Raw genomic sequence first — 72,089 nt, forward strand, 5'->3', positions numbered from 1 at the left:
TTTAACAACCATTAATGGTATCTTTCAGAAATACTGGTCAGTTTCAGTTTCTTTGATGATGATGTGTCAACAGAAAAAAAAAATTATGGCTGCTGCTATCAAACACTGAGATGGATCTGACAATCCTCTGAAATGTATTCCACCAGTTCTTCAGCCAGCAACAACGGGTTTACATAACTTTGTCACAAGATCAATACTGAGTTTGTTTAAAATGCTTGGTCTGTCTGAGGAATTCTTGGAGTATGACCTGGCGGAATGGCAAAACATTGAATCATACCAAAGCAGGCAGAAGATTGCAGACTCAGTGAAGGTAGTAAATGATCTTGCTGAGAGAGATGTGGTGCTAATCCCAGAATTCAGTGCTTCAATAACACAAAACGAGGAACATAAGCAGTTCTTTTTGCATGTCGTTGAGGAGCATCGCAGTAATTTCTGCACACCAAAAAAACTTTAGCCATCAAGAGATCGTTATCAAAGTGACTAATGTAAACTTGGTGATTGTTTAAAATATTTGATACAAAAACAATAATATTTAATATATTTTGATACAAATTACTGTTCTACATTATTGCAATGTAATCGTCATATTATAAACTTTTTTTCTCTCTTTAGAAATATGAGATATTGTCACCTACCCTTTACATATGGACGTAAGTGACATCATACTTTGAACATACTGCAGGCGAAAGTATATGCGCCTCAGATGGGACTTTGATTGTTGTTTTTAACTGATTGGAATATTAACTGCTATGGGCTATTACATATGCAATTTCCAGGAAGTTGGACTATACCCCTTGACAAAGTCGTCCACATGAAATGTGTAGGGACTACATTTGCACTCGGATTTCATTACTATGTTTACATGATCTTTCTTTCTGGCTAGAAAGGCTTCCCTGCTCTAAACATCTTCACTATGAAGTCTATATAGATAAACCTTCATGTTTCTTCTTGAATGTACGCATGTTGTACTAATATTTTTTATGTGGATATTAAATTTCTTGTTTTAAATAGAAATCTGTCATTTAGTTTTGTAAGTATTCATTCACGTTTTTACATATGCTCTTTTTGGTACACTCATGTACTTACTTTTAATAAGTTTCCATATGTAGTAACATAGATATACTCTATTCTCTGTTAAACTGAACAACACTGTGATTCTGGGTTTCTGGAGAGGATACCTGGAATCTTTAATAATCAGTTAAGCTTTTGTGTTGGTATGTGGCTTTAGATTGAGCCATTTATTGTTACCAAATTTATTTACGCTTACTACACTATGTTTGGTGCTTCTGTTTTCTCTAATGGTTTAGGCTTTGAACTTAATTTATCCACTTCATTGCCCTAGCGTTTTTAGTTCCAAGAAGGCTTCCTTGTGATAATCAATTTTCAAAGTGAAGTTTATTTTGCAATACTATGTATTTCAAGTATCAACAGAACAGAATAAACCCTCTGCATCACCTGTACAAAATGCATCAAACCTTTTATGCCCCATTCATATATCTTAGATACACTACTATTTACAGAAATAAAGAAATAAAGACATGTGTAATAATAAAAATGTTTGTAGCTGTGGCATCCAAACTTATGGAGATATATAATATAGAAGAGATAATCTAATGGATATTTCCCAAGTATAGAATAAAGTGAGCAATCAAACAGCGAATGATGGATTACAAACTAATTGTAATTGAGGAAACAATAACAAAAATTCCTGTACAAATATTGAGCTTTCATGTCACTTGTTATAATGAATAATACAAATATCCAGCAGATTTACAATAACAATAAAGCAGGAAACATTAAGCAACTTGGAAAATAACAGTGTGACAGCAAATAAACCCTCATGTGAGGGTGGACATACAGTCATGATGGGTAATCAACTGAATGGCACAATATGCAAAATATGCTGAACAAACAATGGTATATAAAAATATTACACTGGTGCCCATTTTAGGGATTTTGGAAGTGTAAAAGGACTGGGGTTTTAATCTCCTTAATAGTCTGGCAAATGTATGGATGACAATTTAACAACTTTAATTATGCAACCAATTCCTCGCAAAGGTAATTCTGATTTAACCTAAGAAATATAATTCTTATTATTCCTTAAATCCACAGGATGAATATTCATATAATAACTTATACTTATTTCTTCAAGAATAGCCACAGACAAGATATAGCTTCATTTAAAATGTTTTATATTATTAACATTCTAATTATAAAACGTATGCATGTATTATAGAACTAAATTATTATAGAATTATAGAATAAATAAATTATATAAATTATTATTAAATATTATTTACTATTATTAAATATTATATAATTATAAATTATTATAGTATTATAGAATCTAAAATCGAGGCCTCCTCCCCTCTCTCTTCCACCCCTCCCACTCTTCTGTCCTCCCCCCCCAACCACCTTCCCCTCCACTCCTTCCGTCCCACCACCGGCGAGGAAGTCCACTCTCTCATTTTATCCTCCCCCCCCACTACCTGCCCCCTGGATCCCATTCCCTCCCACCTTCTTCGCTCCCTTTCCCCCACCTCCTGCTCCCACCTCGCTCACCTCTTTAATCTCTCCCTCTCCACTGGCATCTTCCCCTCCTCCTTCAAACATGCTCTCGTATCCCCCATTCTTAAGAAACCTAATCTCGACCCCACTTCTCTCTCGAACTATCGCCCCATATCTCTTCTCCCTTTTGCCTCCAAAATTCTCGAGAGGCTCGTCTGCAGCCGTCTCACCTCCTACCTTTCTGAATACTCCCTCCTTGATCCTCTCCAGTCTGGTTTCCGCCCCCTCCACTCCACTGAAACTGCCCTGGCTAAAGTCACCAATGACCTCCTCTCTGCAAAAGCCAGGGGTCACTTCTCCCTTCTCATCCTCCTTGACCTCTCTGCAGCCTTTGACACCGTTGACCACCCCCTCCTCCTTCACACCCTCCAGTCTTTCGGCCTCTCCGGCCCAGTCCTGTCCTGGTTCACCTCTTACCTTACTCACCGTTCCTTCTCTGTCACCACCTCTGGGTCTCTCTCCCCCCCATCCACCCTTCCAGTCGGGGTCCCTCAGGGCTCTGTTCTGGGACCCTTACTCTTCTCTCTATACACCTCCTCCCTGGGTGAACTCATCAGCTCCTTCGGCTTCAGCTACCACCTTTACGCTGACGACACTCAACTATACCTCTCCTCTCCTGATCTCTCTCCCTCCCTCCTCTCTAGGGTGTCCGCCTGCCTCTCTGCCATCTCCTCCTGGATGTCCTCTCGATTCCTCAAACTTAACCTTGCCAAAACTGAGCTCATAGTTTTTCCCCCCTCTCATACCCCATCCCCTTCTGACCTCTCCATCACTGTCGACAACACCTCTATCTCCCCTGTCCCCCAACTTCGCTGCCTTGGTGTCATCCTCGACTCCTCTCTCTCCTTTGGCCCCCACATCCTCTCTCTTGCTAAATCCTGCCGCTTCCAGCTGCGCAACATCGCTCGCATCCGGCCCTTCCTCTCCCAAGATGCCACCAAATGCCTTATCCACTCTCTGATCATCTCCCGCCTGGACTACTGCAACCTCCTCCTCACTGGCCTCCCCCACTCTCATCTCGATCCCCTTTGATCCGTCCTTAACGCTGCAGCTAGGCTTATTTTCCTCTCTCGCCGCTCCTCTTTTGTCTCCCCCCTCTACCTAGCCCTTCACTGGCTCCCATTCCCCTTCAGAATCCTCTTTAAGCTCCTCACACTCACCTACAAGGCCCTCGCCAACTCCACTGCTCCCTACATCTCCACCCTCCTCTCTATTCATGCTCCATCCCGCCCTCTCCGTTCTGCCTCTGACCGTCGCCTCTCTTCCCCCCTTATAACCTCCTCCCACGCGCATATCCAAAACTTCGCCCGCGCTGCCCCCCTCCACTGGAACAAGCTCCCTCCATCAGAACTTCCCCTAATCTGTCCAGCTTCAAACGGGCCCTAAAAACCCACCTTTTTCTTAAAGCCTTTCTGTCTCCCACTTAACTTCCTACCTTATCTTCTGCCTCTGTCCCCCTACTCTCCCTCTCTCCCCTGCGTCTCTCTGTCTGTCCACCCCTCCCCTTAGATTGTACGCTCCTCTGAGCAGGACCATCTCTCCTCCTGTTTCCACCACTTCTAACTCTGCTCTCCAGCTACTTAGCCCTCCTCCTCGAGGGTCCTCCACCCCACGTCCACTCTCGCTCCCTCCTCCCCCCTGGGGTTCTCCCTGTCTTCCGCGCCCTCCTTCTTGGGCCCCGTCATTTGCGGATCCTCCCTCCCCCTTCCCCACCCTCTCTAGCTGTGCATTGAGCGTACTGAGTTGCTGTGTTTACTGTACTGTGCTGTCTCCCATTGTATTGTGATTTTGTTTGTCTCTGTACGGCGCTGCGGATGCCTTGTGGCGCCTTATAAATAAATATTAATAATAATAATAATAATAGAACAGTAAACAGTGTATTTATGCAAACTCAACAGATTTTGTTTCAACAATACATTGCAGTCGATTTCCTGTTGAATAAATATACAAGTCATTGTGTCTGTGTTTTGACAAAGTATTGTCTAAAGGTGTGTGAATGTGTGTGTGTGTGGAGGGGGAGGAGAGACCTGTGGGAGGAGAGAGACACACAATCCAGCATATATTTTAACCTTTCAATTATTCTCACATTTATCCTAAAACTTCTACCATTCTACCATTTATCCATCTATTATTCCATTTCACTTATCTCAGTCAAGTCCAATAGCCATTATTCACCATCCACATTCCCTTCACATTGCATCTTCTAGATGGCAGCCATTTTACAAGCTTGGTAGCTTTTAGATCCATTTTCTCTATTGTTTGAACTCAGCATGCTTTAGACACGTGATTACTAAATCAATTACTAGCTAGATGTGCTAAACGGCAGGTTTGAAAAAGTGGAGATGTTACCTATAGCAACCAATCAGATTTTAACTGTCATTTTGTAGAATGCACTAAATAAATGAAAGCTAGAATCTGGTTGGTTGCTATAGGCAACGTCTCCACTTTTTCAAACCCGCAGTTTAGTAAATATACCCCATGGTATTTCACATTGCTGCTGCCATATTAACTACATCAACATTTCCAGCAATAAACCATATTATTTCAGAGATTGAGAGTTACAAACTACCCTTTAAACCAACAGTCTAACAAAACTATATATTGAACAATCTGACCACTTCCTTAAAATCCAATCATTTGCTATGCATCTATGTCCTCATCTCAACCATACTTTTCAACAGCAGCATAGCAGTCTTTCCAATACCATATACACGGTTTCTTCACTTTTCCATGAAATACTTTTCTAACACAACCATTCTATCGAACAAACAAACTATGCACAACCATTTCCATACACTTACTATACATTTACACTAAACTGCATTAAACAAACTATTTCCATACACTTCTATTACACAGCATTCTCAATTTCCATTAGCCTTTTCCAAGAACTGAAATAGCTCACAATATTTAAAATGTGTAACAATTATGTAGCGTGTACAACAATGTAGAAATGTACGTATTAAATATGGAGTACTTGCCTTACTCTAGATCAGCGCTGGGCGGCCGGCGGTGCGGAGTCTAACGAACCCCCTGGTGTTCACCAAGAACCACCGCAAGGCGGGATGGGCTTTGCAGCGGAGGATCGCAGGTCGGGGTCCACTGGTCTGCCTCTAGAGGTAAGGATGGAGGAGGTAGCCCACGATAACACTGGAACTGGAAGGTAGTATCAGGATAGCTAAGGTCTGGTACACTTGGAGTGGAGATAATACGTTGTCAGCAAGCCTGGGTCTGGTACACTGGAGTGGAGATAATACGTTGTCAGCAAGCCTGGATCTGGTACACTGGAGTGGAGATAATACATTGTCAGCAAGCCTGGGTCTGGTACACGTAGAGTGGAGATAATACGTTGTCAGAAAGCCTGGGTCTGGTATATGTGGAGTGGAGATATATACGTAGTCAGCAAGCCTGGATCTGGTAGACTTGGAGTGGAGATAATATGTTATCAGCAAGCCTGGGTCTGGTACACTTGGATTGGAGATAATGTCTGAGAAGTCTGCAAGGAACTGGTACACGGAGAGACACACGAGAAGCACCTAGTCAGGGAACATAGGAAGTTACTCTGACGCTGCCCAGGCATCAGAGCAGGTCTTTAGTAGGGTTGCAAGTTTGAATTCCCCACCCCGACTGTCACGTGACAGCGCCGCCGCGAGCCGGAAGAGAGAGAGGATTGCGGTGCTGGAGCGAGGACAGGTGAGTTGTAACAAAATGGCCGACTTGCTTGTTAGAAGTTGAAAGCACGTGTTGGTCACATGTGCTTGTAATGGCCTAATTGACTACTAATGAACAGGGTCCAGTTCTTAAACCTCTAGTAATATACTGGTAAGTCCACCACAAATATCTATTTTACACAAAATACATCTATTGCAAATAACTTTTGCAACAAACACATTTGCTTCCTTGACCAAGACTTCATTAACTCAATTTTATCTGAACACAATTCAATTTAAATATCCTAACAAAATTCCATTACAACATTAAACCAAGACAGAACCACACAGAACTATGTATATATCCAGATTCAACCATCGTCCATTCAAAAACACATTACACTTCATTCAAATTAACTCCATTTACAAACCATCACAAAACTATGTTTCCAGATTCATTCACCTTCCATTCAATTACATGTTTCCTGCTAGCCAGGGCCTGGGAAGACCCTCAGGCAAATTACTTTCCTGCATGTCCAGCTAGGAGCTGTGTCCGCATGTCTTATCAGGCTGGGAGCAGGACACATAGAGAACCTGTGTGCTCTTTCCTACATAACATAATGTCTTTCTTCTGGGCGGAGTTTACCTTTCCACAGGAAGTGCTCTCAGCATGTAGCCTGCCTTAAAAGCCAAGATCTGTTTTTCTCAGGTCTTCACAAGTTCCTGTCATGGGCACTAGGAGTCTTTGCCCAGGATATCACCAGATGATGTACTTACCAGAGTAATATAGCTGGTACTATGGTTCTCTGGTAGCAGGGTGACAACGGAACAGGAGAATCAGCAGATGGTGAGAGAATGCTCAAAGAAAGTCTATGACTAGCAGCAACTGGTAATGAGTAGATGAATGTACACGAGGAACCAGATGGACAAGTAAACGTGAGGAGAGTCAGTGGTCTGCGTACAGCAAGTTGTACCACTGCTATAGTGAGGAGGAATGTCCAGGAGTAGCGAGGAGGTAGTGAGAGTCAGTGGTCTGCGTATAGCAAGTTGTACCACTGTCTATAGTGAAGGAATGGATTCCAGGTGCAAGTAGGTAACGGGGAAGTCAGTGGTCTGCGTATAGCAAGTTGTACCACTGCTTATGTGAGAGGATACTAGAAACTGGTGTCACAGGGAAACAGGAGTCAGTGGTCTACATCAGCAAGTTGTACCACTGCTATATATATGTGAGGAGGGGCACGAGGAGATGAATGTAATGCAGAGGATACACGGGGCACACGGAACTTGATCCCACGATGATATCCACAATACAATAATAACTGACAAGCGCTGCTTGAAGTATACAAAGTCACTAGAGCGATCCAGGTAATAGGACACAAAGTCAATAGTCACAATAGCTCCAGTAGATAGAAGACTCCGGAGATGAACACAACACAGTCCAGATGGATATGCAATATAAAAGCAAAGTCAATGGAAGGTATGCATACCGCGGTTCAGGAGAGCAGGCTGTCAGTGAGACGTGCAGGGATACCTGAACGGCTGAACGCCGGCAGGAGGAGAGACCACTGGAGGATGGAAGCGGTAATCAGGTTGGTGCAGCGCACGGCAGGTAACCAGTATCAACGGAGCAATACTCAGGAAGCAGTAGTAAGTAAAACTGGAAACATGATGAACACGGGAGAGTTGAGGCTGTCTGGTATCCGGCAGTAGTAGCGGAGGCAGCGGAGGGAAGACACGCTGAACACGAGAGAGTAGAGGCGGTCTGGAATCCGGCAGCAGAGCAGATAGGAATCAGCTGAGTGCAGGCACGATGAACACAGGAGAGTTGAGGCGGACTGGAATCCGGCAGCAGTAGCAGATAGGAATCAGCTGAGTGCAGGCACGATGAACACAGGAGAGTTGAAGTGGTCTGGAAACCACAAACGTAGCAGACGGGAATCAGCAGGAACTGAATACACGAGGAAACACAGGAACACCTTCAGAGGCTCATGGGGAATGAGACTCCAAGATCAGGCAACCAGGTAATGATCACAGGTGGTTTAAATAGGGAGGGTTGCCTGATCATCCAATCAATTAAAAGCAACAGGTACTGAAGGTTTAATAAGGGCTGCACATGCGCAGACCCTCAGGATGGCGGATGGCCACGGTTCCTGAACACAGGAGAAATGGCACTCACAGTCCGGTGAGTGACAGTACCCCCCCTTTTAAAGGTGGGCACAGAACACCTGGAACCGGGTTTGTCCGGAAACTTGGAATAAAACTTCTTAAGAAGAGCTGGAGCATTGAGATCTTCTGCTTTAATCCATGACCGCTCTTCAGGACCAAAGCCCTTCCAATGAACGAGGAAACGAAGAACTCCTTGCGAAATTTTTGCATCCAATATGTGAGTAATCTCAAAGTCCTCCTCTTGATGAACTTGAACTGGCCGAGGTGCTGAAGGAGGGACCGAGAAACGATTGATGATAAGGGGTTTGAGCAAAGACACATGGAAGGCATTGGAAATACGAAGGTTCTTAGGTAGTAGAAGTTTGAAACAAACTGGATTTATCACTTGAATGATCCTATATGGACCAATAAAACTATGAGCGAACTACATAGATGGGACCTTCAAACGAATATTTTTGGTTGATAACCATACACGATCTCCGATTTTAAGTGTTGGAATAGCCCGTCTCTTTCTATCTGCAAAAGACTTATATCTGGCAGATGTCTTCTTTAAACAGGTTTTGACCCGAGAACAAATATTTTTGAAGGTCTGACAAACAGTCTCTATCTACAGCAGGAACTTGGGTGGGAGGGAGGGCAGGAAATTCCGGAAAAGACGGATGGTGACCGTAAACCACAAAGAATGGAGTTTTAGAAGATGATTCATGATACATGTTGTTATGAGCGAATTCAGCCCATGGAAGCAAATCTACCCAGTTGTCTTGGTTGGCTGAAGAGAACATCCTTATAAAAGTCTCAAGATCTTGATTGACCCTTTCGATTTGTCCGTTTGATTGAGGATGGTAGGAGGATGAGAGTGATAATCGGATATCCAAGGTCTTACAGAGGGCCCGCCAGAATCTGGAAACGAATTGTACTCCTCTATCTGAAACAATCTCGGAAGGACATCCATGAATACGGAAGATTTCTTTGATGAAATAATCAGCCAGAGTAGATGAAGAAGGTAAACCGGTCAAAGGAACGAAATGTGCCATCTTCGAAAATCTGTCCACCACTACCCAAATAGTATTGCACTTTTTACTAGGAGGAAGATCAGTAACAAAGTCCATACTAATATGGGTCCACGGCTTGGAAGGAATGGGTAGTGGTTGAAGCAAACCCGCTGGAGTTCTGCGGGGAGTCTTGAAATGGGAACACAATTCACAAGCAGCCACAAAATCTTTGACATCTCTCCTCATAGAAGGCCACCAGTAACTTCGAGAAAGAATTTCAAAAGTCTTGCGTTCACCAGAATGTCCAGAAAAACGAGAAGAGTGAAACCACGAAAGGATTTTCTTCCTAAGAGCAGGAGGCACGAGGGTTCTCCCAAATGGTAGCACCTTAGTGGAAGAAGCAGCCAGAGAAACACATTTGGGGTCTAATATAGAGTGGTTGGGACCATCTTCAACGTCTGAGGACGTCACAAAAGCTTGAGATAGGGCGTCTGCTTTTTTATTTTTTGCAGCTGGTTTGAAGGCTATGATTAGTTCAAAACGAGAAAAGAAAAGAGACCATCTTGCTTGACGAGGATTTAAACATTGAGCAGACTGTAAATATGACAAATTTTTATGATCAGTAAAAATTGTCACAGGATGACGAGCTCCTTCCAACAAATATCTCCATTCCTCTAATGCTACTTTTATAGCCAGCAACTCCTTGTCCCCGATGGTATAATTCTTCTCCGCAGGCAGAAGACCCCGAGAGTAAAAGGCACAAGGATGGAATTTTTGTTGCTCCGATCTTTGGGAGAGAATGGCTCCTAAACCAACATTAGAGGCATCTACCTCTAGGAAGAAGGGAAGCGTCACATCAGGCTGTCGAACAACAGGAGCGGAGGAGAAGGACTCTTTGAGAAACTGGAAGGCTTGAAGGGCCTCAGAGGACCATTGTTTAGTATTGGCCCCTTTACGAGTTAGGGCCACAATAGGAGATGCAATCGAGGAAAAATCTTGAATGAAGCGTCTATAGTAATTGGCAAAACCTAAAAAACGCTGAATTGCACGAAGAGTAGTTGACTGAGGCCAATGTAATACAGCATTCACGTTTTATGGATCCATCTGAAGACCAACTCCGGAAACAATATATCCCAGAAATGGAATCTGGGGCAACTCGAATGAACATTTTTCTAACTTGCAGAATAATGAATTTTTCCGGAGTCTGGAAAGGACCTCTGCCACATGCTGATGATGAGAAGGCAGGTCCTGAGAAAAGATCAATATATCGTCCAGATAGACGACGACACAAACATATAACAAGTCCCGGAAGATCTCATTAATGAAATCCTGGAAAACAGCGGGGGCGTTACATAACCCGAAGGGCATTACTAAATATTCATAATGCCCGTCTCTGGTGTTGAAAGCTGTCTTCCATTCGTCACCGGACCTGATTCGAATTAAATTGTAGGCACCACGAAGATCCAACTTGGTAAAGATCCGGGCTCCCTTGATACGATCAAATAACTCAGTAATTAATGGAATGGGATACTGATTTTTGATAGTTATGGCGTTAAGTCCACGGAAATCTATGCAAGGACGTAATGACCCATCCTTCTTTTTTACGAAGAAAAACCCTGCTTCAGCAGGAGAGGTAGAAGGTCGAATAAATCCTCGCTGGAGATTCTCTTTGATGTACTCAGATGTAGCTTGAGTTTCAGGTAACGAAAGTGGATACACACGACCCCTGGGAGGAGTCTTGCCAGGTTGAAGATCAATCGGACAGTCCCACGAACGATGAGGAGGAAGACGTTCAGACTGAATTTTATCAAATACATCGGCAAAAGAAGCATACTGAGGAGGAAGTCCCAGTGAACAAGGTGAAATGGAGGATTGCTGTATTTTGAGAGGAACGACTTGAGAGAGGCAACGATGATGACATTCAGGCCCCCAAGACGTAACTTGAGGAGTGTGCCAGTCAATCTGGGGAGAATGACGTTGAAGCCATGGAAGGCCTAATACAATCGGACTGGTAGTAACAGGAAGAATTAAAAATGAAATTTCTTCCTGATGTAATACACCAATTTGAAGGGTTACTGGAGATGTACTCTGGGTGATGAGACCATTAATAATGCGTGATCCATCGATAGCAGTCACAGTAATAGGTATTTTCAAAGTAATCACTGGTAGGGACCATTGATATACGAGGGATTTAGAAATAAAATTTCCTGCAGCTCCAGAGTTCATAAGTGCTTGGGACTTGAACGATTTGGTAGCAAAGGAAACCGTAACATCAAAAGCACAAACTTTTAATTTCGTAGAACATGGAGAGGACTCCAGGGACCCTAACTTCACCTCTCCAGAACTGGTTAGGGCCTGGCATTTCCCGATTTTTTAGGGCATGAATTGAGCATATGAGTGGAATCAGCACAATAGATACAAAGTCTATTTTTTACTCTTCGGTCCCTCTCCTCTGAAGTTAATTTGAAGCGACCTATCTCCATGGGTATCACCGAAGATGAAACTGGGCGAACTTGAGGACTTGAGCGAAGAGGTGCTTTAAATGAAGTTGTTTTTTCAGACTCTTTTTCACGAAATCTCATGTCTACACGGTGGCAAAGAGAAATCAAATCTTCTAGAGAAATAGGTAACTCTTGAGTAGTCAGTGCATCTTTAATTTTATCAGAAAGCCCCTACCAGAAGGCGGCAATTAACGCTTCAGTGTTCCACTGAAGTTCAGAGGCTAATATCCGAAATTGAATGACGTAGTGGCCTACAGTACGAGAACCCTGACGTAGACGGAGGATGCTGGATGCAGCGGAAATAACACGACCAGGTTCATCAAATACACTTCGAAACGTGAAAATAAATTTGGCACTATCTTGTAATAATGGATCATTCCTTTCCCACAGAGGGGAAGCCCATGCGAGAGCTTGTCTGGAAAACAAGGAAATGAGATAGGCCACTCTGGAACGATGAGTAGAGAAATTGTGAGGTTGAAGCTCAAAATGAACTGAGCATTGATTTAGAAAACCCCTGCATGTTTTGGGGTCTCCATCATATTTTGAAGGGGTAGGCAGGTGTAGCGTGGAAGCAGTAGACACCTGGGATGGCACTGGGGAAACGGAGGAAGGCACAGGAGCATCAACAGTAGCTGTGATATTTTGCGCAGACGTTCTTTGGGAGGCTAACGACTGGCAACATTGCAGCAATTGTTGTTGGCGAACATCCTGTTGTTCAATACGGGTAACCAGATACTGCAGCATCTCTTTAGCTGTAGGTTTCGCTCCTGGGTCTGTCATGGCCTGATCTTACTGTAACGGGCACTAGGAGTCTTTGCCAAGGATATCACCAGATGATGTACTTACCAGAGTAATATAGCTGGTACTATGGTTCTCTGGTAGCAGGGTGACAACGGAACAGGAGAATCAGCAGATGGTGAGAGAATGCTCAAAGAAAGTCTATGACTAGCAGCAACTGGTAATGAGTAGATGAATGTACACGAGGAACCAGATGGACAAGTAAACGTGAGGAGAGTCAGTGGTCTGCGTACAGCAAGTTGTACCACTGCTATAGTGAGGAGGAATGTCCAGGAGTAGCGAGGAGGTAGTGAGAGTCAGAGGTCTGCGTATAGCAAGTTGTACCACTGTCTATAGTGAAGGAATGGATTCCAGGTGCAAGTAGGTAACGGGGAAGTCAGTGGTCTGCGTATAGCAAGTTGTACCACTGCTTATGTGAGAGGATACTAGAAACTGGTGTCACAGGGAAACAGGAGTCAGTGGTCTGCGTCAGAAAGTTGTACCACTGCTATATATATGTGAGGATGGGGCACGAGGAGATGAATGTAATGCAGAGGATACACGGGGCACACGGAACTTGATCCCACGATGATATCCACAATACAATAATAACTGACAAGCGCTGCTTGAAGTATACAAAGTCACTAGAGCGATCCAGGTAATAGGACACAAAGTCAATAGTCACAATAGCTTCAGTAGATAGAAGACTCCGGAGATGAACGCAACACAGTCCAGACGGATATGCAATACAAAAGCAAAGTCAATGGAAGGTATGCATACCGCGGTTCAGGAGAGCAGGCTGTCAGTGAGACGTGCAGGGATACCTGAACGGCTGAACACCGGCAGGAGGAGAGACCACTGGAGGATGGAAGCGGTAATCAGGTTGGTGCAGTGCACGGCAGGTAACCAGTATCAACGGAGCAATACTCAGGAAGCAGTAGTAAGTAAAACTGGAAACATGATGAACACAGGAGAGTTGAGGCTGTCTGGTATCCGGCAGTAGTAGCGGAGGCAGCGGAGGGAAGACACGCTGAACACGGGAGAGTAGAGGCGGTCTGGAATCCGGCAGCAGAGCAGATAGGAATCAGCTGAGTGCAGGCACGATGAACACAGGAGAGTTAAGGCGGACTGGAATCCGGCAACAGTAGCAGATAGGAATCAGCTGAGTGCAGGCACGATGAACACAGGAGAGTTGAGGCGGACTGGAATCCGGCAGCAGTAGCAGATAGGAATCAGCTGAGTGCAGGCACGATGAACACAGGAGAGTTGAAGTGGTCTGGAAACCACAAACATAGTAGACGGGAATCAGCTGGAGCTGAATACACGAGGAAACACAGGAACACCTTCAGAGGCTCATGGGGAATGAGACTCCAAGATCAGGCAACCAGGTAATGATCACAGGTGGTTTAAATAGGGAGGGTTGCCTGATCATCAAATCAATTAAAAGCAACAGGTACTGAAGGTTTAATAAGGGCTGCACATGCGCAGACCCTCAGGATGGCGGACGGCCATGGTTCCTGAACACAGGAGAAATGGCACTCACAGTCCGGTGAGTGACAGTTCCATAGTAACAGGTGTGGGACAGGATTGTATGTGCAAAGACACTTTCCGCATTCAACTATGGCTGAATTCTGATATATATTATAAAATGAAATATAAAACAATAGATTGTTTATATACTCATAGCGTATTATTGCTATAACAATTAAGAATGCTCTCAAAGAACATAAAACTATTATACTACTCTCTTATGTAATCCCAAAGTCAGTGAGGGTTCCTTAGTCAGAAGGTCAATGGTTAAAGTGGGTACTTTTTGCATCCATAAGCTTAGTAAGTAACCTCCTATTTTTAAAGCACTTTCAATTCACTTTTTCAGTTGAATGAAGCGGAATGTGCTAAAGGTACACCATTGGCCTCTCCTGACAAAGAAAAATTATTTGAAGAAAAATGTATGTCTTTAGAAAATGTTAGTTGTGCTAGAATTCATTTAACTCACAATCATTTTGCTGAGGTATGTTTGATTAGGGACTAATATAGTGGTGTTAGTTCCATCAATCCAGGCATTGCAGCTCTTATGGAGCCTGTGCTGGGCCCCATGCATGCTCTGAAAAGCAGAGTGGGGGCCTTGGGAGGGGGGATCATCTTCACTGGCCATCCCCCCAAATTTGTGCATGCTATGCTGTGTCCCACCCCTGGTCTTAACACCTCACTGGATTTAATTTCCAGGAGAGTTAGACAGGGGAAGCAGCAAGGAACAACAGAACATTGTAGGGATATGAGGCTCCTATCCAAACTGTCAAAGAATAATGTGATTACAACTTTCATACATTTATATAAACAGTTTTTAATGTTGTTGTCAAAAGGTGAGTGCAAAGATGAGGGCCTCTAATTCATTTCTCTGAGCTGTTCATGTATCTGTGCATGCTCCTCAGGAACGGTCCATTCCGTTAGTGTGTTTTTTATTTCCCATATGGATCACCAATCTTCACTTTGGATCGTGTAGGAAAAAAAAAGGAAGAAGAATTTAGGTAACTATAGTTTAGGAAGCCAAGATTTAATTTGAAATTATGGAGCACATTCATTTCTTCATTGGCTACTATTATTGATGTTAATACTACTAGGGACACTATTATGCATTGACTTTCTAACCATGGCAATATTTTTATTTAATTATAAATGGGGGTGGGCACTATTTATTATATTTCTATTGGAACAATAGATTTAGATTATTTATCTACAAAGTCAACACATGTAGTGCACACTTGTGGCACCACAAGTGCAAGTATGTACTGGTGCCCTTGTCCATGCTGAACAGTTATGGACTCTCAGTGAATGCTGATGCTTGTAGTGCCACAGGTGTTTGCTCTATATTTTCACATTATCACACTGGTATACGCCAGGGAAACTTCTCTTTACAATGCAGCGCCGCTTGAAATTTAATCGCCGAACTCGCTGAACACGCGGGTGTTGAAGAACCCGCATGTTCATACATTTACCCCCAGATGTGGGGCCCAGATCTTTTTTTCCTGGTAGGCTGGAGCCTTGCAAAATGGAGAGGGTAAAAGTTGTTTTATACCCGGTTTTACCCCGTGGTCAAGTCTTCTGAAAAAAAAACAAGGTACAATTTGTGTTGGTAAAGCATAAACAAATTACTGATATTGATGTTGGAATGGGACCAGCCCATAAAGGTCAAATTTAGGTTTAGCACAGTGGTGAGAAAATTCTCAGTGGATAAGGCTTTAAATTACTTTGTAAAGGATACTGTGTGAGACAGGCTTTTCTGTAGTCATGAAACTTCAGCACAGAGGCAATCCATGCAAGTTTTAAGGTACTGTGAATATTGGCTACTAAGTTATTTAAAATCCCAGGGTGTGATTCTGACCTCTGGCAAAATTATACTGTGAAAACACTTTCTTAACTACTATACTGTATTCATTATTTATTTATTGCTTGCTCTTCAGGAGTCTAGTTTGTAACAAAAATACCAAAAGATAATATAGATAAGGATAAAATAATTATCCAGGAGAAGCTTTCTGACATTTAAATTGAAAATGTATTCTGTTATAAGTAGATATTGTACATTTATTAGTTATGGTAACTACACAGACATATATTTCAGTTTTTCCAGAGCGTTGCTATAAATATATGTCAGACTAAACCAACAGTGAGAACACTTGTAGATTATGTAGAGGAAATACTTTCATTTTCTGTGTATTTTTAACTTTATCATTGAAAGCTAATAATTAAAAGGAAAATTGAGGAATATAGGGGACAGAAAGATAAAAAAAATACATTTGTGTGTTTTATTATGTGAGTCTAAATATCAATATTAAATGCTGATTTACTAGTTGTTTATGAAGGCTTCAGCAGGGGTTTAACATTTAAATCCTAGACACCCCTGCAAAATATAGGGAGGTGCCTGGGAATTCTGCTCCAGAAAGCCCCTGCATGGTGCTTATGGGTATGCTTGGGGGCTGATACATGAGCAGTGAAGTCCCCAATTGGGTTATAAGCCCAAACGTGGAATTACTGTGCATGCGCCGGCCCGAACATGCAAAGATGGAACTACACTAGATGAAGGCGTGCAGGAGCAATGACGTCCCACAGCTGCTATCATGCACCACTGTAGCAGCTGCACCTCCTGCAACCTTGGTAGTTACACCTTTGGGTTTCAGACAATTAAGACTAAAGGATCATAAATTTAGCCTGCAGGCAATATTTGGTAATGTGAAAGTATATATTGTTAGTATTGACATTATTATTATTATCATTTATTTGTTAGGCGCCACAAGGTATCCGCAGCGCCGCACACAGTACTAACAGTAGACTATACAGGGTGAAACCATACAGAACAATGAACAAAAAGTACCAATACTTCAGAAACTCCGGCCAGGACATTAACTGGAAATATAAAGAGTTTTGATCATTTTTTTACAAGTTTACTACCAATGATCTTAATTTATCGCTCTGTGCCACACAGCTGACCTTCTCAGTACCTGTTCAAGGTTGAAAATTACCCAGGCAAATATCCAAAATAACAATATTTAGGTTTATTTAAATAATAAACTGCAACAAATCACAGCAGTCTGGCACATCCAACATACATGATATAATGTAAACACCTTACAAGTATCCTAGCCACTCTCAGGGGGCGCTGTCCATACAAGCTTCTCCTAGGATTTAGATGCACTCACCTTTTAAGCTAGCAGCAAGTCAGCGGTCTCGGGTCGCATCGCTTTTGGCGGATACACTGCGCCCGAAGATCTGGAGAGAGATCAGGACAAAGGCAGTACTCCAGGGACCAAATGTACCTTACCTGTCAACTGGTAGAGACCGTATTCTCAATGCCATAATTCAACTATAATTGGGTAGTAAATGCCAATTTGCTGTTTTGGGGAGCTATCTTTTAAATGCAGATATGGCCTTCTGTGAAATTCCAGGACATGCATGATTGGTCTTTTTCTGTGTTTACCTTTTCACAGGTAAACATGCAGACTAAGGGATAGGTATTGATCTGTGGCTATACAGCAGAGTGGTTTTCACAGAGTTTGTTTAAACAGGAGAGGTCACAACCAAGAAACATAACATTTAAATACATCATGCAGTCGTCTGTAATTAAACAAAGATCTGTATCTGGGGACTTTTACACTATCTTAACACACAGACACATCGCTAAACAAAGGACATGAGACCTCCTTTGGTGTCATGTACATTCTTGCAGGAATTTGGTGGACAATGTATTATAATTATTCAGTCTAGATTGAGACAGTGGACTAATCTGCATGTGTGCACAAGTTAACAAAGCCATGCTCCTTTAGACATTTTGCAACTTAAAAATACAGTATATTTGTCACATGTTGGGCAATTGGTCTGCGCAACCGATGCCTGGTGCTCTTACCTGGTCCCCGCTGACAGCTTGCTCCGTTTCGGATCTGCACTGCGCAGACCCGATCTATTAATTTCTTCTGCATCCCTCCTACTGGCTGACTCATTTTGGCTCCAAACTTCAAAAGGCACCTACTCCTGACGTCCGGTGCCTGTTTTTCTAGCTACCTCATAGGTGCTAGCCGTGGCTCCATTTCTTCCGCTGTGCTTTCTCTCCTTGTGGAATGCATCCTGCAACAACCTGTTGTCTGCAAAGCTGACACTTCCTCGTGCACTTTGCCATCCTTCCAGTGGTAATCTGCTGACAGCAGAGCTGACACTTCAGAGTGTACTTCATCACTTTTCCAATGGTGACCTGCTGAACGCAGAGATAACACTTCATAGTGAACTACAGCACTATTCCAGTGGTAACCTACCATCCGCAGAGCTGACACTTTCTCGTGTACTGCACCATTGTTCCAGTGGTAACCTGCTGACCGCAATTTCTCATATTCTAGCAAGATCACCTCTCCTCGTGTTGTCTGCCATTGCTGACCATTTCTGTATATTCCCCTATTGGTTTCACCTGATACTCTTAGTAGGGGCCGCGACCTGCAGCATAGATGCAGCTAAGACCAAACCACCTTGCGGCGGTTCCTAGTGAAACCCGTCTCCCCGTTAGACTCCGCACCTTACTAGAATAGTGAAAATCCAAGCAAGCCGAAGGATCTATTTCTGAACCGTGACAGCAAGAACAGGCCATGACTGATCCTGCCGGGGAACCATCAGCCAAGCATATGCTTTGGCACTTGGTTAACCCAGTGGAACAGCAAAATGCAGTGCAAAGTCAACTCCTACAGTGCCTCCAGACTCTCTCAGCTCACATTGACTCTTTGCAGACACCACCTGCTGCACCGGAGGGAGATCTTCCTGTGCCAGTGGCTTCCTCGGCTACTTCTTCTATGCTACGGCTTCCTGCTCCTTCCAAGTTCGGTGGAGATCCTAAATCTTGCTGTACTTTCCTAAATCAAGCTCCTTACAGTTTGAATTTCAGCCACCAAATTTCCCAACTCAAAAATCCAGGGTGACATACTTAATTTATTTATTGTTGGGTCAAGCCTTAGTTGGGCATCCCCTATGTGGGGAATGAGATGACCCACTCCTGCATTTCGTAAAAGTTTTGACGAGCCCAGACGTGTAAGCTCTGCAGCATTCAGTACTCTCAATCTCTGTCAAGGCTCCCGTTCTGTGGCTCAATACGCCATTCATTTCCAAACCTTATCATCTGAGCTTCGCTGGAATAACGACGCCTTGGTGGCCACCTGTCACGGGCACTAGGAGTCGTTACCCAGGGATCACCAGGTGATAAGCCCACCAGAGCAGTATAGGTGGTAATATGGTACTCTGGTAGCGGGGTGATCACGGAACAGGAGACAGCAGATGATAGAGATGCTCGGGAAAGTCTATGACTAGCAGCACTGGTAATATATATGTAGTAATACACGAGGAACTGAATGGACAAAGGACACGTGAGGGTAGTCAGTGGTCTGCGGTAGCAAGTTGTACCACTGCTATAGCGAGGAGGAATGTCCAACAGAAACGAGGAGGTGATGAGAGTCAGCGGTCTGCGTTTAGCAAGTTGTACCGCTGTCTGGGTGAAGGAATGGGATCCAGGTGAAGGTATCCGGGAAGTCAGTGGTCTGCGTTAGCAAGTTGTACCACTGCTATGTGAGAGGACACTGGTACAGGTGACACTGGAAACAGGAATCAGTGCTCTGCCTCTAGCAAGTTGTACCACTGAATATATATGTGAGGAGGAGCATGGGGAGAGACTGCAATACAGAGGATACACGGGCACCTTGAACTTGATCCACAATGACATGCACAATATAGTAATGACTGAACAGCACTGCAATAATACAAAGTCATAGAAACTATCCGGGCAAAAGATAACACAGTCAATGATGGCAAAAGTCTCAGCGGATAGTAAGCTCCAGAGGAGAACAACTCAGTCCAGCAAGATATGCAATACACCAGCACAGTCAATGAGAAGTATGCATACCGTGGTTCAGGAGCAGGCTGTCAGACAGGAGTGCAGAGATACCTGAACGGCTGGAGGCCGGCAGGATGCGAAGTCCCTGGAGGGTGAAGCGGTAATCAAGTAGGTGCAGCGCACAGGTAGGTAGACCAGCAGGGGAACAAATACTCAGGAAGCAGTAGTATGTAGAACTGGACTCCTGGAGGACCCTGAAGAGTAGCGATGGTCTAAACGAGATGAAAGCAGTGAGGCGCAGATCCAATGCAGACTGGCGAGTAGAGACCAGCAGGAACACTGAGAAGCACGGAGAGCGGATCAGCTGCTGCAGACACGAGTAGAACTGAGGAGTAGCAGCCAGCAGGACTCTGCAGGTACACGGAGGTAGCGGATAGCAACCAGCAGGTGCAGCCACGATGAAACACGGGAGAGTAGAGCTGAGCTGGAACTGTTGAGCACGGAGAGCAGTTTATAGGAATCAGTCAAACAGTCACGATGAAACACAGGAGAGTTGAAGTGGACTGAGGACTGTAGTGCACGGAGGCAGCGGATAGGAATCAGCTAACAGTCACGATGAAACACAGGAGAGTTGAAGTGGTCTGGAAACCACAGGAGTAGAAGTGGTCTGGAAACCACAGGAATCAGCAGCGCTGAATACACGAGGAAACACAGGAACACCTTTAGAGGCTCATGGGGAATGAGACTCCAAGATCAGGCAACGAGGTATGGACAGCAGGTGCTTTAAATAGGGAGTGTTGCCTGATCAGCCAATTAAGTTAAAGGAACAGGTACTGAAGGTTTTGAAAGGGCTGCGCATGCGCAGAACCTCAGGATGGTGGACGACCACGGTTCCTAAACACACGGGAAGAAGCACTCACAGTCTGGTGAGTGACAGTACCCCCCCTTTTAAAGGTGGGCACAGAACGCCTGGAACCGGGCTTGTCCGGATTTTTGGAATAAAACTTCTTAAGAAGAGCTGGGGCGTTGAGATCTTCAGCTTTGATCCATGAACGCTCCTCAGGACCAAAGCCCTTCCAATGAACGAGGAAACGGAGAACTCCTCGCGAAATTTTTGCGTCCAATACATGAGTAATCTCGAAATCTTCCTCCTGATGAACTTGAACTGGCTGAGGTACTGAAGGAGGAGCCGAGAAACGGTTGATGATGAGAGGTTTGAGCAAGGACACATGGAAGGCATTGGAAATACGAAGGTTCTTAGGAAGTAGAAGTTTGAAACAAACTGGATTTATCACTTGAATGATCCTATATGGACCAATAAAACGGGGAGCGAATTTCATAGATGGGACCTTCAAACGAATATTTTTGGTAGATAACCAGACACGATCTCCAATTTTCAGTGGTGGAATAGCCCGCCTCTTCTTATCTGCGAAAGACTTATATTTGGCAGATGTCTTCTTTAAACAGGTTTTGACCCGAGAACAAATATTTTTGAAGGTCTGACAAACAGTCTCTACAGCAGGAACTTGGGTGGGAGGGAGGGCAGGAAATTCCGGAAAAGACGGATGGTGACCGTAAACCACAAAGAATGGAGTTTTGGACGATGACTCATGGCACATGTTGTTGTGAGCGAATTCAGCCCAAGGAAGCAATTCTACCCAGTTTGGCAGATTGGCTGATGAGAACATCCTTATAAAGGTCTCGAGATCTTGATTGACCCGTTCAGTTTGTCCGTTTGATTGCGGATGGTAAGAAGATGAGAGTGCTAATCGTATGCCCAAGGTTTTACAAAGGGCCCGCCAGAATCTGGAAACGAATTATACTCCTCTATCTGACACAATCTCAGACGGACATCCATGAATACAAAAGATTTCCTTAACGAAATGTTCAGCCAGAGTAGACGAGGAAGGCAAACCAGACAAAGGGACAAAATGAGCCATCTTCAAAAATCTGTCTACCACTACCCAAATAGTATTACAATTTTTACTAGATGGCAGATCAGTAACAAAGTCCATACTAATATGGGTCCAGGGCTTGGACGGAATGGGTAGTGGTTGCAGCAACCCCGCTGGAGTTCTGCGGGAGGATTTAAACTGAGAACACAATTCACAAGAAGCAACAAACTCTTTGACGTCTCTCCTCATCGAGGGCCACCAGTAACTTCGAGAGAGAATCTCAAAGGTCTTGCGTTCACCAGCATGTCCAGAAAAACGAGAAGAATGGAACCACGAAAGGATTTTCCTCCTAAGAGTAGGAGGCACGAGGGTCTTCCCAAATGGTAGCACTTTAGTGGAAGAAGCAGCCAGCGAGATACATTTGGGGTCTAGTATAGAATGGTTGGAAACCTCTTCAACGTCAGAGGACGTCACAAAAGCTCGAGATAGAGCGTCAGCTTTCTTGTTCTTGGCAGCTGGTTTGAAGGTTATGATTAATTCGAAACGGGAAAAGAAAAGAGACCATCTTGCTTGACGAGGATTCAAGCATTGGGCAGACTGTAGGTATGACAAGTTCTTATGATCCGTGAAAATCGTCACAGGGTGACGAGCTCCTCCCAATAAGTATCTCCACTCCTCTAATGCAACTTTGATAGCCAGCAACTCCTTGTCCCCGATAGTGTAATTTTTCTCCGCAGGCAGGAGACCCCGAGAGTAAAAGGCACAAGGATGGAATTTTTGTTGCTCCGAGCGTTGGGAGAGAATGGCTCCTAAGCCCACATTAGAGGCATCTACTTCTAGGAAGAAGGGAAGTGTCACATCAGGCTGTCGAAGAATGGGAGCAGAGGAGAAGGACTCTTTAAGAAATTGAAAGGCTTGGAAGGCCTCGGCTGACCATTGCTTAGTATTGGCCCCTTTACGAGTCAGGGCCACAATAGGAGATGCAATGGACGAGAAGTCTTGAATGAAGCGTCTATAGTAATTGGCAAAACCTAAAAAACGCTGGATAGCACAAAGAGTAGTTGGCTGGGGCCAATGTAATACAGCATTCACCTTTTCTGGATCCATTTTTAGGCCAACTCCGGAAACAATATACCCCAAAAATGGAATCTGGGGCAACTCGAATGAACATTTTTCTAGTTTGCAGAATAATGAATTTTTCCGGAGTCTGGAAAGGACCTCTGCCACATGTTGGTGATGAGAAGGCAGGTCCTGTGAAAAGATCAATATGTCGTCCAGGTAGACAACGACACATACATATAACAAGTCCCGAAAGATCTCATTAACGAAGCCCTGGAAAACAGCGGGGGCATTACACAACCCGAAAGGCATTACTAGATATTCATAATGCCCATCTCTGGTGTTGAACGCTGTCTTCCATTCGTCACCGGGCCGGATTCTAATTAAATTATAGGCACCACGAAGATCCAACTTGGTGAAGATCCGAGCTCCCTCGATGCGATCAAATAACTCATTGATCAACGGAATGGGATACCGATTTTTAATAGTAATGGCATTGAGTCCACAAAAATCTATGCAGGGGCGTAGTGATCCATCCTTCTTTTTTACGAAGAAGAACCCGGCTCCAGCGGGAGAGGTGGAAGGTCGAATAAACCCTCGCTGGAGATTCTCCTGGATGTAATCAGATGTAGCTTGAGTTTCAGGTAACGAAAGTGGATAGACCCGACCCCTAGGAGGAGTCTTGCCAGGTAGAAGATCGATCGGACAATCCCATGAACGATGAGGAGGAAGACGTTCAGACAGAGCTTTATCAAAAACATCGGCAAATGAAGCATACTGAGGAGGGAGTCCCGGTGAGGAAGATGAGATGGAAGATTGCTGTATTTTAAGAGGAATGACTTGAGAAAGACAACGATGATGACATTCAGCTCCCCAAGACGTAACTTGAGGAGTGCGCCAGTCAATCTGGGGAGAATGACATTGAAGCCATGGAAGGCCTAAGACAATCGGACTTGTCGTAACAGGAAGAATTAAAAACGAAATCTCTTCATGGTGTAGCACACCAATCTGAAGCGTTACTGGAGACGTACTCTGGGTGATGAGACCATTGATGAGACGTGATCCATCTATAGCAGTCACAGTAATCGGTGTTTTCAAAGTAATCACTGGTAGGGACCATTGATTCACTAGGGATTTAGAAATGAAATTTCCTGCTGCTCCAGAATCAATCAGTGCTTGAGACTCAAAGGATTTGGTAGCAAAGGAAATCGTAACATCAAAAGCGCAGACTTTTAATTTCGTAGAAGATGGAGAGGACTCCAGGGACCCTAACTTCACCTCTCCAGAACTAGTTAGGGCCTGGCATTTCCCGATTTCTTAGGGCAAGAACTGAGCATATGTGTGGAATCAGCACAATAGATACAAAGTCTATTCTTTACTCTTCGGTTCCTCTCCTCTAAAGTTAATTTGGAACGTCCTATCTCCATGGGAATCACAGAAGGTGAAGCTGGACGAAATTGAGGGGTTGAGCGAAGAGGTGCTTTAACTGAAGTTGTTTTCTCAGATTCTCTTTCACGAAACCTCATGTCTACATGATGGCAAAGAGAGATCAAATCTTCTAATGACGTAGGAAGCTCTTGGGTAGTCAGTGCATCTTTAATTTTATCGGAGAGCCCCTGCCAGAAGGCGGCAATTAATGCTTCAGTGTTCCACTGAAGTTCAGAGGCTAATATCCTAAATTGAATGACGTACTGGCCTACTGTATGAGAACCCTGACGTAAACGAAGAATGCTGGAAGCAGCGGAGGTCACACGACCTGGTTCATCGAACACACTTCGGAACATAGAAATGAATTTGGCACTATCTTGTAATACAGGATCGTTTCTCTCCCACAGAGGGGAGGCCCAAGCCAGAGCTTGTCCAGAAAACAATGAGATAAGATAGGCCACTCTGGAACGATGGGTAGAAAAATTTTGAGGTTGGAGCTCAAAATGAACTGAGCATTGGTTGAGAAAACCCCTACAAGTTTTGGGGTCTCCATCGTACTTTGACGGAGTAGGCAGGTGAAGCGTGGGAGCTGTAGACACCTGGGATGGCACTGGGGAAACGGAGGAAAGCACAGGAGCTTCAACATTAGCTGTAACGGTCTGTCCAGATGTTCCTTGGGAGGCTAACGACTGGTAGCATTGAAGTAACAGCTGTTGGCGAGCATCCTGTTGCTCCACACGGGTGACCAGATGCTGCAGCATCTCTTTGGCTGTAGGTTCCGTATCTGGGTCTGTCATGGCCTGATCTTACTGTCACGGGCACTAGGAGTTGTTACCCAGGGATCACCAGGTGATAAGCTTACCAGAGCAGTATAGGTGGTAATATGGTACTCTGGTAGCGGGGTGATCACGGAACAGGAGACAGCAGATGATAGAGATGCTCGGGAAAGTCTATGACTAGCAGCACTGGTAATATATATGTAGTAATACACGAGGAACTGAATGGACAAAGGACACGTGAGGGTAGTCAGTGGTCTGCGGTAGCAAGTTGTACCACTGCTATAGTGAGGAGGAATGTCCAACAGAAACGAGGAGGTGATGAGAGTCAGCGGTCTGCGTTTAGCAAGTTGTACCGCTGTCTGGGTGAAGGAATGGGATCCAGGTGAAGGTATCCGGGAAGTCAGTGGTCTGCGTTAGCAAGTTGTACCACTGCTATGTGAGAGGACACTGGAACAGGTGACACTGGAAACAGGAATCAGTGATCTCCCTTTAGCAAGTTGTACCACTGAATATATATGTGAGGAGGAGCACGGGGAGAGACTGCAATACAGAGGATACACGGGCACCTTGAACTTGATCCACAATGACATGCACAATATAGTAATGACTGAACAGCACTGCAATAATACAAAGTCATAGAAACTATCCGGGCAAAAGATAACACAGTCAATGATGGCAAAAGTCTCAGCGGATAGTAAGCTCCAGAGGAGAACAACTCAGTCCAGCAAGATATGCAATACACCAGCACAGTCAATGAGAAGTATGCATACCGTGGTTCAGGAGCAGGCTGTCAGACAGGAGTGCAGAGATACCTGAACGGCTGGAGGCCGGCAGGATGCGAAGTCCCTGGAGGGTGAAGCGGTAATCAAGTAGGTGCAGCGCACAGGTAGGTAGACCAGCAGGGGAACAAATACTCAGGAAGCAGTAGTATGTAGAACTGGACTCCTGGAGGACCCTGAAGAGTAGCGATGGTCTAAACGAGATGAAAGCAGTGAGGCGCAGATCCGATGCAGACTGGCGAGTAGAGACCAGCAGGAACACTGAGAAGCACGGAGAGCGGATCAGCTGCTGCAGACACGAGTAGAACTGAGGAGTAGCAGCCAGCAGGACTCTGCAGGTACACGGAGGTAGCGGATAGCAACCAGCAGGTGCAGCCACGATGAAACACGGGAGAGTAGAGCTGAGCTGGAACTGTTGAGCACGGAGAGCAGCGGATAGGAATCAGTTGTAGCAGTCTCGAGGAAACACGAGAGAGTTGAGATGAGCTGAAGACTGTAGCGCACGGAGGCAGCAGATAGGAATCAGCCAAACAGTCACGATGAAACACAGGAGAGTTGAAGTGGACTGAGGACTGTAGTGCACGGAGGCAGCGGATAGGAATCAGCAACAGTCACGATGAAACACAGGAGAGTTGAAGTGGTCTGAAGACTGTAGTGCACGGAGGCAGCGGATAGGAATCAGCTAACAGTCACGATGAAACACAGCAGAGTTGAAGTGGTCTGAAGACTGTAGTGCACGGAGGCATCGGATAGGAATCAGCTAACAGTCACGATGAAACACAGGAGAGTTGAAGTGGTCTGGAAACCACAGGAGTAGAAGTGGTCTGGAAACCACAGGATTCAGCAGCGCTGAATACACGAGGAAACACAGGAACACCTTCAGAGGCTCATGGGGAATGAGACTCCAAGATCAGGCAACGAGGTATGGACAGCAGGTGCTTTAAATAGGGAGTGTTGCCTGATCAGCCAATTAAGTTAAAGGAACAGGTACTGAAGGTTTTGAAAGGGCTGCACATGCGCAGACCCTCAGGATGGTGGACGGCCACGGTTCCTAAACACATGGGAAGAAGCACTCACAGTCTGGTGAGTGACACCACCTTTTGGTAAGGCCTCTTGGACAAAAGTAAAGATGCCCTAGCCTCGCAGGATCTTCCTACCACCTTAGACGCTATGATTTCATTATGTAATCGAGGGGACCTCCACTTTCGTGAAAGATCTTCTGGAAAGGATAGTTCCCGGTGCCCTACGGTCAAAGTAATTCCTCACTTTCTTCATCCTGTGTCTGAAGATGAGCCCATGCAAATAGTGCGTTCTAGTCTGACTCCGGAAGAGCATGATAGGAGGCTTAAGAATAAATTGTGGTTATATTGTCAGCATCCTGGCCATCTGCTGAATGCCTGTCTCAAGAGGTCGGGAAATGCCAGGCCCTAACCTGCTCCGGAGAGGTCAGATTAGGGCTCTCTAAAACCTCTCCCTCTCTTAAAATTTCTAAAATCTGCTCATTTCCTGTCATTCTCCACGGGCCTTCGGGTTCCATTCACACCTCCGCTCTTTTAGATTCTGGAGCAGCTGGGAATTTTATTTCACTATCTTTAATTTTGCAGGGCTTCATATGCGTTGTACCCCTGAATGTTCCTGTTTCGAATGGAACCATAGAATTTTGCACTAAACCTATCACCCTTCAAGTAGGAGCATTACTTCAAGAACAGATCTCCTTCCACTTTTGCCTTCAACTACTACTCCTGTCATCCTGGGTTTGCCATAGCTAGAACAGCATTCTCCCCAAATGGATTGGTTTACTTTCCAGATCTTGTCTTAGGTTTCTGCCTGGGTTTATGCCTTACCCGCTTCCAACCCCTCAGAGCAATCTCCACCTTACCCGGATCTAAGTCCACGAGGCTGCCGATCAGTATCATTCATTTTTGGAAATTTTTGATAAAATCTATTCGGGCATTTGCCTCCTCATCGACCGTGGGACTATCTCCCAGAGGACGAGTATACCCTTTGTCTTTCTCTTAGACATTGGCCCTGTCTGAATACGTTAAAGAAAATATTCAATGGGGCTTCTTTAGACCTTCTTTCTCGCCAGCCAGAGCGGGTTACTTCTTCGTGAGGAAGAGAGACGGCTCTTTGAGGCTGTGTATTGACTACCGGGGGCTCAACACCATAACCATCAAAAACCGTTACCCCATTCCTCTCATTATGAAGCTCTTTGACCGTATCAAAGGAGCTAAAGTCTTTACCAAACTAGGCCTTCGCGGAGCCTATAATCTCCTTAGAATCAAATCGGGGGATGAATGGAAGACTGCGTTTAATACACGTGATGGTCATTGTGAATACCTTGTAATGCCGTTCGGTCTGTGTAATGCTCCCGCTGTATTTCACAGTTTTGTTAAAGAAATATTTAGAGATCTTCTCTATGTATGTATGGTCGTGTACTTTGACAACATTTTGATCTTTTATCCTCTCACAGCCTCCAAGTGGCAGAAGTCCTCTCCAGGTTACGCCAAAAAAAAAATCTCTTCTAAACTTGAGAAGTGTTCCTTCGAACTTCCTCAAATGCCTTTCCTTGGTTACATTGTTTCTGGTAGTGGATTACGAATGGATCCTGCTAAGGTTAGAGCAATTCTGGATTGGCCTACTACAAAAGTTTAATCAAAGATTATTCATTGTGGCCCGTATTGTGGCCCTTACCCGAATGGTTTCTAATCCCAAATCTTGGTCTACAGCTGCTTTGGAGGCCTTTGACTTTCTCAAGAACACCTTCGCTTCAGCACCTGTCCTCAGACAACCTGACACCTCCTGACCGTTCTTTCTGGAGATCGATGCCTCTAATGTAGGCATTGGAGCAGTCCTTTTGCAGAAGTCAGAAGTCACCTCAGGGTCAGTTTCATCCTTGTCCCTTCTTCTTCAGGAAATTTCTCACTGCGGAAAGGAATTATGCCATTGGAGACAAAGAGTTGCTTGCCATCAAGGCGGCTCTTACTGAATGGCATTATCTCACCCGGTTACCATTTTTACTAACTACAAGAACCTATTATATCTCCATTCAGCACAATGTCAGAATCTCAGACAGGGCCGGTGGTCACTCTTCTTTTCCCGTTTTGACCTTCGCATAACCTTCAAACCTGGGAAGAATAACAAGAGAGCCGATGCACTATCTTGTGCTTTTCCTTCGGACACTATTTCGCAAGACCTTCCTTCTCACCCCATCCTGAACCCCAAATGCCTCTTATCCTCCACTGTACTCAAATCTCCTACCCCTCCACCTGGGAAGACTTTTGTTTCCTTCAGTCTCCGCAAACGGCTTCTAACACTTCGATTCTACTCATTTCACCGGTCACACTGGGGTCCGTAAGAACACCAAACTGGTGTCTAGCAGGTACAGGTGGCCCAGCCTACGCTCCGATGTTAAGGATTTTGCTTCCTCCTGTGGCATTTGTGCCCAACATAAGGCAGCTCGCCAGCCTCACTCCAGCCAGTTACTTCTGTTACCCATCCCACGAGAACCTTGGATCCATATCAGTATGGATTTTATTGCACCCAGCAAGAAATGTAACACCAAATGGGTAACATTAGGCGTGCAGTGCCCACCTTTAAAGGGGGGGTGTCTGATCTTTTACTTATCTCATAGGTGCTAGACGTGGCTCAATTTCTCCTGCTGTGTTTTCTCTTCTTGTCAATTGCATCCTGCAACAACCTGTTGTCCACAGAGCTAACACTTCCTTGTGTACTTTGCCATCCTTCCAGTGGTAGCCTGCTGTCCACAATGTCTCAACTTCTAGCAAGTTCACCTCTCCTCGTGTTGTCTGCCAATGCTGACCATCTCTGTGTATGCCCCTATGGGTTTCGCCTGGTACTCTTAGTAGGGGCTGCGATAGATGCAGCTAAGACCAAAGCACCTTGCAGCGGTTCCTGGTGAAAACCGTCTCCCCGTTAGACTCCGTGCCTTACTAGAGTAGTGCAAATCTAGGCAAGCCAAAGAATCTATTCCAGAACCGTGACAATATAAAGGTTTAAGCAGAATCATAATAAATAGATGGACTAAAATATGATTCGGATATCTGATGAACCAAATACTAGAAAAAGTATATGGTTTTTTTATTAATCTCTAGCCAAATCTGAACTTATTTTCTTCCCTCCCTTAAGAGTCTTTCCTCCTCCCACGCTCTCCATCACTATTGGTGAAACCAACATCTCCTCTCTTCCACAAGTACGATGCCTAGGTGTCATCCTTGATGCCTCCTTCCCCTTCGCCCTCCACATTCAATATCTCACCCAATCCTGCCGCTTTCGCCTCCACAATATAACTCATATCAGACCCTTCCTCTCCATTGATGCCATCAAAACCCTCAACCACTCCTTGATAATTTCCCACCGTGATCACTGCAAACCTCCTCCTTACTAGCCTCTGCACCCATCTCGCTCCTCTTCAATCCATACTCAATACAGCTGCTGGAATAATCTTCCTCTCTCGACAGACTACAATTGCCTCCCCTCTCTGTCTAGCATTGTGCTGGCTCCCCCATGCTCCTCACCCTCACTTACAAACCCCTCTCACTCTCCACTACTCCTTACGTCTCTGACCTCATCTCAATTCATACTCTCTCGACCCCTTTGATTAGCCAATGACCACCGCCTAAACTCCCACTGGTTACCTCATCTCATACCTGTATTCAAAACCTCTGTCATGCTGCACTCCTCCTCTGGAATGATTTCCCTCACTCTATTAGGCTATATACTATAGCCTGCATATTTTCAAATGTTCCCTTAAAACCCACCTGTTCAGGGAAGCCTACCCTTCCTCTGTCTAACTTATCCCCTGCGCTCCATGATCCTTTAGTACTCTTAGTACTCCTTAACTTCATTCTCCTTTTCATCAATCTCCCAGACATGTACTTCCCTCACCATGACTTCCTTCTTTGTGTCTCTTGTTAGTCTGCCCCTTTCTTCTAGATTGTAAGCTCTCACGAGCAGAGCCCTCTTATCCTCGTGGCCTCCTCCTTTTGTTACCTTTGCTCTCGACTCCCCTACTTAATTTCTGTTCCTCATTACTAGCCCCCTGTCCTTGGTCCAATCTTCTCCCTCGTAGGCTTTAATCTTGTTCGTTTCGCCCACACTTCGGGGCACAGGTTAAGCTTACTTTAGTTCTCTCTCCCCCTTACACTAGCTTTTTCAGTGTCCTGGCTTTCACTTATGCCTCCTTAGTACAAGTGGATTTATTATTTAATGCACTTTGTTTGTGTTGCCCAGTATGCCGTGTCCTGTCTTGTCCTATGCTTTACTGGGTTGATAGTTTACTACAGTTTGTTCTTGTAATGTCCTGAAGGCCGTGTTCTGTTTTTGGTTTGTTTTTATTTTTTCCTTATGCTATATGTACGGAGCCGTGGACACTTTGTGGCACCTTATAGATAAATGATAATAATAATAATAATAATAATAATAATAATAATGATCTCTGCTTTATGCTATTACACAAATACATAGAGCTCCTTTACGCTCAACTTTAAAAGTTTACCATCTTATATTAATTTACAGAAAACTATTTACATTTTTGAGTTTAATGTTTTTTTTTATATAAGCTGTTTTCTTTATTATTTTCCTTATTCTTTATTGATCCTATGGTTAGCCATTTTAACTTTTCTTCTACTTTTTAATAGAGTGCAATATTTGTTTTGAGTTATTTTTCAAGTCATATTTTATTGTAGTATATCAGATGCAACAGACAATATTTAATGCACAGGAATTCTCATTCTAGAAAAAGCATTAGAGATTTTCTCTGAACTTGAAAGCACAGTTTGATAGTGACATTACAAAAGCAATGAATTGTGATAGTCAAGTTTGTCTGAGCAAATATACATACAACAAAGCAAGAAACAAATAAACAGGCATGATCTGCATACAAACATCTATAACTTAAAAAAGGTTTACTATAAGAAACATTAGTGGGTGTATTTTGTATATTATGTCAAACTCTTATTGTATTTTTATGATTTTGTCCTTTGTAGGAGTACAATAGTTCTACCTCACCTGTTTGTATATGATGGAAATGCACTAAATATTTTTTTTACATTTGGAAGTGCACAAGAACCTGATATGCAAACAGATTAGACTAAATACTCTTAGCATTCCTTGATTTATGGTGAGATGGGAGATAAGCTCTACTAAAATACTAAGTGGTATGACTGCACGGTTGCTTAGTGGTTAACACTTCTGCCTCACAGCACTGGGGTCTTCAGTTCGATTCCCAACCATTGCCTTATCTGTGTGGCACTTGTATGTTCTACCAGTGTTTGCTTGAGCTTCCTCTGGGTGCTCTGGTTTCTTCCCACATTTCAAAAACATACTAGTCCGTTATTTGGCTGCTGACAAATTAAACATGTGTTAACATAGACTATAGGCATCAATGGGGAAGGGATTCATGTAAATGATAAAAATTCCCTGTATAGCATCTGTGACACTATGTAAGTAAATGGTGATTGTATACCCCCTAAAGTAACGGGTCAAACTTATTCTTATTTTTTAACTACATATTTAAAGTTGCATCAAATGAAGGAGAGAAGTCTATTGTTAATCAAGTCCCCTTGGATAAATGGATTGTGTACGAAATCTCGACAGTAAAAATACCAACAGAAATTATACCGACAAGAAAATCCAGACAGACTAAATGCTTTTATGTAAAAAAAATACCCCATAAAATTTCCAAGTGTCTTCGCAAAAAAAAACAAATGTCTAGCAGCTTGATCCCCAAAATAATCCATCCAGAACATGCTCCACAAAAAAAATCTTCTGAGAGACGCTGCAACTGCTTAAAACAGAAGCAACCCACCACATAATGAATTTCTAATAGCCAGCAGGTCTATTTATCACCTGGGGCTTGAATCTCTGACAGCATGGAAAAGCATTTCCACAGTTTTCCATGCTGTCGGACCCCAACTCCCTATGAAATCCAGCCCCATGCTGACCAGCCTGGGGCTTGTAGGCATCATGGTAGGGGGTGCCTTGCTGCGGGTTCCCCTGCAGTAGTGCCATCAGCCACAGCTGGCTAAACCTAAAGCTAGTTGAAAGAGAATTGGGAGGACCCGACGCTGTGCCCCCCCCCCCCCTCATCGAATTTCCTCTGACCAGCACTAGGCAGCAGGACTAGGGTTAATATGACTTGGGAGGGAGGGCACTTTTTAACATTTATTTATTTTTATCACTGTTAACTATACAGCTGACATTGCTATTTTAATGCCGGCATTTAGACTGTCGGCATTTTCGTGTATTATTTCTGTTGGTATTCATACCATCGGAAATATGACTACCACCAGGCCAAATCATATAATTAAACTTATGTGATGCCTATAGATTGTAACCTTGCGAGCAGGGTTCTCTTACCTCTCTGTCTGTATGTATTACCCAGTATTGTCTTATTAATGTTTGTTCCCAATTGTAAAGCGCTACAGAATCTGCTGGCGCTATATAAATAAATGTTGATGATGATGTGATGTTACAAAGGATGACTTAGAGACTCCCATATCTTCTCACTTTGGTTCTGAATCCACACTTTAAACTTATATATATATGATAGGTATATATCTAAAACTTATTTATATGATATGCATAAATATATAAAGATCAGGGATCCCCAAAGCTTCATAGATGTGCTGAGAGAGCCTAGTGACAGCCATGGTTTTACCTCTTTCCAAATGAAGTTCACAATGAATTTTTTTATTTGGGAAGAAAACAGTAATTATAATTATAGTTAGTGTTCTAGACATATACAAAAATGATGTCAGGATCCTCATTAAAAAGATTCTAAATAACTCATCCAAGACATTTGAGAGAGGATAGCGCCTGTAGCTCATTCACGACAAGCAAACAATACATTTTAGACTAACTCCTCTGTGTCTAATATCTGCTTCTTCTCCTTGGCTGGGCAGACATGGGACACTGCTCATGATGAGTGTTACTTTCTGTTGGGCTTATGACTGCATAAGTCCTGGGATCAGGGGAGTCTGTTCCCCTGATCCCAGGGGAAAAGGATTACTGTATTTCTAAATATTCCAGCACCTGGTCAGATAATATAATGAAACCAGTGTAAGAATCCTAAATTATCTGAGAAGAAATAAACCCACACTCGGTATATCCCATTATATATATGGTACCAGCTGCATGGCAGTATAAATGCCCATGTTTGTATACAAAGCAAAATGATAGTTGTTGTTAGGCAAATATTGCCCTATGTTGTCTTAGCAGCTGTCTATCAAGCCTACTTAAGGCTCATTAAGGCTTAAGCTTTTTAATAATCTACAATGTTACTGAAAAAATTGCCTCTTCCTTTACTGTGATCTCTCCACTATGTGTCCTCAGCTGGGTGGAGGAGGAGAAACTTCATTTTAGATTTTATACAGACACTGTGCCCATGCTGTAAAGTTGTTATTGTACTTATTTTTATTTCTCCTGCCCTTTCACTCATGTGAGAAATTAGCCAGTAAATTGTGCTTTGGGAGCAACTCCAAATACTTCAGTCTCCTACTACATGTAGGCCACATACCCCAATAAAGAATGATACTTTTACCATTATATAATAATGTGCAGGAAGAGTCTTTTATTTTATTATATAAATAAATGATGATGATGATTATTTTCATAAATGGGTAGACGGTGTGTGTTAATTGGTGGTAATCTCTTCGCCGATGCTGATAAATCCGACACTGAGGACACCTACAAAAGAAAACCGATTTGAGAATAAAACAACAAGAATATACACAGACTTACCTGATCAGCGACTGTGCACATATCCGATCCTAGCAAAACACTGACAGAAGGTTCTTCCGAATGCACAGGTGTCCGGCAGTAGTGTCTGACGTCAGTGCGTCCTCATGTTTAGGTTCAGGTATAGGATCTGTTATCTGGTATTCCGCTATTCAGAAAGTTCAACTAAATATAAAAAAAGTAAATATTTGCTGCTGTTCATTGATAACACAAATAATTACTGATAATTTCTCCCTGCGGTCTCTGTTAAACAATTTAATGGCAGGAAAGGCAAAAGCTGTGGTAAATTCGTATTGTCATTTAATATATTTTAAATAAGGTGCAGGTCCAAATTACAGGGAAAGAAACCCTTATCCAGAATACCCTGATTCCCAAGCTTTATAAATATGTTACCATACCTACATTACAATTTGTGCTATCATTTCTAGTAGTAAGGCTAATGATGGAGTTAAGACATTAGGTTAAGCTAGTATAATGGCTTGGGCAATGATCTAATATTTGTACAGTTGGCATTGAAAAGAAGTACAATTGTCTACATTCAGAAATCCCCTTAAATTAAGGCTGCTGTAAATGTCTCCATCCCTTTAACAATAAACGACACACCTCATTATCAGCAGTTCAGTAGTTTTGAAGGGTATACAGAGGTCAAAACAATGTGTCAGTAGCAAAGAACGATCACAAAGAACGAACCCGATTCTGATTGGCAAGAAATGATGAAATGTTAAAGAGGAGAACGCTTTTTAATTTTTTTATTTTATTATTAAAAAATAGAAAGCAGGAACAGTTCAGAAATTATTCACATACTGGTTCTCATGAATATTTACTGTGTCATTAAAATTTATAAGCAAATAATATTCTTTTTGTTGAATCTCCAACTGTCCTTAAGATCTTTGTTATTCAAGCTGGTTGCCATTAGCTCTCATCTTACTAAGTACCCAGATAGAATTGGCTGGAGCCCAGCTCACTTACGCCTAAATGGACACTCAAGCCACGACAGACACACAACTAAACAGAGGCCAATAATTCAATACAGTGCAACTGTATTTCGGCTGCTAGTAAATCCATCAAGCTGTAAATATCATCTGAAGCCAAGGCAGGCTTTTATCTTTCCAATTTTGTATATGTTTGTGTGAAGCCCGAGCTTTCAACGAATCATGTAATTTATTCTGTAGTGCAGAGTCTGGACTGCCTCAGACATCATATTGACTTTTTTTTTTCGTCTTCCCATCTGTCAGGGGCAGTCAGTTTTCTGGTTTAGTGCAAGAGCATCACATTACAGTTTTCCCCATAGCATGATTGGGCATGGACACATTTTCTCACATCAACAAATTCTAAGAAAAGCCTTACAACATCATTGCAGAAACATGCTGTACATGAGTTCTAACTAGTCTGCTAAATGAGCAAATGCAGTAAAAGCAAAGAGCTTGGAATAGCTCTGAACAGGCTCCCTGCTGGATTGTTTTATGATGCTGAAAACGTGCATTGTTCTTTCCTCCTCGTTTGCATCTCAGCGGGCATGACAGCATACTGAAATGTAGTGTGTCTAGATGATTCCAGTTCATGCATATGCATGGTATAGCAGCTTGTTTGTTATCTGCCTCTGCATTATATGATGTAATGTATTTTAGCAAATTCACACAAGATCAGCTATTGTGTATGCTATTTATTTCTCTGGGTATTTTTCAGGACTTAATATTAACAGTAAACAGGACCGTATAGCATAAACAAGAAAAGATGTGTTATAGCAATATCCTTAAAATGAGCATTTTATTGGAAATAGATGTATCACAAGTAAGGAGGAATTAGAGCAGATTCTGAAACCCAGATTTGGATCAGATATAAAACTACATTATTGGTCAATTGAAAAAAAGGAATCAGTATTAAAATGATGTTTTTTCTATTGTGTGACGGGAGGTGGGACTAAAGTAATCACCAAGATCAGGATAATAAAAACATTAAAAAGATAACTGATATTCAAATAATATATTTTTTGTTACAGAGTGGGTACAATTTACTGTCACATTTCTGTGATGTTGAAATAGCCCTTTTTACTTGTTAATTACTATGTTTAATAGCTTTGCTTTCTTGGGCTCTGCATTCTGTAATACTCGAAATCACTTCAAATGTCCAGCGCACTCAAATCAAATTGGGGTGACTATATGCTACCGTAACCACACCATTTTACAGTTCATAAAACATAAAACCACAATATACTGCAATCCAAGGACCTGATTCAGAGTGAGACGTACGCATGCTCAGAAAGTGAGTATATGCAACTGCAGCTATTCAGACCTGTGACTTTTTGGCACTTACAACTCCATATGCCTGACAGGGGAGGGAAGAGGTTTTCTAACATATGTACTGTAAACTAAGGACGTGTTTGAGTAATATCAGAGAAGAAATTAGCCTGCACTCGGTATATCCCATATTATATATGGTACCAGCGCCATGGCTCTAAGCCCGTGCTCAGTATATCCCATATTATAAATGGGATATACTGCATGGCATGGCAATATAGCTGCATGGCAATATAAAAGACCAAATATGTATACAAAACAAAATGACAGTTGTTGTCAGTGCGTATCCTTGATACTGCATATCTATGTGTAACTAGCAATATGAAAACATGAGGTATTGGTTCATATTTTGATTAAAACATTTAAACCTGCATACCAGCGTCAAGGGTACCCCATTATATGCAGGTCCTACACTGACCTATATGCTTTAAACACCATTAAAATGCAATTAAATCAGATGCACTCACCTCCTAGGTGTAGGGGTTTACATCTAGCAAGGGCTGGCTTGTGAGCCACACCCAAATGAGCCTTAAATAGGCTTTGATGGACAGCTGCTAAGACAACATAAGGCAATGTTTTTAAACAAAACCACATAAGAAATAAGCCTGCGCTCTGTATATTCCATATTTGAGCAATATCATATGGCAGGGGATGACTGGGCTTGGAATGTTCCTAATAGGCTGCTGCAACGAGTTTTGCCCCATGGGCTAAAATTTGCCAGCCATTATTATTATTATTATTATTATTATTATTATTATTATTATTGTCATTTATTTCTTAGGCGCCACAAGATTTCCGCAGCGCCCTACACAGTACAAACAGTAGACTATACAGGGTGAAACAGTACATAACAATAAACAAAAATACCAATAATTTAGGAAACTCCAGGCAGGTTGCTGCAATAAGCATGGAGCAGAAGAACAGGTGAGGAGACAGGAGGTAAGAGGGCCCTGCTCATGTGAGCTTACATCCTAAAGGAGGGTAGACAGAAACAGGCACAAGGGGAGCCAGAAGAGAGAAGGGAGAGCGAGTGGAGGAGATGAGGTGGTTAAGTGGATGGTTGGTAGGCTTTGCGGAAGAGTTGAGTATTCAGTGCACGTTTGAAGCAGCACAAAGTAGGAGAGAGAGACGGACGGAACGAGGGAGGTCGTTCCAGTGAAGGGAGGCTGCACAGGAAAAGTCTTGGATTCTGGAGTGGGAAGAAGAGATAATAGAGGAGAAGAGGCGGCGATCATTGGCTGAGCGCAGGGAGTGAGCAGGAGTGTGTATGGAGAGGAGGTTAAAGATGTAGGGGGCAGTAGACTGGGAGAGAGTCTTGTAAGTGGTGGTGAGGAGCTTGAAGAGGATTCTATAGGGGAAGGGAAGCCAGTGTAGGGCGAGGCAGAGGAGGAGCGGCATGAGAGGAAGATGAGTCTTGCAGCCGCGTTGAGTATAGAGCGGAGAGGGGAGAGATGGGAGTGGGGGAGGCCAGTGAGGAGAAGGTTGCAATAATCCAGGCGGGAGATGATGAGTGTGTGGATGATGGTTTTGGTGGCATCCTGAGAGAGGAAGGGACATATGCGGGCGATGTTGCATAGTTGGAAGCGACAGGCTTGGGCAAAGGAAAGAATGTGTGAAATTAGTCGCTCAGCTATAGTCTAGGAATATGCTGAACACGTTGTAGCAGAGATGATTTTTTCTTTCTTTTTAGGGAAGTTATTCCTTCTGTATTATCAAGGTTATTTAAGTTTAAATGATGCTTCATAGCAATAGTGTAGCATTTGTAACATTTAAAATAAACATATGAGGGCTATTTCTGTTGTCAAGTGGACATATCTGCTACTTACATGCAGCATACATGCAGCATACATATGTATACAATTGCTTGCATTTCAATTGCAAGTTACGGTTATGCTTAATGTTCCACTCTGAATCAGGCACAATTTACCATATATCTGTAGAGAACCTAACAGGGACATTGTTAGGCAATGACACAAGAAGCCAGCCCCATTCTCAATCTTAGGCAACAGCATAGTGACCTGGTAATTTTTAGAATTGCATTTTGTCATTTTTGTTGTTTTTTTACAGCAAATTCTAATATTTTATATACTTAAACTGTTGAGCAATTACAACCCAGTAAATCTATAATAAATATACATTGCACTTTACTAGGGTGAGACTGAATTAATGTGTCCCCAAATTTTAAGTGGCCAAGGATAGAACAACCTGAAGCCAATGAGATCATTGGAATGCTCACATTTGCACTGTGTATTTCAGGAGATAAGAAATATCTTGTGGGAGGCAGTGGCTTGTCCCCTCATATAATTGAGTAAATGACTGCATGTAAATGACTGCATGTAAATGACAGCATGTAACATTTACAATGTTATGATGGGTGGAGGGGAATATTGGCAAGCAAGAAGCCACAGACTGTGACTTAGTGGATGGATCAGGATTCCTCAAAGGCACAGAGTAGTGATGTGGGGTCCCTACCACACTGATGCAGATTGTGTTGTCAAGCACACATTTCTATGTAAAGAAGATCATACTTACAACTTTTTTCCTGTCTTAATTAAATTTTATTTTATACATGTGTAAGTGCAGGGCAGGAGTGACTAGAAATGTGTATTATTTTGGAGCTGGGAATCAGGTCTTTTAATTTCAGATGTATTCATCACCAACATTGGCTGTTTTTATTGCATTTAGTTTAATAGAAACACTAATACATTGCATAGACAGCAGGGACAATACCTTAGAAAAAGCTTCTAGCCTCTTTCTTATCACTGCTTCTGATTTCATTAATTGATGCGTCCTACTTTTTCTGAGTCCTACAAAAAGGACAATAAAGAATGGCATTTAATAAAGAATTATGTGAGTACAGTCACAGTGCAAAATGAGAATAAAAATACTCCTAAAATATTCAATCAAAATGAAACCTGTCCATCATAATCAACCTTTCCTTGGCTGTAGATAACTCATCATTTTACACTGATTCTTTCAATGAAAGTACTCAAATATGCAAGTTAAACCCTACCATAAATGGAGAATACATTGAAAATTTAGCTGGCAGAAGCAATGAAAGTTTTTTGTGTAACGGAAAGAATACTTTCAAATTAGTTATGTCAAAATGTTTAATAAAAGGGCCAAAGAGTCATTTGCCTTGATCCCTCTATGTATAAGAGAAGCCCTAAAATAGCTTTTAGCTAAACCTACATGTGTCTTAGGAAATGTAAGGGTTAAACAGAAATGCTCGTTTTATGTGGAATTATCCTCATAATAACCCTTTACTATTAGTGCACAACTGACTGGCATGATTACATTTGAAGCTGCAGAGCAGGAGTTACCCCCTTTACAGATTGGAGGTTTAGACTTGTAACAGTAGCCCCAAGCCCTACTCCTCCTTGATTGAACAACAGAGGCATTTGATATGATTTACTGATGGTTCAACAACTTCAACACAAAATGGTGGAAGCTGGACAGCTTCAGCATATCAACCCATACAACAAATGATACTACATAAGAGTGGAGAAGGTGATTCAAGTCAATATGCAGAACTAAAAGTAGTTACCGTATGCTTTGAAGAAACAGATGGTCCTATTGTCATCAATACAGTTGGGCAGTATTCAAGGGTATAACTACCTGAATGACTACCTGGAAGCAAGATGAGTGAAGAGTCAACAGCAAGCCAATCTGGGGGAAACTTAATTATGGACTAATATATGGAAAAAATGTATCAAGCGAACAGTTGGCATAAGCCATGTAAATGCTCATACAGGGCTTGAGCACAATGATATCACAGACACCCTGGTGCACGTAAATGCTGTTGAACAATCTACAATGAATGAGACTAAGTTATATAATTTTGGAGAGTGGGCTCATGCCCAGTCAGGGTACAGAGAAACTGAAGGAACTTATGACTGGACTAAAAATAAAAGGTATCCCTCTCACTCAAATCATGGCTAGAGACATTGACCAAAAGTGTGAAACCTGTCAACAACTGAATCACAAAAGTTTTGACTAGAGATTTGGGGTCTATTGCCAGAGGAAAAACAAGTTGTACAAGTATGGCAGGTGGACTTCATAGGACCTCTACCTACACGAAAAGGCAAAGTTCAATATTGATGTACAGCAGTAGATATCTACTCTGGTGTACTGCTGGGATTAACCACTCCCATGGCAATAAAGATGCCGCTCTACAGGCTAGATCTGCTAAACTGTGGGTTTGAAAAGTGGAGATGTTGCCTATAGCAACCAATCAGATTCTTGATGTCATTTATTTAGTACATTCTGCAAAATGACAGCTAGAATCTGATTATTTTCTATAGGCAACATCTCCACTTTTTTAAATCCGAAGTAAATATACCCCTAAAGCTGTTGAAGGACATTTGCATACATTATAGCACACCTTCTGAAATTAAAAACAGACACATTTTCGTGTCTGTATTATTTTCGTTGGTATTTCTACTGTTGAGATTTCGTACACAATCCATTTGTCCAAGTGGGCTTGATTAACAATAGACTTCTCTCCTTCCTTTGATGCAACTTTAAATATGTAGTTAAAAAATAAGAATAGGTTTGACACGTTACTTTAGGGGTATACAATCACCATTTACTTACATAGCACCACCAATTCTTTACAGGGAATATTTGTCATGCACATCAGTCCCTGACCCATTGAAGCCTACAGTCTATACCTAGATCCCATTTCACTGGTTTTATAATTAGATAGTGTGCCAAAGAAAGACATGTGTACTGGGTGTAGCACATATCCTATTATCCTCAAGCAGCAGGGTTAACAGAAAGGATGAATAGCTTGTTAGAAGAACAATTTTGGAAAAGAACGCTAAGCATACATAGAGTCTGTAGGGATAATGTGCACAGTATAAATGAATGTGGAATTGGTGCCTGGGCTCCCTTCCAGCATGTGTTACCGCCCCCTGCATCTAGGCTTCTACATGTAAACACATTACTGTGCCAAACACCAACTTAAAGCACATAAGTATAATTTTACAGTGTTTATCAGAGAAAGTGTGACATTGTATCATAGACAGATTTATGAGCAAAGAGCATATGAAGAAGATGAATTAAGAGTGTCTACTGGTGTTTTAGTGTGTAAATATGGAGAAGCAATGTATTTTCTTCCCCTAGTAGTACTGGGGGCCACTGTACCTGGGCAGATAGACTGCAACAGGATGAATTAGGAGAATAATTTGTACAGCTCTTTTTCCATGATTACTGTGTATTAGAAAAAGGAGATAAGGTGGGAACAGTGGTTATCATCTCAGATACCATGTACATAATTACACAGGATTATGAGGAACCAGGTGCAAAAGTTTGGATATTGCCTTCTGACAAAACATAGAAAGGGGGGAATTTGTTACTGCAGAGCTAAGACAGACATATTGGGCCTGATTCATTAAGGAACGTAAAGCAAAAAAATAATACATTTTTGCTGCTGGATAAAACCATGTTACAATGCAAGGGGTGCAAATTACTTTATTATTTTCCACATAAGTTAAATACTGGCTGTTCTGTCATGTAGCACACAAATACTTGATAGTTTTATTTTTACACTGAAATGTAAAGCTGATCTAGGACATGCCCTACCCCAACTATAATTCTATGCCCACATTTGAAATGTACCTCTCCCTCCAATGTAACATGGTTGTGCCAAAGTGCAAAGTTACTCCTTTTTTTACTTTACTTTCCTTAATGAATCAGGCCCAGTATGTTTTGATTGATGGTGAAACTAACCCTGCATATCTTCCTGCTTCTAGGTTGTATCCCAGAGAAGGATAGAACACAAAAGATGAATCATTACAATGCCTTGTTCACAGGGCCGGTGCTAGGGTCCATGGCGCCCTAGACACTTTCTCAAAATCGGCGCCCCCCCCAAAAAAAAAAATCGGCGCCCCCCCGCGCCACAGGAACACTTTGACAATCAAATAAAAATAAATAAATGAAAAAAAAATAATAATATTCTATTTACTTATTTTTTTCTCTTGTCAGCAGATGCAGGGGGCTCTTCACACTTCTTCTGTTCTCTCCACTGGCTGCCAAAAATGTTCCTCGGCTTCCAAAAACACAGAGGAGGGGGGTGGAGCGGAGCGGTGCATGCTGGGAGGGGAGGGGACTCTGGGAAATAACTTTATTCACACTGTCTGTCAGTGACAGACAGTGTGAGAACACGGGGGTGGGGACAGCATTTCTCTGGACCTGGAAGACGCCGCCGAAGAAGACTGATATCACATGATCACTGACTGATGTCAGTGGTCATGTGGGAGTGCTGCGCGGACGGGGGCATCCATAAAAAAAAAAAAAGGAAACAGCAGGCGCCATTCCGCCGCTGTACTATGTCCCAAACACCGCTGACTAGATTACAAAATCTAGTCAGCGGCGCCCTGCAGGTCCCGGCACCCTAGGCAACTGCCTAAGGTTGCCTAATGGGAGCGCCGGGCCAGCTTGTTCAGACCCAAGCCTGACAAGAAGCTATGGGCTACCTGTTCTTATTGCTTTAATATTTTTAATTGTTAAACTGATTTCAGATACTTCCATGAATAATCCCAAGAATGATACTGTGATAAGAAGGACAAGGGACCTGAGACAATTAGACCTAGAGTGAGATAATCCATTTCCTTGCATGCATCATCGGTTCATGTAAGATACCAATTTAACCGGTTGTTGGATCTGCACACATTCATCAATATCTGCAGGAACTTTACCTTACATAGGTACACCTGTAACTTAGGATCAATTGTCGTTATCTGAATATGAGAATTGGACATGACCAATGAATTTGACATCAAATCACTTTAATAATACCAAAGTGTCTTTATATGTAGATGACTGGAAAGCTCTTCCATGGTAGAAAGCAAAAAAGTGTAGTAATGAAAGACTACCCAGTACAAATATAATGTGAAACCAGCATAGTTTTGTATTGAACTAGCTAACAGCGGCACAAGGGGGTTTATGTCAAATAGTAATTCCTTTCTGCTGTAGTTATATAGCTAATAATGTTACTGATTTAATTGCAGGACATGTATGCAAAGTTAAACAATTAAAAGAAGAATTTAAAGAGCAATTTAATCATCCTGAACAAGATCGAAATGGTAGTTGGTTGAGCTGATTAAATCCTTTCAATTGGCTCATTTGATGGAAAAGATGGTTAGGAGGAATGTTACATAATATTTTATATATTATAGCGGTAGCATTTGTACTCTGGATTATGATTAAACTTATATGTTGTGTTCTTTTTAAATGTTGTATCAAAACTGCAGAGATGTTGCCATTTAAAACAGTGGGATCACAATTGCTCCTCGTATTTTCATAATGGTAAATAGTCCAAATAAAAATCAAGAGTGGATTGTCAGGGTTAAACGGAAATTTTTGTTTTATGTGGCTATATGCCTTCAATGTATAATATAAACTATTTTTTCTGCTTCAATGATGTTACCATGCTGTGCCCCAGTCGTTAAAGGAGTAATTATTCTCTAGGACAAACCATGGTACAATGCAAGGGGTACAAATTAGGGGTTGGGTACGTATAAGGGACAGTGAAAAGCCCGATAGCACATACCACGACATCATGGCGGCGATGGTGTTATCCCTGACACACTCTTCAGACCGACTGCACCAACAGTGACGTCACTTTTAAACCCGACTGTATTCTTGTTTCTGTTAAGGTGGTAATTTAAGGAGAACACGGCTGTACAATGTACAAGCCTTTTCAAAGCACATTGTACAGCTGTGGGCTTCTTTTATTACCACCTTAAGAGCAACAAGAATACAGTCGGGCTTAAAAGTGATGTCACTGTAGGCGCCCGCCATCTTTATTCAACGTAATCCAAGTCTGGCTTTGAAGCAGTTGGTCTGAGGAGTGTGTCGGGGATGACAACATCGCTGTCATGATGTCGTTGTATGTGCTGTCGGGGTTTTCAGTTCCGCATTTAAGACTACCATCGCAAATTAGTTTATTATTTTGCACATAAGCTAAATACTGAACAATATTTACACTGAAAGTTAAAGTTGATCTAGGACATGTCCTATCCCAACTATAAATCTCTCCCCACATTTAAAATCTATCTCCCACTCCAAAGCAACATGGTTTTGCCCAGGTGCAAACTTACTCCTTATGCTTTTCTCTCCTTAATGACTCAGGCCCGCTGTGCTAAGCGAATCATATGTACATTTCTATTATTACCTTATATGTGTACCATCAAGGGAGCCATTGTTCAGATAACATCTATATAAGAATGACATAAACAAAGAAATAGCAGCCTCACACTGGGACCATACTGAATTGAATTGATTGGTGTCCAGAATACTTCTCAGGGGTCCGAAATGAAATGAGATAATGGGTCTCCTTGACTGTGATCACTGTTTGTAGCAAAATATATACTATTTAATCACTTAATTGTTTCTTTTGTTTTTATTGCTAGTAGTTACTTAATAAATCACTGCTATTATTTGATCATACATTCCTCTAGGAAAAGAAACTGCAAGGGGTCACTTGTTGCAAAGCTCCTCTTTGAAGTGTGTTGCTTATTCTAGCTGTAATCCTAACAGAATAGATCTATTCAAATTCTTACAAATTTGTAACAACATTAACCCAAGTGCTACATTAGAACATACACCAAGATTTCCAAGATTTACCTTTAGACCTATCATTAAGGAAGGCTAATTCTCAAACATAATAATAATAATAATAATAATAATAATAATAATATAATAATATAATAATAATGATACCGGCCCAATGATGCAATCCTTGCTCTTAGTCATTATTATTATTATTAATATTTATTTATAAGGCGCTACAAGGCATCCGCAGCGCCGTACAGAGACAAACAAAATCACAATACAATGGGAGACAGCACAGTACAGTAAACACAGCAACTCAGTACGCTCAATGCACAGCTAGAGAGGGCGGGGAAGGGGGAGGGAGGAGTCCTATAAGTCCACTTATAGAAGGGCATGCATTGCCTTATTTTTATGGAATTATCATCATCACCATTTATTTATATAGCGCCACTAATTCCGCAGCGCTGTACAGAGAACTCACTCACATCAGTCCCTGCCCCATTGGGGCTTACAGTCTAATTTCCCAAACACACACACAGACCAACAGACACAGACAGACACACAGAATTATATCAACTTTTCATCATGGAATACCCTTTGAAACCAAGCAATGTCAAATATAATGAATTTATACAGATTGATAGAGTCATTAATACAATAATACAATATTCACTCTTACTGTCTAAAGGGAATTCAAATAGGGGTCAAAACTATGTTTTAGAGATCCAAATTTGGATAAATTAAAATTAACATAAAATACCTATCAAATTCCAAATTTAGTCAATTCTTTTGAATCAAAAAACATAACTTAAAGGGATTAATAACCTTATAATCATCATCATCATCATCATCAACATTTATTTATATAGCGCCAGCAAATTCCGTAGCGCTTAACAATTGGGAACAAACACTGATAAAACAATACTGGGTAATACATACAGAGAGAGAGGTAAGAGAACCCTGCTCGCAAGCTTACAATCTATAGGACAATGGGAGTTAGAAACACAAGGGCATGTGCTACATCATATTGCACAATGGACCAGCTAGAATGCAAAGGTAAAAGTATTGAGTGGGCTGTGTGTGTTGCAATGTTGGTCAGAGGGTTGTTGTCTTGCGATAGTAGTGTAGAGGATGGTAATAGGGTAATCTAGGGAAATTAAGATGGTGGTTGAAGAATATCATAACCTTGTCTGAAGAGGTGGGTTTTCAGTGAACGCTTGTAGGTTTGAAGACTAGAGGAAAGTCTTATTGTGCGTGGGAGGGAATTCCACAAATTTGGTGCAGCCCGGAAAAAATCCTGTAACCGAGAATGGGAGGATGTGATGAGAGTGGAGGAGAGACGTAGATCTTGTGCAGAACGGAGGTGTCGAGTAGGGAGATATTTTGAGACAAGTGAGGAGATGTATGTCGGTGCAATTTTGTTGATGGCCTTGTATGTTAGTAGAAGAATTTTATATTGGATTCGTTGATATACAGGCAGCCAATGTAGAGACTGACAGAGTGGCTCAGCAGAGGAATAACGGTTAGTAAGGAAAATCAATCTAGCTGCTGCGTGCAAAATAGATTGTAGGGGTTCAAGTCTGACTTTGGGAAGACCAGTAAGGAGGGAATTGCAATAGTGGATGCGGGAGATGATGAGTGCATGAATTAATGTTTTTGCGGTGTCTTGTGTCAGATATGTGCGTATTCTGGAAATGTTCTTTAGGTGTATGTAACATGATTTAGATATAGAGTTGATGTGGGGAATATATGACAGTTGTGAATCAAGGATTACACCTAGGCAACGAGCTTGCGGGGTGGGATTTATGGTCATGTTATCAACAGAAATAGAAATGTCAGGCAGGAAGCTTCTGTTTTTGGGTGGGAATATTATTCATTCAGTTTTTGAAAGATTGAGTTTGAGTTGGCAAGAAGACATCCAAGATGAAATGGCAGAAAGACAGTCAGTAACGCGAGACAACACAGATGGTGAAAGATCAGGAGAAAGGGATTAATAACCTTACAATGAGCTTAACTTATTTATTGTGCAACTTTTACTAATTGCATTGTTTTATCTTTCTGGAAATTAATTTAGGTGAAATTATATTGTAAAACGCTGCTAAGGAAGTTGAAGTATATCTTTTTAAAAAAAAGTTTTAACTAGTTAAAAACATCCTGAGGGACACATTAATTAACACATAATGTGCTAAAAGGACTAATACAGAGGAGTTATGTGCTGTGTCCATGGGTAGGACCTCCACTGAGTCTTGAAAACATTGAGCAAAGGGTGGATGGAGCAAAGTGCAAGCATATCCTGGAAGAAAAATTATTTCAAACTGTTAAATATGGGTTATTGGGGAGAAGTTTAGTCTTCTGTATGAATCAGTTGAGTTGTTCTACAACAAAAGAGTGGTTTTGCAGGAAGAAACCAATCATCATTATCAATTGTCAATGGTAAAAATTGAAATCAATGGAAGGCAATGTAGAAATCTCTGCCATTAATGTGTAAATTTGTTTATCAGATATCAATTTTTAGGATTTTTCTTTATTATTGCTATAAATAACTTAAGAACAGTTTACAATTTACCAAATGGTGCAAATATGTTTGTTTGATGTAATTCATAACCCTATTGTGTTTTGTGAAAAACTCTTAAGTAACATCATGCAGACACAGTCCTAAATGGGCAAAAAACTCAAAGTTCCAATCACAGAATATTAGTTTGCTGTGATATCCCTACCCCTACTCATGTGTATAAACACAATCTCCAGCTTGTTTGGAGCACTTCTGTTACCTTAATGTCAGGATTCGAAACCTCTGCAGACTGCTGCTCTACTGATTGAGCTATTCTGGCTGCTGGACTGTTCCTTGCCTTCAATCTGTGTTCCAGATCAGTCCCAGTGATCTCCTGATGTTCCAGCATGCCTTAGCTCCACCCCCTGACTTCCTATAAATGCCTGGCCAGTTCCTGTTTCCAGTGCCTGATTATTGTGCTCCTTGCCTGTGATCTAGCTCCTGGTCCTGTTGCTCTTCCTGCTTCCATTCATCTACTAACGCTTGGACCTTTTTGCCACTCTGTGTACCGAACCCGGCTACATTTGTCAATTCTTACCATCTATCTTTGTGGCCTTCCTTCCTCCCTGCCACTGTGCTCCTATCCAGTCTCCGGTCTGTGACACTTAAAGACTTGGTAACTAAGTTCACAAATCTGACTTTGCATTATTGCAAAATAGAGATGCACAACTATTCTAAGCAATGGCTGCTTTCTTTGAATGATGAAACAGACTACATTTTGGAGATTTTATTTACAATTAAACACCCCAATTATTTCAAGCCATTTCATTTTTTTTCATTTAGCTTACTGAAATACAGGCCATCACATATATTTTTGTTAAAGTTTACTTATCTTCTATTCATGTAAATAGCATGTTCTTGTTCTTACGAATTGTATTTTGTATGTCTTTTTTTGTCAATTTTATATATGTAGTTTTGTAACCATAAAATCGCCTTCCCTGAATTAAGTACTTTAGATGACTTTTTCTTGAGGGGTTGTTGGTATTCATTTATAGAAAACAGTAAGTATAATCCATGTAAAACTCTGTTTGGCCACACGGTCACCTAAATGATTAGTTTAACTAAATATGCTCCGAGATTATAATGTTCACTTAAAGTACTTTTTAAACAGCTTACATAAGTAACATGAGACGTAACGTTTGACTGACAAATATGCATGTATATTTACTTAAGGTTTAGTCTCTGTAGCAACAACAGATTGTATATAAAGCTGTCTTTGAAGTTTTAAATGTTCTTCCTCTACATTTTTCTTTTTATATATCTCTATTTAATGTCGCTACTGACTCTTCACAAACAATGCTTGCCATTATAGTAAATCCAAACAAGATGTTGATCCACACAGATTGCAAAACATCTATATGTACCATGTGTGTATGTGCATATATGATATATATATGTATATATATATATAAATATATATATATATATATATATATATATATATATATATATATATATATACGTGTGAGACATGGGAGAAGTAGGAGCCATAGTTTCCTAATTTTAGATGCTTTTTAACACTATTTAGTAAAATTCGAAGACATATTAAATTATCACCTAATATGTGTTTACATTTTATTAAATAGCATTGAAAAGCATATTATATGAGCGTTAAAATGAATTTAAACCTATCAAAATTACAGCCAGCCCCCAGCAATTCAAATATATATATATATATATATATATATATATATATATATATACATATTTATTTATATATATATATATATATATATATATGTATATAATATATATATATATATATATATATATATATATATATATATATATATATATATATATATATATACTTCTGACTTCCTACATCATTTTAAGCATCATATAGAATAGCAGGTTAGCATTTAGAGTACTCAAATTAAAAGTGTGCTTGCTCAGGCATTTCTCAGCTCCTGAGAGCAATTAATGTAAGCTGAGATGTGAAACATCATCTATTATTAAAAAAATGAATATGTAATGTTGACCTTCTAAAAGAACAATCCACTTTCTTCACGTACCGTACCTGCACAAGCTTAGAGGAAGCAAACTCTAAAGAATGAGTGATTGCAATTATCTCTGGCAGTTGGCAGCTTAATTTACAGCGTTGCAGCTGTGTTCAAGAAATACAATAACAAGACAGAAACAAAGTTTTAGCTTTATAAGGAAACAACTGCAATGCACAACTGAAACTGATAAAATGGAGTTTATAACTGTATGAGAAGCATCTGAGACAAGAGAGAGAGCAGTTATTATTGATTTAAAACTCCTTAAATCTGGCATTTTTCTCTAAAAGCAAAGTATTTTCTCTGAAGGAGAAGCAACTCGTTATATATCAGCAAATCATCAACATTAGGGTTGTAAAGTATGTTATGTCAGTGTCATGTCAGTTGCCCTTATTAAGGGATAATTGGTGAAGCAAAACACCAGCAGATTTTAGAGCCATGTAACTGGAATGGTCTATAAAAGAAAATGTTGTTCACCAATTATCCTAAACAAAGTTGAAAGAGATTTAAAAAGTTTTTGCAAAATATTTGGTGAAAAAATATTATACCTTATATTAACCCCATGAGAGCTAAGGACGAGTGGGACTCGTCTTCTCTATGACCCCCCTAAAGTGCCAAGGACAAGTCCCATTCGTCCTCTGCATTTAAGGGGCTAAGAAGTCATCTGTGGTTTTCTGATTCTGCCAGAGGAAAGAAAGCTTTCCTTCATTAGAGACGTGCATGCGCACAGTCACTGAAAAATCTATGGGAAATTAAAGGGAGACTGTGAGGTTCCTCTATCTCCCTATCCCTGGCACTTAGAAAAATGTCCCTTGTTTGAATAAGGGAAGTTCCCTGTTTTTTTAGTGCTTTTTAGTCATTTTTGATCAGAAAACATTAAATACATATGTGGTGTGCCCAAGTGTGCTCAGCACAGAGGTGAGAAACGCCTCAGTACTGAAGGGGTTAAAAGTGTGTAGAAAATGTACATACATGATTTGAGTTCTTTTTGAGAAAAATAATACATACAAAAGTACCCTGATTCCAAAAAAAAATGAGCAAGGTTTGCAGGTAAGTTTGCTGAAATGATTTGTTAGGACTATTTTTCCCTGCTAACTGTTTGATTCAGAAAAAGGAATGGACTCAGAGAATGATGCAGATTGCTAAGAGAGAAAGAGTCTGGGAGAGATGCCAGTTATTATTATGATTATTAATATTAATATTTTCATTATTGCTTTGTAAGGTAGCACAGTTTTCTGTCATGCCGTACAGAGGGGAAAATACGACATATTAAAACAATGGAACACAAAATAGGCAGTGGATGGGATTTCATACTATATGGTGTTATCATAGGAAGAGATAGGCATAGAATTGGTCTATTTGCCCCCTTACAGTTGAAATGTAATTAAACTGGAAAAAATGAAATAAAGATAGTTTCCCATTAAACATTTTATAATGTAAGTAGGATTTCCAGCTCGCAATGTGTTGACCAGCACTAAAATATGAGATTGCAATAAAAATCCAGTGTTACTGTATGAAGTGAGATCAATTGAGTTTTAATAAGCCAGTTCCAGACTTTTCCAAAATATTTTTGCATGGTGGGAATTTAGGAATATTTGAGCTGAAAAGTTGTCCTGCTCTTTATTTTAAGTATGCTGTTGAGTATTATCCTTTATTTTTTATTTATATCCTTTATTTTGTGGGTTATTTTATACACTCAAGGGCTGACTCATCTTCGAACGCAATGTGAACATAACTTGTGTTTAAAAAAAATGCACATAACTTGCTATATGTTACTTTCCCTATTTAGACAAACAGAACACAGTGCAGGATAGGCACATGCATATGTGCAATTTAAAGTCCCATCAGAACGTCTGCACAAAAGCCTATTTTATAAAATAAATTAGCAACTCTTAATACTATAATCATTAATAAAAATATATGTTTAAAAAGAAAAATTAATACATTTTACGTAAAAAATACTTAAATCAGGATGTTCTCAATGCAAATTGTACATTAAATGCATTTTTATAATTTCTCTGACTTGCAAACACATGTTCTGCCATACGTATGTGTAGTCATCACTATTAATCAGCACTTACACTGCAGCTGGTGCAAGTGACACGGCTAAAATACACCTAAGAGATGCCCTTAACTTGAATCGTATGCTCCACCTTGGCACGCCCTTACTGTACATTTCCTACATACATCCACCCCCTCCCACCCCCGTTCTGCCCTTCAAGTCGTAGGCGGTTGAAAATGTCATTTGCATTTGGACATGGATTACATATAATTGCATTGACTGCCATAAGTTCTGTTCTGGCGCATATGAAGAGTAATTTCACTCAAGATACAACATGCAAAGGGACCAAGGGGTAAATGTATCAAGCTGAGAGTTTACAGGCGGGTTTGAAAAGTGGAGATGTTGCCTATAGCAACTAATCAGATTCTAGCTATCATTTTGTAGAATGTACTCAATAAATGATAGCTAGAATCTGATTGGTTTTTCAAACCCCCTGGAAAACTCTCAGCTTGATACATTTACCCTCAAGTCTGAAGATGAATCAGGCTCTCCAAATCTAATGGTTTTTATTTCCTTGTTTGTATCCATATTTCTATTACAAAACATTGAAAGATATATTGGCCGTCATGCTACTGTCTCTTTGTAATGGATATTTAGAATGCCTCCTCTTTCTTGTGTTCACTCTTAACAGTGGTACCCAAAAAGGGCAATGGTCTAACAATCACCAGGTAGCTAAAGCCAAATTTCTCATCTCAAACTAAAATTTTGACCAATCATTTGCGCTGTATACTCAAACTGTATTCTAATTAGAGACATAATTACTTTAATAAAAAGCAACAAATAGAATACTTTTCAGCATGACATTGCTATTTAAGTGGACATTATTTATTGCTCAGACCCAACACTAGTTATTAAAGGTTGATGCACTTACTTGATCTCTGCATTGTGCACATTTTAATTAGGACTTGCCAGGTAGCTAAATGTAGTTAGAATATAGTTAATGACTTTCACTCTTGTGAAAAATGTTTGCTGATATAACAAACCAGAAGGGTATATCTATGTTGTAGGATGCAGATTGCTCAGTTCTATTCTAACATATTTCAAAGGCAGGTTCTTACTGGGCGCAATAATCTATACAAGTAAAATTCATGTAATGTACAGTGATAAAAGAAAATAAAGAGTGAACCCCTCCGAAGGGCAAGTCATATTAAGACAGCTGTGTATCGGAAAAACATTTAAATGCAATCAATACTTTAAATGACATAATCTAACAAACAAACAAAAACAATGAAAATATATTTTCAAAGGCCATTATAATTGTAATTTCCTGGGACGAAAAAACTGTATCATCACATAATATCTTACAGTATACATTAAGGGCACTAAAACAGGAACAAATAAATAGTAAATTATTAGAGATAAGCTTTAATGAGCCAAATTTATAAAGATGAGGAATTTGGTCTAGTGTGGTCTTAACCATACAGATGACTGTAAACATAGTATGCCAGTGTAAGTAGAAGTTTCAGGATTGCTGATTGCCATGTATCCACAATCAAAGCCTTCTTATGTCAACAGTTCCAAAGTACTACAGTGTATATTCAAATGGAGAAAACTACAGATGTATGGCAATCTACCAAGGGCAGAAAGTCCCACTAAATTCAGTCCATGTACTAAGAAGGCACTCCAAAAATGTTCAAGAGGCATCATTTGACTCAATCCAATATGCACTAGTCATGGGCTGAATTAGCTTGGTCTACTTGGTAGGAAAAAAAGGAAAATGCATATGATTTTAAAAAAACATAAATACACTCAATCTAAGTGAAAATCCCATCCCATTTTAGTTCATATGTTTTTTAATTTATGACCATTTTCAGGGAAATTAGTTTTTTCGGAGCATTTTCATGATACTTCCTTCAGGCTACTTTCACAAAATAAATTAAATAAATGATATCCCTTATTTTATTCTATTATTCTAATAATTCTATAGCCCTTGATTTGTAAACATGTTATTTCAGGTCACTGTTATAAATATAGAAATGTGTTATGAGTAGACACTGCAAATAATTTAAATTTGACATTTAATTTTTCACTGCTACCTTGTGTTTATTTAATAAGAGTGTAACAATTGCTAACATATAATCTATTTCATGATAAGTCTGTTAACTAACCTTTGTAGCTTGTATTAATTGTATTGCCAACACCATGGTTACTGTGTCAGCTAGACATAAATTATACCTTCCAATGCTTTTGAGATTGCAAATGAATTATTTGGCTATTTCATTTACCTTTAAGGAGCTTGTTAAAACTCAATAACTGTGGTTTTAAATATCAATTGATGTTTATTTAACATTTAATATCTAGTTCAATAAATCTAATTTTATAGCATTAAATTGCTGCCAAAGGATTTCACTATGAGAACTTTAGGGTTGTGCAGTGCTGATAATTTAATGCCATTAAAAGAGAACAGACATATAAAAGCTTCTTTGATGATAACCCAAAAGGTAAAGATACTAATTCAATTCATTATTTAACTAATTATTTTCATTTTCCAAATACATGGATTTATTTCCTATAGCTCCAAATGTGGCCAAGCAAATTGCACTAAAGTTAAAGAAAATCTAATCTAACTTGCACACATTTTTACAAATGATTTTTGGATACATTACTATATTTGGCTACTACTGTGGGTGATAAATTGCAGTGTATGATGGTATGCGACCACAACTGGGGCTTAGTTACACATATTTTCACCCCCTTGTTGTCCTATGTATACGAACTTTGTTCCTTCAGCTAGCATTGTGCTAAGCATGAAACATGTTAGATGGGAGATCGAAGAAGTGATCATTGATCCCTATAAGGAGCATACAACTAAGGACATTCAAGATACATTGTTTAACTATTTCTTTCTGGCTATTATTCATAGTATTCTACTGTATATATTTAATCCTGTGTTGCTCTGTACATTCGTGTGTATAACATTAATACAACTCAGTGATGCTTGCTATACTTAATTTAAGCTCTTTAGGACCTTCTTTATGTTCTTTTCAATGCTAGATGGATGGGGCAACATGGGGCTATCACCCATGTAAATATACCCTACATGTATAAACATTCACCAAACATTAGTCAGTTTGAAATTTGTGTGCTCTTATTTTCCTTTTTGGCAAATTTATTGCTATGTCACCACCCTATGAAAAACAACACATGCTCAAAACAGATTAGGGATATGTTTCAGGTTTCCAGAAGCAAGGAAAGTTAAATAAAATAGAGTTTTAATAGTCTCTCCAACTTTGCTGATAAAGAGAGACAGTCCAAGTAAAAGATTAAGTGACATGGGAAATGTAACTTGACACACCCTGGCTAACACTCAAGATTAATAGGTTTGCAGGATCTTTTTTTTCTATGCAGCTGAATGTAATTTCAGTGGTGAAACATATACAGTATGTCATAACGGCAACACAATTTCTGAAATTTAGATCTCTGGATTGTTTTATTAAACTCAGATGTCTGTTTAAAACAGTTACCAAGTAACGCAATAGAGTCAAGTTTCAACTGAACTTTAAAAGTACAAAAAAAGTGTGTGATTCAATTCAATTGTTGGAGGAAACATAAATACCTTTGATGTGGTTATGTTTGATATTAAGATGTGTTAGTTAAGTCAACCATTCCTAGATTAGTAATGTTACATACTCGCAGGCACTAAAATATATGTTTGTAAACAAATGTGAAAAAAACATTGTGCCAAATGAGACTCTACTTTTGAGTGTTTTAATGTTAATAACTTGCATTGCAAAACTTAACATGCATTCATCTGTAAACAAATATCAAAGGCATGCATAACCACAAAGCACTTTTCTATGCATTGTTTTGGCCTTTTGATATTAAAAAATGCATTTCAAACACCATTGGGTACATAGCCTACCTCTGAAGACAGACAGTTAATGCAGTAGTTATGCTTTGGTGGGCTTGAGCTTCCAATGGAATCAGTAAAAAGTCACACATAGGTTGGTCCTGTTAATTTCTAAAAATAATATAGATGGAATATTGCATTCACACTTTGTGATGATACCAAGAAGTATTGACTGCTAAGGACCAGTACCAATAGTTAGTGCCAACCTGAGTGAGCACCTCATTTTAACCCTCTTATTAGTGCTAGAATGTAGGTGATTGGATATTTATTTGTGGTGGGAATTTAAGCTTACATTGTGATTGGCTATCAATAATAACATTTATTGTAACCTCCAAAAAAGGTTTACAGTAAAAGGAACAAGTAAATACACTAGACAGCAGATCACATCATGCACCATATAGTTAAACACATATTCTGACATCTAATTGGTTTTGCGTGTTTAGCCCCATTCCAAAGCTCCAAAATCTGTCAAATGAACCAAGCGGGAATACTCTGGGGTACACACAGATTCCTGGGTGTTTTCTTATACTGTTCATCTCACTGACCTACATTGCTAGGTACTAGAGTTTCTCCATTTTTGGTGAGAGCTCTTTGGATATCTGCCCTCAGCAAGTTGTTCATCAGGTGTAGTAGGTGAATGAGTCTACTTGGTATCTCTCAATAATGCCAGACAGGAACCTTAATCCCTAGTCTTTGCTCATTGTAGACTCCCTCTCTCCATGACAGTCTGTTTTTAACCACCTTGGTCAGCTGCTTGAAGGGTCCATGGAAAACAGAGATTCAATTGCTGGGTCCATTCTTTGTTCCCAACTGGGAACATAGTATGTTGTGGAAAATGAAGACAATGGCAATACACAATTGAGTTATCAGTTCAGTATATAAGGGTTATTGAGTGGGAGGGGATGTGTAGCCCATTCCTAGAATTCAGATAATGGGCCCACTAGACAATTAACAATTTAAATGGAATATGTTATATGTAAAAACTAGATAAAAGAGCCCTTAGCGCTGCCATTATAAAATGCAAATGAGAATACTTAAATGTTTGTTTCTTTTTTGCTTGGGTCCATATTTCGTATCTCCATCTTTTCCTCTTCAACCAAGTATACTCCAAATGTTTCTGTCTCAAACAGAAAGCAAACAACACGGCAATATAATGTGTAGTATGTTAAATTAATAAATACACCATTCAAGTGAATGAGTAAAGGTAAGTGATAAAATATCCTTAAAGGTAATTATTTTTTTAAGTAGATATTTGAAACATGGAGAATGATGCACCCAAACTTACAGCTTCACCGTGATCTTTCCCTTTGGTAATGCACTTACATGAAAAAAATATTCAAACACTCCCCCCTATTACTCTTTCTACTGAAGTCCCCCAAGGCTCTGTCCTTGGCCCTTTGCTCTTCTTTCTACACCACCTCTCTCAGTGAACTTAATTATTTTGTCTCCAATACCAGCTCCATGCTGATGACTGGCAAAACTATCTTTCCTCCCCTGACCTCTCTCCCACATTCCTAACCCAAGTATCTAGCCATCTATTGTCTGTAACTACTGGGATGTCACAGTGCTTTCTCAACTCAGTATCTACAAATTTCTAATTCATCATCTTTCCTCCTGCTGATGTTGCTGTCCCTCCCAATATCTCCCTCTTGGCTTTCTCTTGGCTGACAACATCACTCTCTCTCCTGTCAACCAAGCCCCCTGCCTTGGAGTCACCCTCAACTCTGCCCTCAGCTTTACCCCTCATATCCAGTCTCTCACCAAATCCTGCCACTTCCTCCTCCGTAACATCACAAAAATCCATCCCACTCCTCAAGTAGATATGCCAAACCCGACCACAGACCATTTGGAGTGTTGGTGGTGTGGGATTGTTCAGGAAGCAGCTATGTGACAAGTGGTCACACTAATGATATGGCGGAGGAGTTTGTGGGCATGAGAGGGGAGGTCTGGGAGAGGCAGTGGTAACAGAACATGCTTAGGATCAGAGGGTATGGGGATGTCAAGGATTTCCGAAGCTAGTGTGAGGACTGCTGTCCAGTATGGACGTATTTTGGGACAATACCACCAAATATGCATGAAGGTTCCATGAAGGTTTGGCTACAATTCCTTCAACAAGCAGCACTTGTTTGTGGGTATATAGCTTGTAATCTGAAGGGAACATAATATCATCTATGGAGTAATTTATTGGCATTTTCCTTGATGCGGACATTTATGGAGCAGCGAGCTGTCCACTCAAAAATATCTAGTGTAGTCCCCAAGTCCATATCTCACTGCATCTGGAAACAGTCTTTAGCATCTTTGGTGATGGGAAGTAGAGCATTATACAGTGTGGAGATAAGACCTTTCAAAGATGGTCCAGAGAGACACAGACTTTCAAATGTAGTGGGTGAAATGGATGACAACTGAGTTTTAACCGTGTGATGGTAGTGCCTAATCTGCAAATATTGTTGGAACTGTCCCATCGTAAACGCGAACTGGTCTGCTAAGTCTGACAATTGCAGGAATGTTGGAGTCTTGGTGATATGATTTATCAAAAATAGTTTGCCTTCACCTGCCCACTTTTTATACATGGAGTGTGAAAGTCCAGGTATGAAGGCAGGATTGGACAAATGGAGTATCAAAACCGAGGGAGTGGGAGAGAGAGATGCCGATCTATTACATTGGGACAAAAGTGAGAGGGAGAGGGCCATTACTAGATGGGTTCGGGCAGGGGCTGGGCATTGTGTAGTTGGGAGCCAGAGAATAGAACAAACCCATAAGCTACCCAGTAAATCCGTTTCTATATCAACCCAGGTCCCGGTTCCAGGAGGGGAATGTCATCGCACACATTGGGCTATTCATGCCGCGCAGTAATAGTTGCAAAGGTTGGGAATACCGAGGCCACCCGCTGTGGAGGGATGTTGCAAGATGTCGGCAGAGATTCTGGGTCTCCTATTTGACCAGATGAATCGCATTACAGTGGTTGGTAACATTTTTAGGGTTGGGGGACTCTAACAAGAAGGGTGTGTGAGAGGTATAGTAGCCTTGGGAGCAAGTTCATTTTCACTGATGTAACCCGTCCCACCCAGGATATCATAAGTTTATCCCAGGATGCCATGTCTTTTTTAATACAGACTATGAGCGGGGAATAGTTAGCTTGGTAGAGACTTTCCACCTTTCTGGTGAGTACTATACCCAGGTACCTAATGTGGTCAGTTCTAGTGAAAAGAAACATTCAGCTCTAAGAGTTGTTTCAATTTAGGGGGGATATGAAAATCCAGTATGTCTGTTTTAGCTGTGTTGATTTTGAAATTTGATAATGTTGTAAAGGTATCAAGTTCTTGAAATATATTAGGGAGCGAGGTTAAAGGGTTGGTGATGGTAAGAAGTATACTGTTGCATAGAGTGCTATCTTGTGGGTGTTAGAAGGTAAATGTATGCAGGTGATATTAGGATTGAAGCGTACTTTCATGGCTAGGGGTTCTACAACCAATGCAAACAGAAGGGGGGAAAGGGGTCACCTCTGTCCCATTCTGGATCGGAAAAGCGGGGGAAGAACATCCGTTTACGTGGATAGAGGCCATTAGGTTGAACTATAGTTCAAACCAGGCAGTTGCTATATCTAGTTGGAGAGATACTCCCATGTGATCTGTCCAGGTGAACGGGTAGATCCCAGCTCCAAGAAATTTGATAGCGAGTTTTGAGTCTATTAGAAAATTATCTATTCAGGTGTATACGCTATGGGGATGTGAATAGAATGTATATCCTCTGTCAGGCTGAGACCCCTTTAAGGAAGTGGTCTTGAAAACCATAGGCAGTTAAAGTCTGCATTAGTTAAGGTCTGCATCATGATTGTATGTTGGTTGTCCTTGAGGATTTTTGATAGAAGAAATCACATTCCATGTACGTCTCTGCCGCAGCCAAGAGGGAGTCCGCTTTATCACTCATTTCATAGAAAAGTTGTTGAGTCCACTTAAGATTACGGGTTGTTTTTTTGGAAAAGACCGCATTGAACTGACCCCTCACTATTGTCAGTTCCTGCAGGTGTAATGGGTCTAATGAGCCCTGATAATGGGTAAGAAGGGAGATGAGCCTGGTATCCAGTGTGGATATCTGTTCCCGTTACGCTCTATTTTGAGCAGCTGCTTTACTAATAAGACGACCACGAATTGTGGCCTTATGTGCCTTCCAAACCGTAGATGATGATATGTCAGAAGACTCATTTACAGCAAGAAATCAGTTAGTGCCTCAGTCAGTTCAATGCATGTCGCGGGGTTGAGCAAGAGGGTATCGTCTAGCCTCCATGTCCGGCTTCATTTGGGGAGGTTTGCTATATCTAGTTGGAGAGATACTCCCATGTGATCTCTCCAGGTGAACGGGTAGACCCCAGCTCCAAGAAGTTTGGTAGTGAGTTCTGAGTCTATTAGAAAATAATCTATTCTGGTGTATACGCTATGGGGATGTAAATAGAATGTTTTTCCTCTGTCAGTGCCATTGACCACCCGCCAAGAATCTCAAAGAAAATGTTCTTTGAGTAGCAAGGCAAAATATTTGGCTAGTCAGGTAGAGTGTGTTTGAGATAATGGGGAAGCTGTGGTCACTGGAGATCTATCCAAATTGTGATCAATAATCATATTAAAGTTGCCCCCCATCAGCAAGTGACTTTCGGCATGTTTATTTACAAGACTAAATAGTCTCTGGAAAAAGGAATCTGGCCACTCTTAGGGGTATAGCAACAGACCAGAGTGACTGGGAGTTGGCCTAGCAAGCCTACCAAGATGAGAAATCGGCCATCTGGGTCTTCAGTCGAGTGGCGCACCACCAGTGGTATAGATGTTCGCACAAGAATAGCCACTCCTCTGTGTTTGGATGCAGGTGAGGCAAAAAACGTCTCAGAGAAGAGTTTTCCTTGAAATGACTCATGCGGCTGGGTGAGGTGAGTTTCTTGTCCGCATGTGTCTTTTCTAGTGCAGTCATGTATGGAGCACTTCTGGTGCGTGTTCAGCCCTTTAACATTAACAGTCAATAGCTGGAGCGACATATTCTGAGGGAGAATTTAGATCATGTCACTGAGAGGCTCCTCCAAACCTGTAGCTCTTGTAAACCTTTGTAAGACCAGACATGGGCGTAACAGGCCACGAGCTGAGAGCAGACGGAAGTAACGGATGTAACTTGGGATAACAGCTGATGAGTCATAGAAGTAGTAGCGGCTCTGAGAGGTAGCGATGAGAGAACCGAGGCTGTCATGATGAAGTACTCTGGAGTTGGTAATAGAGATACCGGAGCAGCGATAGTTCAACACAGGCCACGAGCTGAGAGCAGACTGAAGTAGCGGAGGTAACTCGGGATAAGAACTGAAGAGTCATAGAAGTAGTAGCGGCTCTGAGAGGTAGCGATGAGAGAACCGAGGCGGTCATGATGAAATACTCTGGAGTTGGTAATAGAGATACTGGAGCAGCGAAAGTTCAACACAGGCCACGAGCTGAGAGCAGTACACGCAATCCACGAGGAGAACAGGAACCAGAACCACAGGCTGCAGGAAGTGAGCTGGAAGAACAGGCGTCAGACAGGTGAATCCAGGAGGTTTAAATAGTGCTCCAATAACATCTAGCCAATAAGAAATAGGGAGGAGGTCCTGAAGGGAAAACGAGCTTGCACCTGCGCAGAACTGACTGTAGATAAATGAATGGTGTGAGCCTGACTCCAGAACATGCCAGTTTCCAGATTAGTGAGAGGCAGGTAGCGAGACAGGTGCCCGTTTGCGGGACCGGAGCGTGACACATGTGCCATGAGGTTTGACCTTCATCTTGTAATGTTCTCTTGGTCTGCCCACCATCTTGTTATGCCAGTCCTCCATGCTGCTCACACTCTCTCACTATTAACATACACACACCCTCACACACAAATAAGACACATTCACATATCAGTAAAACAGCTGAAGTAGGCAATGCATTGTATTTCATGTAAAATATATTATGCTTTCTACACTGTTATTATATGTGCAAAGACTGTTACTGAAAATACCTATTGGTAATAAGAATACATAATATCTTCAATGAGACATTGTGAAAAAAATTTATAATTATCATGATTCTCTGTATCATACTTTGTGAATGGAAGTGAAGGTAGATATTAAATGGTCATTAGCATTATAGTATATCTGCTTCACCATTGGACCCTAGAAAGTGAGCAATAATAGATTCTCAAGGAATTAGCACTGATGTTATGTAGCCTTTTACATAGAAAGAAGAAAGGCTCATAGACAATATAAGGGACAAAGAGGTGTCATAGATGAGCCACTAGAGAACATATAGAGTACAAACAGGGGAACTCAGACAAGACAAAGAGGAGGTCTCATATAAGAAAAATAAGAGAAGAGTGATGTATTGATAGAAAAAGGGTTGGAAAAGATTGACAAAACAGAATGAGGATAAGGAGTCATAAACAAAACACAGAGTTAAACATAGACAGAGAGTAAAGGAAATATAGCCCATCAGACTGCTGTAATGTAATCAGTGTGTCTGGCCCAGCAAGTACATTGGATTACCATATTTAACAGTAGAAGTGCTTGTATTGCTGTCACAGCTGTTTTTGAAATGCCAACATATTCCATTATCAGAAATTAAAGTTTTTATTCACACAAAAAATATTTGTTTGTTGTGTATGGGTGGTTAATATCTTTTTCTATGCTTCAAACAGGTTTTTACCTATGTACTTTCTTCCTAGTACACCCATCTTATCTACCAGACTGTTGAATGTGTAATGGTAGTGGATGCAGAATCCAAATATATCACATTAATTGCACTTTTGAAAGTTATTTTCTCATGAAAACCAAACATGCTTGGAGATTTATTAGGCTTTCATGAAATCATGCTTACATTACACTTTCAACATATTTTCAATAATATATTTCAAAATTGTATCCCTCAGAAGTAACTGTCATTGAAGTAACTTTTCATGGTATGCATAGGCTATTACTATGCATCCTATTTTCTGACATTTGTTCTGCCTTTGTAAATACATATAAAGCATATCTAAAAGATAAGTTTCCTCTCTATCTCCCACAATTATATTTCCTAATATATCATTTAGTTGCTCAAGTTTAATTATTCTTTCCATTTGTGCGATTGAAAAAAAATGTTTTTTGGATTAGTCTTGCAATTGTTTGTTATATGTTTTACAGCTTTATTCTTTGTTAAACTGATTTCCTTTTTCCATATTTTGCTACATTCCTTCAATCTCCAAATTTATTTCTTAGTCACTTCTAGTTTTAACAATTAAAATTATTTTTCCTTTATTAGATCCTATACATTACTATGTAAAATTTTCATTAGTGATATTTCCATACAGTATGTATCTAAAACCTATTTTAAAAAAAATGCTATTTGGTATATGTGCCTTTATTTAAAAATACACTTTTCAAGTCTACAAGCTACAATGCTTTTCTGAACCGATTAAACTTTGCCCTTATAAAATTCATAGTTATTGTAGTTTCCTTTTACCTTCAAAATCTTTTAAAAGGTCAGTGCCCTCTCCTGGCTTAGAAGTATGCCCTTCTTCTTACTCATTCCATGCACAGATAAATGTGACACCACTGACCCTGCCTATTCTTACAACTTCAAACTACCTCAACTCATACCCTTGGTGATGTTTATCCTTAGTTGCATAGTTAGCAGTTTCAATAAATGGCAATTAATGATTAACACGTAACATGGTACTTATTTAACTTTAATGGTCTCTGCAAACCACTTTAACAGTCCAGGATTCATTACTTGTTACATAAAGTAAAGGCAAGAATTGTATTTCTCCAGGACCCCACTTCAAACAGAAATCCCTTCAAATTTGCTTTAAATAGAGAACTACACTAATTATTAAATTAATCAAATTAACCATTTAATGGTCAATGGTAATTTTTATTCTTTATAGTTTCTCTAAACCACAATACGTATTATACACTTGCCAATTATATACGTGTACAATCTAAGCCAAGTCTCAGCTGTTTTGAACTTTTGAACCAGACTATTCAGAAAGGAGTTGGTCAATCTCTGCTTGAGGAAAGTTTAGTTAGAGATCATCATCATCAAAATTTATTTATATATATTTATAAAGGGCTAGCAAACTCTACAGACTCCGGAAGAATTGAATTCAGGTGTCGCAAAGCTCTTTCTATTATTGGTAGAAGATTAAGCATATATTTTTTTTTTATATATTTTTTTATGTGTTTATTAACAGACTTAGAATACACATATGGATGTAAATATATTGTAAAATGATGGTTGTGATTATGTAAGATGAACATCCGTGTTCACTTAATGAATTTTCGGACATCTATATTACGTGTATTAGAAGAGTCTTATGATTGGCTCTTGGATGTATAAAGATCAGCGGACAATCACTGAATAACTTACGTTGAAAGAGAATCAATACGGTTCGAAACACATTGTTGTAGACACAGTGGGGCATATTCAATTCCGATCCGCGGTAACGCGTGTTACCGCGGAAAATGCGCAGTACTGCCGGTAATACGGTACCGAAATAATGTGGATTTTCGTACGGGCTGCGAACGAAAATCCACGTTATTGCGGTACCACGGATTAGGTTTGCGGCCGTTCCGGCGCGATCCTGCGGACCGGGATCGGAATTGAATATGCCCCAGTGATTTATATGAGAGTTCAACACCTGCCTGGAGTCTATGGACGGCCGGCGCTTACCGAGCTGGAGAAACATCTATACTGTTTGATAACGCTGACAGTCCTCGGGAAACCTGGTAGGAGTGAACTTGCCACATATATGAAAGGATTCATGTTTTATTCAAAGGTTTATGCATATACAGAGGACTGGATGAAATATTAAAAAGTTTTTTAGAGATAACACACTATGTGCTCGGAATGTGCTTTTATCTATCATGTATGACACATGTTATTGGATACACATTGGAAGCAAGAGATACTGAAAAACTGTAGGTGACTACCTATACAATTTAAAAGTAAGCAGTCTGTAAGGGGTGTCATGCCCCGAAAATACACAAGACACCGGAATCACTCGTATGGTATTAATTAAAGGTGTCTTGCAAATGCATTTATGCAATTTCACATGTGGGAGTGATTAAGAGTGTTTTCCAATTATACACCTACTCCCTGAAAGTTTCCTACTTTTGGTTTTATCTACTTTCTTACTCATATTAAGAAATGAATACGTATCAATTTATTTTTTTCCTATTTTATATGTGTGGAAAATATCGGAGAAGTTTCCTGCAAAACCCATCTTATATATACAGAACTTTGAAGACATTTATCCACTCTTTCCAACATTAAAGACAACATGGGAATCATGTGCATTTGAACTTGAACTATACATTTAATGAGTTCTAACTATTGTGTTATATTGTGTATAGAGAGTCTTTATTCATATGCACACGGAATATACATATTGTCTAATTTGTATCATCTTTGTTCATATGCGCCCGAAATATACACACTGTCTAATTTGTATTAATTTTGTTGAGGGAAGTGGTCACCTCTGTGTTATATTAGGGCAGCTTTATATGAAATCGCTTTGATAAAGTCACGATACCTGATTGCAAAAGTACATGCATAAGTCTTTACCCATTGTCTCAAATTAATGCTGATGACGCCTACAAGGATTTTGTCACTATGCCACATACCTGGTGGAAGTGCCCCTAATTCATCCATACATCTGCATTGTAACTTTCTTTATCATATAAAACACCATTTAATATCTCTATCTTTGTGTTCTTAAAGATTTCATGTGCCAGCTTTGCTTGGTTGTTTATAAATGCTAAATTTAAGGAAGTAAATTTAATTAATTTAAGGTGTGAAGATATATTGACATAGGGGACAGGGAGTAACTAAAGACTTCCACAAAGTGTCAGCTTTGAAACCAAATCTTAGTGGCAGCAGGACTGGGTAGATTATTGTGAGTATAAAATATAATTTTAGTGAAATTTAGTTATTTCAAGACATACCAGGTGGTTATACTTTGATTAACCCTTTCACATCTACATGTCACGCAGGCTCAAGTGAGTGTTTTCATTGCTCAGAGTTTTCAATCTATTGCTCTACAACAGACACACAAATGCACACACGTGACAGTGAGAGGAAATGGGAGCACCTGGAGAAAAGACATAAATGTGCAGAGAATATAGAAATATCACTCAAATTGTACCCTGGTCATAATCGAACCCAAGGCCCCAGCTCTGTAACACAGTAATGCTAAACCATTATAAGCATTGTGTTGCTCCCTATATTTCAAAAAGGGCAACAGAGATTTGTTTTATCATGTGCAAATAGTTGTGGATGCTTAAGGCATATGATAGATCTGAGACTTACAGACTCACTTGTACATCCCTAAACTCATTTTCTCTATGGGTTTTCTTGAAATGTAGATTCATCAATAACACCTTCCTTTCCCCATGCTTATTCCAACTTATCAGATAACCCTTCATGTACAAACTATGTTATTGATATTGAATCGATATACTCTTTTTTTAAGTTTATTTCTTTTTTAAGGTATACAAAAATTTTTTGTTTACAAATATATTTCAGAGCCATAGAAAAATGATCATTACATGATATAACCTGTCCCTTTCCTCTGCACATGAATTTATCATTCTCAGTTTGAAAATGGACTGCCATATTCCAAATTCTCACATATCTTTGGAAGTTATTTCTAGTTGAGTTCATTTGTTTAAAATGCTTCATTTATAGAATGTATAAGTAAGGGAAAAAGATCGGTTGATAAATCAACCGACCAAAGTAGTATATGAGGTACTCCTGTCCACAAAGAAATTATTAAGCAAATCAGCTTTTTGACAATTTCTAGAATAAAGATAAAATCAACTTTAATAATAATTATTTAAAATGACGACAGATATCCAGAATCTCATCAGAATAGGCAAATTTAAAAAATATATAGAGGTGCAAAAGGTGGAAATAAAGTGTTAGAGAAATAAAAATAGAAAATGACCCATAGGGGGAGCCGGTCACAATAACTGCTTAATCTCCTGGGAGGAATATTAAAATTAGTTCGATAGGTCTAATCTCCAATTAAATCATGGTGGAGATTTATTATCATAAGACCAAATTGACTAATATATTCACCGAGATGGTTCCTATAGTGGGTGCAATCAAAGTTGATTTTATCTTTATTCTATAAATTGTCAAAAAGCTGATTTGCTTAATAATTTCTTTGTGGACAGGAGTGCCTCATATACTACTTTGGTCGGTTAATTTATCAACCGATCTTTTTCTCTTACTTCTAGATTCGTCTAGTTTGGAGAGCACCCCCTCACTGTACACACTATATGTATTTCAGGTTTTTCCTTACCTTAGAGCGGATTGGAAATCTTTTTCTCTCTCTTTATAGAATGTATGTAAAGAGTTCTTATCCACTTTTGTTGGCTTGTTTGCTAGTAGTACAATTTAGAGTTAAAAGGATATGTTCTGTTACAAAAAAATCTAATCAAGGTATTTTGGATCACCATCTATATTGTATATTTATACTAAAGAGACACCGCTCAAGGAGTCGGGGAATTGGAGTGACTTTTTACCCGCACTTAATCATAGTGGTTTTCATTTGGAGATTCACAAGGATCAAGAACTGATGTGTGTTTTTTGAGCTCCTTTATGAATATACCTGGCTGAATAAAGGATATGAGCCTGATGTAGTTTCCACCATTTATATTGCTCTTTGAGGAATTCATATCTGGATTATTATAGGTGCACCTATATTGTTGTTAAAATCCTCAAGAGATGGTGTTTAATATCATATAAATATCATGTATTTGTTTTAATAAATTATTTTTAATATTCACATTACAGTGCCAGTGTTTTTATGATCTGAGGGCGTACTTGTCACAGATCTCAAACAGAAGTACAGCTAGGAGTCACGAATTTGGTGAAAACACTCTGTGTTTATTTGCAGAGAGGTATTAACAACAGGTAATAAGGAGCAGTGATAAATACCATGTTCCAGCTGATGCAGAAAGTAGCATGAATGTCCAGAAACAACCAGGTAAACGGTAATGCAGGGTAGCAGAGGGTAGGTATTAACAACAGGTAATAAGGAGCAGTGAAAAATACCAGGTTCCAGCTGATGCAGAAAGTAGCATGAATGTCCAGAAACAATCAGGTAAGGACAACAGGAAATTACATCAGGATTGGACAACAGGAAAGGACATCACAGGATGGGACAACAATAACCAGCCCTGTGTGCTGGGAGTGACAGGTATATAAAGGGAAAACCACACCCAGGTGCATGGGATAATTGGTGAACAAGTTAACCCCTAAGGCAAACAAGAAAGGCATAATAGCAGCACCTCTGGTAATCAGAGGTACTGCTGCAATACAATACAATAATAGGACACAAAGGGCAGGAGCTGTCATGCAAAGCAGCATGTAATGCATAAGCTGAGGGCAGATCGTGACAGTACCCCCTCCCTTAAGGGCGGATTCCAGACGCCTAATTACCAGAAATGTCTGAATTCATCGGAATCATAGTCCAGAATTGGGGGCCCGGCAGAAAAGTCCTCGTCCAAGGGCGGAAAGGCAAAGGAGACCATGCCAGTTGCCAGTTCAAGAACTGCAGAACCTCCTCTCCTCTTACGTCCTCCTCTCTTACGGGACTTTCTCGGAATTGGGGCCTGAGCCAACTGAGTGGAGCACAAAAGTATCTCTTGGCCAGGTGAGATGGGTGGTACTGGTGATATTGCAGAGGCCCCGCAAGATGGTATAGCAGGGACAGTTACGAACTTGTTGAAAACTGCCTCAATAAAGGATTGAAAGTCCGATAAAATGGGGTGATCCGTCTCAATAAATGGGTTTGCCCAATCTAATGCCTCTCCCCTAAAATGGGATATTAGAAATAACACCTGTCTCTTAGGGCTACTAACAAGGCTTGGTGTGGAGGGGATCTTTGAAGCAAATAACCTCAGAGGGGCATTAAGTTGGGACGGATGCCCCTCAAAGAAAGGTGACGGTTCAGACTTGGCATCCTCGGTAACAGATGGCTCGGACTTGGCAGACGACTTGGCAGCAGGCCCGACAGGAGACCCAGACTGGGCGGCAGACTTGGCAGCAGGCCCGGACTGGGCAGCAGACTTGGGAGCAGGCCCGAACTGGGCGGCAGACTTGGGAGCAGGCCCGGACTGGGCGGCAGACTTGGGAGCAGGCCCGGACTGGGCGGCAGACTTGGGAGCGGGCCCGGACTGGGCGGCAGGCTTGCCAACGGGCCCGGACTGGGCGGAAGCCTTGGCAGCGGGCCCGGACTGGGCGGCAGGCTTGGCAGCGGGCCCGGACTGGGCGGAAGGCTTGGCAGCGGGCCCGGACTGGGCGGAAGGCTTGGCAGCGGGCCCGGACTGGGCGGAAGGCTTGGGAGCTGGCCCGGACTGGGCGGAAGGCTTGGGAGCTGGCCCGGACTGGGCGGCAGACTTGGGAGCTGGCCCGGACTGGGCGGCAGACTTGGGAGCTGGCCCGGACTGGGCGGCAGGCTTGCCAGCACTTTGAGAAGCCTGAGGGCAGACAGCACTTTGAGAAGCCTGAGGGCAGACAGCACTTTGAGAAGCCTGAGGGCAGACAGCACTTTGAGAAGCCTGAGGGCAGACAGCACTTTGAGAAGCCGCATGGACTGGCAACTCGGGCTGGACCGCATGGACTGGCAACTCGGGCTGGACCGCATGGACTGGCAACTCGGGCTGGACCGCATGGACTGGCAACTCGGGCTGGACCGCATGGACTGGCAACTCTTCTGGAGCAGACTGGAGGGACAGGACCCCCTCTGGAGAAGTCTTTAAGGGCAGCGCCCCCTCTGGAACAGACTGGAAGGGCAGCGCCCCCTCTGGAGCAGACTGGAAGGGCAGCGCCCCCTCTGGAGCAGACTGGAAGGGCAGCGCCCCCTCTGGAGCAGACTGGAAGGGCAGCGCCCCCTCTGGAGCAGACTGGAAGGGCAGCGCCCCCTCTGGAGCAGACTGGAGCTCAGGAACAGAGACAGCGGCTGAAGACTCTGAACTGGACACAGTGGCAGGAGACTCGGAACTGGACACAGTGGCAGGAGACTCGGAACTGGACACAGTGGCAGGAGACTCGGAACTGGACACAGTGGCAGGAGACTCGGAACTGGACACAGTGGCAGGAGACTCGGAACTGGACACAGTGGCAGGAGACTCGGAACTGGACACAGTGGCAGGAGACTCGGAACTGGACACAGTGGCAGGAGACTCGGAACTGGACACAGTGGCAGCAGGCTCAGGACCGGACACAGTGGCAGCAGGCTCCAAGCTGGAGGCAGATGATGTGACCTCAGAGCTGGAGGCAGATGATGTGACCTCAGAGCTGGAGGCAGATGCTGGCACCTCGGCACAGGAGACAGAGGCTGGCACCTCGGCACAGGAGACAGAGGCTGGCACCTCGGCACAGGAGACAGAGGCTGGCACCTCGGCACAGGAGACAGAGGCTGGCACCTCGGCACAGGAGACAGAGGGAGTGGGTGCCTCAGGACAGGCGGCTGGAGCTGGCAGATTGGGTCTCTTCACAGAGAACAGGAATGCTGGAGCATAAACAGATTTGGAGTGCCGAGAGGAAACAACAGGAGATGGTTCAGTAAGCTGACGTGGTCTACGGACAGGACAGTCCTGCAAGAAATGTGCATTGCTGGCACAGTAGAGACACAGTTTGTTGGTTACTCTGCGCTGTCGCTCCACTTCGGTCAGATGGGGGCGTGGCCCACTTGTGAACCGGGCATTAGTTAAACTGCAGTTGTTAGTTAAATGCAAATTTGACATGGTATTATTGCAAGGTGTTGGCGGCACGGATTCAGCAGCAGACAGAGTTGGCTGGGTCAAATCAACAGTATTAGATTTCAGTGAAACAGTCTCTGATAGTCTCCTGAGTGGGTCCAAAAGCAAAGTGGAAAATTTGGCCAGCTGGGAGCGTAACAATATAATGTCCATTTGTAGGGTTTGTAGCAGTGGTAATTCCATGATTGGTAAAACAGACATGTTGCAAAAGACAAATGAAAACTTGATTGCAGCAAAAAAGGCCCAGAATAAAACAAAACTTTCACCTGACTCCAAAGCTGTTTTTTGGGCTGGTTATACTGTCACAGATCTTAAACAGAAGTACAGCTAGGAGTCACGAATTTGGTGAAAACACTCTGTGTTTATTTGCAGAGAGGTATTAACAACAGGTAATAAGGAGCAGTGATAAATACCAGGTTCCAGCTGATGCAGAAAGTAGCATGAATGTCCAGAAACAACCAGGTAAACGGTAATGCAGGGTAGCAGAGAGTAGGTATTAACAACAGGTAATAATGAGCAGTGAAAAATACCAGGTTCCAGCTGATGCAGAAAGTAGCATGAATGTCCAGAAACAATCAGGTAAGGACAACAGGAAATTACATCAGGATTGGACAACAGGAAAGGACATCACAGGATGGGACAACAATAACCAGCCCTGTGTGCTGGGAGTGACAGGTATATAAAGGGAAAACCACACCCAGGTGCATGGGATAATTGGTGAACAAGTTAACCCCTAAGGCAAACAAGAAAGGCATAATAGCAGCACCTCTGGTAATCAGAGGTACTGCTGCAATACAATACAATAATAGGACACAAAGGGCAGGAGCTGCCATGCAAAGCAGCATGTAATGCATAAGCTGAGGGCAGATCGTGACAGTACTGCAATTTGTTCTTTTTATTCCCCACATCAACTCTATATCTAAATCATGTTACATACAACTAAAGAACATTTCCAGAATACGCACATATCTGACACAAAACACCGCAAAAACATTAATTCATGCACTCATCATCTCCCGCATCGACTATTGCAATTCCCTCCTTATTGGTCTGTATATCAACGAATCCAATATAAAATTCTTCTACTAACATACAAGGCCATCAATAAAATTGCACCAACATACATTTCCTCACTTGTCTCGAAATATCTCCCTACTCAACACCTGTGTTCTGCACAAGATCTACGTCTCTCCTCCACTCTCATCACATCGGTTACAGGATTTTTTCCGGGCTGCACCCACTTTGTGGAATTCCCTCCCACGCACAAT

At 41.3% G+C, this 72,089-nt stretch overlaps 1 long non-coding RNA gene across 1 annotated transcript; it reads right to left on the reverse strand.

The window, feature by feature from the left end:
* Positions 1-34,720: 34,720 nt before the first annotated feature.
* Positions 34,721-48,444, reverse strand: LOC142109013 (uncharacterized). The gene is made up of 3 exons (XR_012680259.1): positions 48,339-48,444; positions 39,739-39,815; positions 34,721-34,859 (listed from the first exon to the last, which is right to left on the reverse strand). It is a non-coding gene; the product is annotated as an uncharacterized LOC142109013 (long non-coding RNA).
* Positions 48,445-72,089: the final 23,645 nt, after the last annotated feature.

This window comes from Mixophyes fleayi, chromosome 1, assembly GCF_038048845.1.
Source record: "Mixophyes fleayi isolate aMixFle1 chromosome 1, aMixFle1.hap1, whole genome shotgun sequence".
Classification (NCBI taxonomy): domain Eukaryota; kingdom Metazoa; phylum Chordata; class Amphibia; order Anura; family Limnodynastidae; genus Mixophyes; species Mixophyes fleayi.